We start from the raw sequence: 72,089 nt of genomic DNA, 5'->3' as shown, positions 1-72,089 counted from the left end.
ATTGGTATAAATAAATTGTTATATGTCTTACTATTGCAATTGATAACACTGAAAATTTACATTTGATGTGAGGTGGTTTTTTTTTTTGACCTGCTGAATTCGAAAAAAAAATTTTAAAAATTGTTTATGTTTTTGAGATATCCCATTATTTGTAGTTTTCGCTCTTTTTTCGCTAAACAAATTATATCTCGAGGTAGAAATTTTAGTTTGTAAACTAGTGTAATGGTTGCAACACAAAGCTAACAACTTTATGGATATTTAGCGATCATATATTAGATAAATAAATCCCAAAGAATAATAAGAATAAATAAATTAATTGATTTTGGAGTGGGTGTAATATTCTTCCGTTAATGAAGTAAGTAGAACCGACTGAAAGGTGTTGACATTTTTTTAATACTGTTTTATTCACGCAGAGAAGGAATATGATCACCCCAAAATAGGTTTCAAGAACAAATTGTTATTTTTCTGCGATGACCATGAAACATTTTTGTCACAAAAATGTTGTTTTCTCAGCAAACATATACATGGTTGCCGAAATGAGATACACAATTTTTGAGAAAATAAAATGGTTGCCACAAACATGTTATATGTTCCCCGTCTAAAAATAAAATTTTGCTCTTGAAACGTGATTGAGATCATCATATTCCTTATCTGGATGTTCTTCCTATACGAGTATTGTTTCAATCCAGCAAAAGCTCTCATTACCCAGTTATCTTATAGGTAATCCTAATAATTATACCCAATAATACATTTTTTTTATATTTTATTAAAGCATTCACAGCCATCTGCATTACATTTTGAGAATAATCATCAAACATCACGAGAAGTATTTATTATTGTCATTATATGTTAGTCATTATAACTCGCCGCAATGTAATGCAACGTGTAATGACACTTTTACTACCGGTTACCTAGTTTTTGCTGGGAATCCATTTATATTTACTGTATCCATTCTCTACAAAATATAATCGAACAAAAATTTTAATTTACCGAGAAATGCTGAATATATACTAAATTATTGTATACAAAAATTGAATGAATCTAACAAATTTTAATAGAATACTTATTTTTTTTGTTTATGGAAAATAAATATAGATATAACAAAATAGAATATATAAATAAACAATACAAAGAGTGTTAGCATGAAACAATTGAAATTATATTTAATTCATACATTTTTTTTCTTTCTTTTAAAAAGTGTAAACAAAATTTTCAATTTAGTCAGCGTATAATTTCGAAATACATAAATACATTCCATGTAAATAAAACAATACGTTTCACACATAATATTTTGATCTTTTAATGGCTCTTTTATGAATACAATAGTTTAATTGAGAAAACATAAGAGGTGACGAGCAGGGCTGCCAATAAAATTTTAAGAAAAATCGTCACTTTTTCCCGAAAAAATCGTCATAATCGGCACTTGCATTATAAAAATCGTCCAAAAATCGGGAATTTAAATAATATTAAAATAAATGCATCCAGATTTTATATCCTAAATAAAACTTTTATTGACTTAAGACTCCATCAAACATACTGATCGACTCAGAATCACCTCCTGAGTAGATCTATTCCTATTCGTCCGTTCATCGGTCAGTCTGTCTATGTATTGTTCGCAGGATTCCGGTCGAAATTATATTGATGAAACTTGGTGCAGTGCTTTTTGGACACAAGGACGGACGCTATTGAATTTGAAAAAAAAATCGGATAACATTTAGATATAGCCCCCATATATATGCATCGCCTGATTTCAACAAATGGGGTCGTATTGAGCTTAATAGGTCGTCTTCAAATTTAATACAAGGTAATTAAGTACCCTTAAAGTAAGCATAATTTAATCGAAATCGGTTAAGATTTCGAATTCGCTCGATTTTTCCAAATTTTTGAACCGTGTAAATATCATCATTTTCGAGGCAAAAATCGGAAACTGCTATTTTTTGAGTCAAAAATCGTCAAAATACCGATAAATCGGCAAAATTGGCAGCCCTGGTGACGAGTATTAACTTTTAAGAAGTAGTCAATGCGTAGAACAAATCGCTCTCATTAAAAGTTGAGTCTGCAATATACCTGAAGCCGATTGCCAACATTTTAAAAATTTTCCAAAAAAATAATAATTTCAATACAATAATGTTTGCAGTTTGTTCAATAAATGGAAATTCTTTTGTATTTTACTGTGTATAAAACACAGTAAGAATAAATAATATATTGTAACAAAATATTTTCTAGTATTACTCAAAAAGTCTCCATGTGGAGATAAAAGTCCAACAAAATAAAAATGATAATTTAGTTTTTAGTTTTTCCTTATCTGAAGAACTAATGTGAAAGCACTGCAGCGGAAGCATAAAAAGATGAATTTGACCCCATGACAAGGTCATATGCTTCTGAGCCAAACTTTGCACTGCTTCCGGATCCAAAAATAATATTTTCATTGTTTTTATACCCTCCACCAAAGGATGGGGGGTATATTAACTTTGTCATTCCGTTTGTAACACATCGAAATATCGCTCTAAGACCCCATAAAGTATATATTCTGGGTCGTGGTAAAATTCTGAGTCGATCTGAGCATGTCCGTCCGTCTGTTGAAATCACACTAACTTCCGAACGAAACAAGCTATCGACTTGAAACTTGGCACAAGTAGTTGTTATTGATGTAGGTCGGATAGTATTGCAAATGGGCCATATCGGTCCACTTTTACGTATAGCCCCCATATAAACGGACCCCCAAATTTGGCTTGCGAGGCCTCTAAGAGAAGCAAATTTCATCCGATCCGGCTGAAATTTGGTACATGGTGTTACTATATGGTCTCTAATAACCATGCAAAAATTGGTCCACATCGGTCCATAATTATATATAGCCTCCATATAAACCGATCCCCCGATTTGGCTTGCGAGGCCTCTAAGAGAAGCAAATTTCACCCGATCCGGCTGAAATTTGGTACATGATGTTAGTTTATGGTCTCTAACAACCATGCAAAAATTGGTCCACATCGGTCCATAATTATATATAGGCCCCATATAAACCGATCCCTCGATTTGGCTTGCGGAGCCTCTAAGAGAAGCAAATTTAATCCGATCCGGCTGAAATTTGGTACATGGTGTTAGCATATGATCACAACCATGCAAAAATTGGTCCACATCGGTCCATAATTATATATAGTCCCCATATAAATCGATACCCCGATTTGGCTTTCGGTGCCTCTAAGAGAAGCAAATGTCATCCGATCCAGCTGAAATTTGGTACATGGTGTTAGTATATTGTCTCTAATAAAATTGCAAAAATTGGTCCACATCGATCCATAATTATATATAGCCCCCATATAAACCGATCCCCAGAGTTGACCTCCGGAGCCCCTTGGAAGAGCAAAATTCATTCGATTCCGTTGAATTTGGTACGTGATGTTAGTATATGGTATCCAACAATTGGTTCATATCAGTCCATAATTATATATAGCCCCTATATTGTTACCGCAATCCAAGTAATTCGAGGGTACATGAGATTCGGCCTGACCGAACTTACGGCCATTTATACTTGATTTTTTTTTTCGTGTGTGAGTGTGGAACGGGATCGATAAAGGCAAAATTGTGCGTGATTGTCTAATACACCAAAAAAACATCATTAAAAATAAACCAACGACATTTTTTCATTAACATAATAAACATTTTTCATTAGGACAATGAATGTGTTCATTAATAATATGAAATTTTTCGTTATTTAATAGAAAATTTGTAACAATAATGAAAAATTCCATGGTATTGCTAAAATTGTTCAGTTGGCTCATTCTAACGATAGATTGCGTTAGGTTAAGTTTGGTCGTGTGACAAACCGTTATTTCAGGCTCACTTACACTATTCAGTACAATGTGCTACCACAAGTGCTAAATTTCTCTCTTATCAATTGTAAGTTTAGCTCACTGACAAGGGACCTCATTTTTATAGCCGAGTACGTACACTAATAGAAAAAATGGCGTTTCACAATAGTGAACGGTCGTTGACAAAATGAAGCAGAAACGTTCACAAAAAATCAAAACGGCATGTTCACGATTTAGTCCGCGGACGTTCATGATTTCATGTACGACATTCGTTTTTTTGGCCAGTTTGAAATGATCACGCCGTTCATGATTTTTCTCTATGGGTGTACGGCGTTTCCCATTTCGGTGAAACCACTTAGAGAAACTTACCCAGAAATGTCACCAGCATTATCGAGATGCAAAAATCCACCGCTGAAAAAGTCTTTGATCGAATCTGGGAACACATGACGCTTGGTATGCAAGGCGGCCATGCTGACTTTTGCACCAAAAGCAATATAAAATGGAATGTCTAAACTTTGCAATAAAGATTCGATTTTTCCTGGTGAAGTTTCAAAAATGTCATAAAATCTTAATTAAAAAAATTTAAATCACGAAATATTTCAAATTGCTTTATATCTTAAAACATTTAAAGATCCATAAACATTTTACAACCAATTTTTCAAAAAAAAAAAAAAAAAACACAAATTTACGATTTTATTACCCTTATTTCCTTTGTCAACTTTTGTATTTTCACGCCAAATTCAAATCTCTTCCCATTAACCCATAAAAAGAAGGAGTTATAAGTGATAAGTACTCAAACCAACTTGAAGCATACGATTTTAAGGTTAATCGTAAAAATGATTTAAGTACGCTTCCATATTCCTGTTTGCATTTTTCCTTAAACATTTTAAAGGGATTCTTTAGTCACATTAAATTTTATTTCGATGTTACGAAACACAGCAACCTTCATGATGATTATGCCATTCTATTTTGAAATTAATGTGGCAATTAGAATGTTATCAAATTGGATTTTTCTTTAAGTGACCAACACCTGTAACCTTTTGAGAACATATTTTTGTTATTTCGTAAAGGGATGGATTTTAAATTGAAAGGTAGGTAAGGTAGAATTTTATTTTTATTGCTTGTCGGTTTTTGGTTTATAGTCCTACATTTTTTAGCAATGATTTTTGCAATATTCAAAAAAGGTCTAAGGACTTTTAACACAGGCAATGTTAATGCTCATTTTAATGACAAAATTTGGCTGGTTATAAATTAAAGAAACATTTTAGAAGAGATGAAATTTCTACTTAGTACAAACTACATATGATATCAGTTTACATTTTGAGGTAGTTTGGTATGGTATCTTACCTCAAATATATTAAATTAGTTGTATTTGCTTTATTTGAATTTCGTTTTATAACCTCCGTCATTCATTCATTCATTCCGTTTGTAACCCATCGAAATATTGGCCTCAGGCCCCAGAAAGTCTAGGACTTTAATTCGTGACCACCACCGTCCCCCTCAGTAATGCTGGTGACATTTCTGAAGGTTTCAAAGCTTCTCTAAGTGGTTTCATTGCAATGTGGAACGCCGTTCGGACTCGGCTATAAAAAGGAGGTCCCTTATCATTGAGCTTAACATAGAATCGGGCAGCACTCAGTGATAAGAGAGAAGTTCACCAATGTGGTATCACAATGGACTGAATAGTCTAAGTGAGCCTGATACATCGGGCTGCCACCTAACCTAACCTTCACCTTCAAAAAACTGAAAAATGCACCCATATTTTAAAATTTTGAAATTTGTATAAAAAAAACTTCTTTTGGTCATATCTCCTAAACCAAGCGTCCTAGAGCCAAAAGGACTTTAATTCGTGACAACCCCCCAAAAAAAATTAAAAATCCACCCAAATCCTAAAAAATTTAAATTTTTCCTTAATTTCAGAACGAAACAAGTTATCGACGTGAAACTTGGTACAAGTAGTTGTCAATTATGTACGTCGGATGGTATTGCAAATGGACCATATCGGTCTACTTCTACGTATAGCTTGCGGAGCCTCTAACAGAAGCATCTTTCATCCGTTCCGGCTGAAATTTGGTACATGGTGTATATGGTCTCTAATTGGTCCACAAAAATTGGTCCACATCGGTCCATAATTATATATAGCCCCCATATAAACCGATCCCACGATTTGGCTTGCGGAGTCTCAAAGAGAAGCAAATTTCATCCGATCCGGCTGAAAATTGGTACATGGTGTTGGTATATGGTCTCTAAAAATGATCCCAAAAGGGGATGGAATTTTATTAATGAGGTTCTAGGGAAAAAGGGGCATAAAGAACTAGAACTTAAAGACGTACAAGGAAGAAGGATTTCAAATAACTTGGATAAGGCGAATGCACTCAATACATACTTTTTAGATTCTGTAATGAGTTTGAGGCGAGGAATTTTAGTTGATCCTGGGGATAACATTAATATTTTCCATACATTGTCAGGTGATTCTGTATTTTTCATTGAACAAGTCGATAACAACTGTATTATGGAAGTTATAGAGAATCTGAAGGCAGATAAGAGTCCAGGACATGACGGCATTTCTTCCATATTCCTCAAAGAATGCAGTGAAATAGTTTCACCTTTCTTAGCAAAAATTTTCAATGGGATGATCAGTTTATCGATATATCCAGACATTTTGAAATTACATAGAATTGTTCCTATACCCAAAATAGTGAATGCTAGTGACGTATCTAACTTCAGACCAGTGGCCGTATTGTCAACAATAGACAAGATTTTTGAAAAGATTATCTTTGATAAATTATACACATACTGTGAATCGAATAATTTGCTTTATGAGAATCAATATGGATTTAGGCGTGGATGCGGAACAGAGGAAGCTGTATTAAATGTAATTAAGTTTATTTGTAGTGGTTTAGACGGGGGATTCAATGGAGTTGCTGGAGTATTTTTTGATTTTTCAAAGGCATTTGATCTTGTCGATCACCAATTATTGCTGGAAAAAATGCATATATATGGGATTCGAGGGAAAGAGTTTTTATTATTTAGAAGTTTTTTGGAGAATAGGAAACAGTACGTTGATGTCAGTAAATCGAAAAGTTTTGTGGGGCCCGTCGTGCACGGAGTTCCACAGGGGAGTTGTTTGGGTCCATTATTGTTTTCCATTTTTATTAATGATATCCGGAATCTCCAGCTTAGCGGAAAATTATTTATGTTCGCTGATGACATTTGCTTGTTCTATCCCTATAAATATGACATCGCTCTGCGTGCAAACATAGAAAGGGATTCTGCATTACTCTGTGAGTTTGCACGAGTAAACAGACTAGTTCTGAACGCTGATAAAACAAAACTTATTCGATTTCGACCAAATCCTTCCGTTAACAACGATTTCAGTGTCTATATTGATGGAAAATCAATACATGAATGTATAAGCGTAACATATCTAGGCGTGATGTTACAAAATAATTTAGCATGGGATTGTCATATACGCAGTTTAAAAAGGAAAATAGCTCCCGCAATTGGATTTCTCTACAAGATGAAAAACAAATTAAACACAAAGACAAAATTAACAATATTTTCCTGTTTAATACAATCGCATTTAAATTATATGGTTACATCATATGCATACAATAAAAATAATAGTGAGCTAAGATCACTTCAATCTATGCAAAATAAAGCTTTGAAAGTTGTTTTTAATCTACCTCCAAATTTCTCAACCTTGTCGCTATTTGAAGAGTTTGCAAACAATATTTTACCAATCAATGGTTTATATAAATATAATATTTTAAAGTATGTTTTCAAGTGTAATTACAACATTGGTTACCATACAATAAAGTTCTATACGAATCAAACAAATTTTAATACAAGGAATAGAATGAATTTGCGTTTGCCCAGGTGTAGATTCGAAAAAACAAAGCAGCGGATTGATTATATAGGTGGCTTAACTTACAATAATATTCCACTCGAATTGAAATCCATTCAACGTATATCGAGATTTAAGGAAGGAATTTATAATATTGTAATTTGAAACAAATATTAAACCATATATGAATGAACCTTTTAAATACGTATAATTTTTGTTTTTAATATTGTATAAATAATTGGCCAACTAGTCCCATTAATGCCTTATGGCGCGGGACAGATTTGTATTGTATTAAAGTTGAATTGTTGAATAAAATAATAAAAAAAAAAAAAAAAAAAAACATGCTAAAATTGGTCCACATCGGTCCATAATTATATATAGCCCCCATATAAACCGTTCCCTTGTTTTGGCTTGCGGAGTCTCTAAGAGAAGCAAATTTCATCCAATCCGGTTGAAATGGTACATGATATAGGTATATGGTCTCTAACAACCATGCAAAAATTGGTCCATATCGGTCCATAATTATATATAACCCCCATATAAACGTGGTGTTAGTATATGGCCGCTAACAACCATACCAAAATTGGTCCATATCGGTCTAAAGTTATATATAGCCGATCTCCAATCACACAAAAATTGGTCCATATCGGTTCATAATCATGGTTGCACTCGAGACAAAAATAATCTACCAAAATTTTATTTCTATAGAAAATTTTGTCAACATTTTATTTCTATATAAAATTTTGTTAAAATTTTATTTCTATAGAAAATTTGTTAAAATTTCATTTCTATAGAAATTTTTGTCCAAATTTTATCTCTATAGAAAATTTGGTGAAAATTTTATTTCTATAGAAAATTTTGTTAAAATTTTATTTCTATAGACAATTTTGTCAAAATTTTATTTCTATAGAAAATTTTGTCAAAATTTTATTTCTATAGAACATTTTGTCAAAATTTCGTTTCTATAGAAAATTTGTTAAAATTTCATTTCAATAGAAAATTTTGTCCAAATTTCGTTTCTATAGAAAATTTGTTAAAATTTCATTTCAATAGAAAATTTTGTCCAAATTTTATCTCTATAGAAAATTTGGTGAAAATTTTATTTCTATAGAAAATTTGGTGAAAATTTTATTTCTATAGAAAATTTGGTGAAAATTTTATTTCTATAGAAAAATTTGTCAAAATTTTATTTCTATAGAAAATTTTGTCGACATTTTATTTCTATAGAAAATTTTGTTAAAATTTTATTTCTATAGAAAATTTGTTAAAATTTCATTTCTATAGAAAATTTTGTCAAACTGAATTATATACATATTTAATCGATCTTTTTTGATTTAATATATACCACGTATGGACTTACATACAATTTAGAAGACGGTGTTAGAAGGTTTTAAGATACCTTGCCATCGGCAAGCCTTACTGGTTGTAATTCGATTGTGGATGGCAGTGTTTAGAAGAAGTTTCTACACTGAAAAAAATATTTACGTGATATTAAAGATTACGCAACCTTAATTTTAGGATGCGAAATTTACAAAATATTAAGGAGAAATTTCTTTAAAATAATGAAATTTTAGTTAAAATAAAGCTATAATCTTAGCTTCAAACATTTTTTTCATTAAAATTAGGACACACATTTTGTAAATTTGCATCCCTCTGTTAAAGTCGCAAGTCTTTGAACTAAGGCTAATTTTCATTAAAGTAAAGAAACACATTATTGATTTAAAGAAATTGTCCTTAAATTAACTGAAATATTGAAACTTTAGATTTAAGATAAAAACGCTTCAAATATAGGCTAAGACTTATTTTGAGTATTTAGCATCTTTGGTTTAAAGTTTTTTTTTTAGAATTAAGAAAAATTTTTTAATTTGAAGTATCGGTTATAATTTGGATTTTTAAACCGGCCTTTGTTTGTACGTGAGTTCCTTTATTACTAAGTCGCGAAAAGAGAATGAGAATTTGTTAAATGAGATCTGTATCTTAATTTTAATTTTATTGATCCTAGATTTAAAGCCAGATATGCCGCTAAAAAATTTCTTTATTTTAAAGAAGCCGCATCTTTGGCTCCAAATCAATACCAAAATCCTTAAGGGAAGGTCAAATTCTTTGGATCCAAGTAAACTTTTTTTTGAGTGTACGCAATCCATGGTGGAGGGTGCATAAGCTTCGGCCTGGCCGAACTTACGGCCGCATATACTTGTTTCTTTTCTTTTAGTTCATTTTTTCTCGTATGGCAAGGAAAAATGTTGTAAATGATAGTTAAAAATGTTCTTTTTTTATATAACATATCAACAAATGGAATACATTTTAAGTCAATTTTCGCACGATTTAGTTAATTTTTCCCAATTTTAAATTTAATTTTAATTTTTTCTGTATAAATTCCTGAATTATGGAAGCAAAATGTAAACAATCGATAATAATGTCTCCCGCAAATTTCTTTAAACCCGGTATGCAGCTCTTGCGAAAATTCCTATTGCATGCCAATAATACAGTTTTGTCATGCTCCTTGTATGGAAGAAAAATGTAAACAATCGATAACATCGGGTTTTCGGTAGCACAAACAGGAATGTATTTTTTATGGGTAGCAGAAATTTCACTACAGAGATTATTTTAAGCTCTCACGTATAACCTCTCTCTCTCTCTCGGTGGATCGATAACAAAGAGAACGTCAAATAAAATATATAAAACAAAGATGCCTTCGAATATGTAGGCAATGGTAATTGTTTAACAAATATAAAATTTACACTTACCTTTATTCACTTTTCGTTTGTTTATCGTTTGATTGGAAGTTCCACAAGTTATTTGCGCACAACAACAAAACAAAGCGAGTCACTGTTAAACAGAACACACACGACAACGAGCAACTCCAATGAAGTTCATAGGTATTGGTTATATTTTTTATGCATTAACACTAAACGAATTATTTGGTGATCATTTGTCTTTATTATTTGCCCTTCTGTTTATTAATTTGTACCAAAAAAGGAGAAAACACTTGACAACTAAGCATACACTAGACGAGAGTTTAATTATGTTGACCTTCCAACAACCGGCTTTAGCAAATACTGATTGAAGTTGCGACACACTCATACAATTATGGCAAGATGGCTATTTATCGAGAAGGCAAAAGTGGAATGTAATAGGAAGCGGAATTCGATAGTGTAGGGTTGCCATGTATTATTTAATAGGTATTTCCGAACCCCCTAGTAGTTTGTGTATGGGAAATTTGCACTTTTATTAAGAGATTTATTTATTTAAAACAACGAATCAAATGTGAACGTATTATAAATGTTAAGGTATACAAACAACTAAATATGTTAGAAAATTTACGTAAAATTGTGTACATTTTAAAATGTATAATGCATGCGAAGCCCACTAAAAATTATAATTTTCAATTGAAGCAGAATCTGAACAGATTTTCTTGCAAATATTTTGATACACTGAAAAAACAGTGAACCCACCAGGAAAAAAAATTTTTGGTTAGTTTTAGAAAAAAAACTAGTAAGAAAAGTCTAAAGTCGGACGGTGCTGACTATATTATACCCTGCACCACTTTGTAGATCCACATTTTCGATACACTGAAAACAGTGAACCACCCACCAGGAAGATAATTTTCGGAAAATTTTAGAAAATTTTGAATATTTTTTAGAAAAATTTAACTAAACAGTATTACAAACGCTGGCATCACGCCGATGTCATTAACGTAAGTAAATATTTTTCGACAAATTCAAGAAAATTTATTAGACATAATTAAGTTTTTTTTCACTTGCTAAAGAACAATTTAAAGTTTGAAGGAAAAAAATTGGAGTTCAAAATTGCATGAATGTCTTTAGTGACATATGAAGTTCATGATGAACACATTTTTAGTAAAATTTGCAAATTTAAAGAAATACTGAACTTTTTTGTGGAAGACACGAATTTAGTTAATCTGTATGCTTCATTTGTATATATATATTCCCTCGGTTTTAGTTAATTTAACTAACCTACGCAGATAATTATTAGAGTAAAGGAAACTTTCTCCAAGCATAATAATTCCATGAACTAGAATAAAGTTAAATGGGCTTTAGTGAAATACAGAGTTCACTTTTTTCTTTGAGTGTACCATATCAAATCCGTCAAATGTGTTGGGAGCTATATATATAAAGGTTTTTGTCCCAAATACATACATTTAAATCTGACTCGATCTGGACAAAATTTGTTAGACTTCTACAAAATCCATAGAATTGAAATTTAAGTCGGCTAATGCCCTGGGTTGAAACACAATGTTAGTAAAAACAAGTATATACAGCACTAAGTTCGGCCGGGCCGAATCTTAAATACCCACCACAATGAACCAAATATTAGGGTTTCCTTTGAAATTTCAGGAGGGCTTGAGGACACTTCCCGAAGATAAATTTAAAGATTTCACCTATGAGGACTATATCAGATTCTGGATTTATAAGAACCATTTTTGTTTGAGTTTTAGAGGAATCATTAACATCTCTTGTAAGTGTGCAAGCAAATTATAAAATAACGTCTTGATTTGAAATCTTAAATCTGTAGAAGTAAAATCTGGAAATTTTACATGGAGTTTCAAGCAATTTTCATGATCAGTGCGCATTCTACACCCTCAAGAAGTGAAGTCGGTCTATATGGAAGCATTACCAAATGGACCGATAAAAACTTAATCCGATACACGTCTTTATGGCCCTAGAATAAAAATTTCAGGCAAACTGGGTAAAAATTTCGGGCAAACTGGATAAAAACTACGGATTCTAGAAGCCCAAGAAGTAAAATCCGGAGATCGGTCTATATGGGGGCTATATAAAAACATGGGCCGATACTCACCATTTTTGGCACACCTCTTTATGGTCCTAAAATACCTCTAGATTTCAGGTAAATTGAATAAAAACTGCGGTTTCTAAAAGCCCAAGAAGTAAAATCGGGGGATCGGTCTATATGGGGGCTATACCAAAATATGGACCGATACTCACAATTTTTGGCACACGTATTTGTGGTCCTACAATAACTCTGGATTTCCAATTTCAGACAAATTGGATAAAAACTACGGTTTCTATAAGCCCAAGACCCCAAATCGGGAGGTCGTTTTATATGGGGACCATACCAAAACATGGACCGATACTCACAATTTTTGCCACATGTATTTGTGGTCCTACAATGCCTCTAGATTTTCAATTTCAGGTAAATTGAATAAAAACTGCGGTTTCTATAAGCCCAAGAAGTAAAATCGGGAGATCGGTCTATGTGGGGGCTATAACAAAACATGGACCGATACTCACCATTTTTTGCACACCTCTTTATGGTCATAAAATACCATTAGATTTCAAATTTCAGGCAAATTGGATAAAAACTTCGATTTCTATAAGCCCAAGACCCCAAATCGGGAGGTCGGTTTATATGGGGACTATATCAAAACCTGGACCGATATAGCCCATCTTCGATCTTGACCTGCCTGCAGATAAAAGACGAGTTTGTGCAAAATTTCAGCACGATTGCTTCATTATTGAAGACTGTAGCGTGATTACAACAGACAGACTGACATACAGACGGACATCGTTATATCGTCTTAGAATTTCTCCCTGATCAAGAATATATATACTTTATATAGTCGGAAATCGATATTTCGATGTGTTACAAACGGAATGACAAACTTATTATACCTCCGTCACCATTCTACGGTGGTGGGTATAAAAATACGGGAAACATTTAAATCTAAAGCAATTTTTAGGCAACTTCGCAAAACTGTAGTTATGATTTATCGGTCGATAGATAGGTATTAGAAGTACTAAGCAGTAACGATTTCAGAAAAACATATACATGGAGCTATTCTAAATCTGAACCGATTTCAAACAGTCAGAAAAACATATACATGGAGCTATATCTAAATCTGAACCGATTTCAAGCAAATTTTTCACGCATAGCTACAATGTCAATTCTATTGCCTGTTCAAAATTGCGCGTAAATCGGATCACAAATTTGTCCTCTGTTGTCATATGAATGTAAATCGGACGAAAGATATATATGGGAGCTATATCTCAATCTGGATCGATTTCAACCAAATTCGGCACACTTTACGACGCTATAAATTGCACTGTTTGTGTAAAATTTTAAGCAAATCAGGCTGAAATTCTGGCTTCTGGGGCCATATTAGTAGATATCGGGCGAAAGATATATATGGGAGCTATATCTAAAACTGAACCGATTTCTTTCAAAATCAATAGGGTTCTATTCTGACCCAAAACACATACTTTTGCCAAATTTGAAGTCGATTGGACTAAAATTGCGACCCAGACTTTGATTACAAAAATGTGTTCACAGACAGACGGACGTACGGACATGGCTAGATCGACTCAGAGGCCGGCCCTGAGCAATATTGCTAAAGACACCATATGTCTATCTCGTCTCCTTCTGGGTTGTTGGGGTGTTGCAAACATATGCACTAACTTATAATACCCTATTCCACAGTGTGGCGCAGAGAATATTTATTAGAATAAAGGAAACTTTCTCCAAACGTTATAATTCCATGAACTAAAATAAAGTTAAATTGGCTTTGGTGAAATAGAGGGTTCATTTTTTTTTTTTTTTTTTGTTTGAGTTTAGTGCATTTTAAACATGCAAAATTAAGAGTTTTTATAAAACGAACTTGGCAACCCTATACAAAAAACACAAATTCCGCTTCCTTTTACACATCCTACTTTGCTTTTGCGGCCATTTTGTCATAATCATATGAGGATTTCACTACTGCAGTTAGTATTTGATCAAGTGATTTGTTGGAATGTCCAATTGTGTGGCGGTCGTCAAGAGTATGTGGAGTTCTATTAAAAAGTGTTTGATGTATATTGAGGCCATTACTGTTGTTTAAAAGAAATTTGCCAAAAAAAATCTGTGAAATCTATACAAATCTTTTTTTATGTGCGCCTTTTGTTTAAATGTGTCTACTGAGTGTTCTGTTATTGTGCGTAAACATCTATGAAATAGAAAAGATCTTTCAATTGTGTGATAAGCAAACAAAAGACGGTAAGTGTTTTTCTTCACCTTTTCTAAATATTTTATTCTACAATTTCATTTGCATGCCAAACGAAAATGCTAGACCGAACTTGTGTGCAAGGGATTTAGTTGTGCTGTATGGATTTTGTTAACTTGAGATCATTATAGAAATGGAATAAAATCTACCTCGTAACCATATGTAAAATACATTCCCATCCCATTGATAGCTAATCTATACGCATTGATAGAACAGTACCCAACAACCATAGCGACATCTATTGTATAAAGGATTCATTGAAAATGTGGTTTTTATCTCGGCTGTACATAATTTCTTAGGATTTTTTGTACAAATAAGAAACGAATTCTTTTGTTTGAATTTTAAACGCAATTAATCTAATACCGGTTTGAAAACTTTTATTGGGTTTTTTTGAGAGTAAATATATTTGCGTCAAGCTCTCGTCACCTCTGGCAAAATTGGACTGTCATTCGACGCCGACGACAATGTTTCGTCTTCTAGGTCGCAAGACAATCGGGCTTAATATTAATCGGTTGGAAAAATTATGAAATTTGCTGCCTAGATTATATATTGTATAAATAATCTACTATAATATTCTAGGGATTGTAATCACAATCAAAAAAATCGATTTTTCGATTTACTATAAAAATGTTTACACCATATTTCCATTCGGCTTACAATAACTAAATCCAAGCTGCTATGATTTCTTAAAGAAACAAGTAAGGAAAGGCTAAAGTCGGGCGGGGCCGACTATATTATACCCTGAACCACTTTGTAGATCCACATTTGCGACAGCATATCAAATCAGTCCAATGTATTGGGTGCTATACATAAAGGGTTATTTTCCCATTCACATATATTTAAATCTTACCCGATTTTGACCAAATTTTATTAGACTTCTACAAAATGTATAGACTTTAAATTTGATGCCCTGGGATGGAACCCAATGTTAGTAAAAAAATATTTAAATCTGAAGCAATTTTTAGGCAACTTCGCAAAAGTGTATTTATGAGTTATCGGTCGATATATATGCTTCAGAAGTATAGGGAAATTTGAGTTATTCTTACAAGTTTTCGACTTAGCAGTGGCCATTTTACAAGGTCATTTGGTCATTTTTGCCGAAATCAGAAAAACATATAAAGGGTGGTTAAAATTTCAAGGGCCGATGTTGATTTTGAATAAAACACAAACTATTTAGGAAATTATTGTAATTTTATTTTATTATGATATATTGGTATTACTCAATTATGTATGGAACAAAATATCGGCCAAATGGGCGCCGCGACCTCGGTGACAGACCTTCATCCGATGGTCCAAATTTTCGATGACGCTGAGGCATAATGGAGGTTCTATGCCGTTAATATGCCGAATTATCTCATCCTTTAGCTCTTGAATTGTTGCTGGCTTATCGACGTACATCTTTTCTTTCAAATAACCCCAAAGAAAAAAGTCCAACGGTGTCAAATCACATGATCTTGGCGGTCAATTGACATCGCCATTACATGAGATAACACAGCCATTGTTTTTAGGTGTGTGGCAAGTGGCACCGTCCTGCTGAAACCACATATCGTCCACATCCATATCTTCCAATTCGGGCCATAAAAAGTTCGTTATCATCTCACGATAGCGAACACCATTCACATTAACTGCCTGACCGGCCTCATTTTGGAAAAAATACGGCCCGATGATGCCGCCAGCCCATAAACCGCACCAAACAGTCACTCTTTGTGGGTGCATTGGTTTTTCGACAATCACTTTTGGATTCTCATTAGCCCAAATGCGGCAATTCTGTTTATTGACGAATCCAATGAGGTGAAAATGTGCCTTATCACTGAAGATGATTTTCTTCGAAAATTGATCATCCACTGTTGCCATTTCTTGGAACCATTTAACACGTTGTTGGATTGTGTATCTCTCCATGGTTCAAATTGAGTAAGCCTGAAATAGAGAAATGTCAAATAAAATTCGGAAAAAAACTTGGCGTTTAGGTGTGGTTCACATTCAACATCGGCCCTTACAATTTAACCACCCTTTACATATATGGGAGCTATATCGAAATATGAACCAAATTTGGCATTCATAGTTACAATGTGAATTATACTCCATGTGCACAATTTCACGTAACTCGGATTACAACTTTGACCTCTGTGGTCATATGAGTTAAAATCGGGGGAAAGATATATATGGGAGCTATATTTAAATCTGAACCGATTTCAATCAACTTTGGCATGTTATCAAGAACGTTGATTCTACTTCCTGTACAAAATTTAAAGCAAATCGGGACAAAACTCTAGCTTCTGGGGCCATATAAGTGCATATCGGGCGAAAGATATAAAAATCTTTCTAAATCTGAACCGATTTCAACCAAATTTGGCGCACTTTACGACGCTATCAATTGCACTTCTTGTACAAAATTTAAAGTAAATCAGGCTGAAATTCTGGCTTCTGGGGCCATATTATCAGATATCGGGCAAAAGATATATATGGGAGCTAAATCGTAACCGATTTCTTTCAAAATCAATAGGACCCAGAACACATGCTTGTGCCAAATTTGAAGTCGATCGAACTAAAAGTGCGACCGAGATTTTGATCACAAAAAAATTACATAATGAAAATAAATAAAAAAAAAGGGTTCACAGACATAAGGACGGACAGACAGACAGTCGGACATGGCCATATCGACTCAGGGACCAGCCCTGACCATAAATGACAAAGGCACTATATCTCTATCTCGTTTCCTTCTGGGTGTTGCAAACATACGCACTAACTTATTATACCCTGTTCCACAGTGTGGCGCAGTGTATAATAAACTATACAGCCTTCCAGGTATTACATTGAAGAGGAGACCAAATATCTAACACCATGCTTAAATATGCTTTCCTAATCTTAGGTATAGTGTCAGCCTGATATTTCAGGCTCACTTAGACTATTCAGTCCATTGTGATATTTCCTAATAATAGTTCTTCCAAAATAATATCGGGTTTCTAATATATTCTGTCACGATCGATCGATTAAAACAAACATAACATTTTATATGGCTATAATTTCGAAAATTGATTAGGTTTTAAGGGATAGACTAGGATATAGAGGGGAGCCACCGTGACGCAATATTTAGCGTACATGTCTAGCATACAAAGCGTCATGGGTTTAATTCCAGTTTCGACCAAATACCAAAAAAAATTCCAGCGGCGGATTATTCCTTCCGTAATGTTCCATCGCAATGTAGAAGGCCGTTAGGACACGGCTATAAAAAGAAGGTCCCTTGCCATTGATCTAAACATGAAATTGGGAAGCACTCAGTGGTTGTAGAGAAATTCACCACTGTGGTATCACACTGGAATGAATAGTTTGGCTGAGCCTAAAAAAATACATGCTACCACTATTATTAACTTATTATAGCCATGGTTAAAGAGTGTTGAATCCATGGAAAGGATTGGTATACACATCATATTGTCCCATTGAGATTTTTCAAAGTTATTTTCATTTAGTCTCCTTAACCATTCTTCTTCATATTAGTGTACACTTAGCCCTCCAAGTTGCTTTCTTCCATCTCTCTTTCTAATCCGTCTGAATTAATATCATCATAAATAACTACGTTCAATCCAATAAAGTTAGTCTAGAGCAAGATTTCGACACTAGTCAGAAAAATTGTTCTTCGCTATCCATATCTCCCTTTTCTGAAAGCAAACTTGAACAAGAACATATCAGGAGAGATAATATAAAACTTCATAGCACTAAGTACATTCATTCCATTTTCATCCAATTGGATATATGATATATTACATGACAATAGCAGTATTTTACAAAAACGGTATCCAGTTATTTCGAAAGTGCTCCAGGAAAAAAAGTTTGACATTCATTTTGGGCAAATATTTGCCTAGTTTGACCTTACCCTTACTGTCTCAAATATACAATGATTTGAGAGTTGCATAGATTCCTTTACACAAATACTTAGTTTTTCTCCAGATTTCACTATTAACATAAAAACAATAAATCATTTAACATAGTTTAATTATAATTCCTTTCAACGCTACGCTGACTTTAAATCCAACTCTTTCTCGACTTCAGTTCCTTCATACAGAGCATGATGTTTCATTGCTCTCTCCAATTGGGCATATTCAAACCGGCGTACAGACCATTGATATCTGAAATAAAAAGATGTACATATTTTGTTTTTATGCTCAAAATGAACAATTACACAACAACTATAAATCTACCTGCACCACGACCAATATGCTATAGTCCCACAAAAGAAGGTTCCAAATCCGACATGTGTTGACAATTTTGTGCGAGATGTTGCTAAAAATGTGAGTAGACCAATGCTAACACCTCCTCCGATGCCATACATAAAACTACTGCGAAAGCATGGTATTTGTGAGACATCCCTGCCGAATAATACCAAACCCTGTAAATATGCAGTTCAGTTTATTGTCATCTATCATAGGGCATGTGTATATTTTATACAAACCTTTTTTGGTTCCTCCTCCATCGTAATGTTACGTAGTTATTATTTTTCTTTTATTGTTGAAGAGATGTAAATATTTAGAATGCCATATGAAAGGAAGGTGGAATGACAGAAAGAAAACATATGTTTAGGCAAATGATGCCAATTACGCGTGTAAAGCTTAGAAAGTGTAAATGCCGATAAGGCGGTGTCCCATGGTTAGGTTATGCGCTTTACAGATTATCAGTTATTCCGGACGGAATGTCGGTGTTTGTAAAGAATCTTATAGTGTGTCGGATCGATACGACTTGTCGGCGATGACTAAATAATCGGTAAATGTGTTATCTATCCCATAAACATGCAGCAGTATCGATTAGGCCTTCGGACTTAACTTATAGTGTGCACAATATGTGAATACCCTGCCAGCATTTCAAAGTTCCATTTCATCTTCATCGCTACCACAGACTCGTAAGTGACACTGCAACAATCGCCAACTGTGATAGTATTTTGCCATCACTATTCGCATGAAAGTATTTTGCCATCACTATTGTTACAAGAGCCATATTATATTTTGTGAAACACCAAGCACAACTAGCTTCTTATAATTTATTTAAATAAAAATGATAATAAAGTGCTGAAAACATAGTTATTTCGCTTAAAATTGTGAAAGGTATATTGGTGAACAAGTTTTGACATTCCAAATGGAATAAAGTAGTTAGTAGTAGTTTTTCAAATATTTTTCCAGACACGCTGCCTCCATTGGGAATAAAATCACTAGCTGATAGACGCTACAACATGCAACATGTAACTTGCAACTTGTAACTCAACATAAATCATTTATTAATGTTAAATGTGATGTGATAGTCGTATGAATGTTATATTTATGAGAATTTATAAATGTTTAATGAAATTAATAAACAATCGTGTTTTACTTGACCACAATGATTCTTTTACAACTATCTTAAAATGCACTTTGTCTGATTGTTTGAAGGGGCTCTTATTGGCGTCCTTCTAAATGTATCCAGAAGGGCACCTAATAATTGCACTCATGCGATACTTTTTTGTAGTAACTTGGCGTGGTACAACTTCTCAATAGTGACGGCTCTTTTCCGAAAAGTTTTGGATATCGTATACGACTGTTTTCGACGTAGTGGGGATTCTCTGAAGCGCCCCCAAATTCAAAAAATGTTGGCAGGGTATATTCGACACGAGTGATTAGTGATTTTCAACTCGAAAACTAATCATGGTACCTGCGTTTAAGGCCGGTATGCAACTTTATCGGAAAATTCGTTTGCGTACCAATAACACAGTTTTGCAATACATTTTTCTTGGGTGCAAAATGTAAAAATAACGATAATAACGCTTCATAGAATTTTTGTTAGCAAATATATAGCAATGCATTTCTTATGGGTAGCGTAAATTTCGGCTGGAGGTTCATACCGGCCTTTAGGTGGAAACTGATATTGAACCCATGACCCTTTCAGCTTAAATCTACTTTAGTACAAGTTATCCGATTGTATGATTGGTTATTGGTTATCCGATTGTATGATAAATTTATTAAAACAGTTCAATATAAAGCAGATAAATTAAGTCAATTGATGCGCAGTTTCTTGTTCCTGTAGATTTCGTCTAGACTTTACAGGAATATGTTTGTTTTCATTTATAATTTTGATTATTTAAGGAAAAGTAATCGCGAAAATAAAGTGGTTTTCAACTCGAAAACCGAACATAGTACCAACCCTGCCAACATTGTTTTGAATTTGGGGGCGCTTCTGAGTATCCCCACTACGTCAAAAACAGTCGTATACGATATCCAAAACTCCTCGGAAAAGCGCCGTCACTAAAGGGTTATACGGTCAAAATTTGGTCAATATAAACTTGACGTATTTCTTTCAATTTTGCATTTAAAAAACCTGAACACCCCTCATTTTGAAGGTGTGTGTGTAGAATGTTGCTCCTATTTTGATTTTGGAATTCACTCTTCAGTTGTCAAAATGCCGTCCAAGCAAGAAGAGCAGCGTATCAAAATTTTGTTCGCGCATCGCGAAAATCCGAGCTACTCGCACACAAAGCTGGCAAAATCGCTAAAAGTTGCCAAATCAGCCGTTACAAATGTAATTAAAGTGTTTGGGGAACGTTTGTCGACAGCCAGGAAGTCTGGATCGGGGGGAAATCGAAAACCGGAAGCCGCTGAGACGACAAAGAGAGTTGCCGGTAGTTTCAAGCGAAACCCTAACCTCTCTCTCCGAGATGCCGCAAATAAGCTGGGTGCATCGTCTACAACCGTGCATCGAGCCAAAAAACGAGCCGGACTATCGACTTACAAGAAGGTAGTGACTCCAAATCGCGATGATAAACAAAATACGACGGCCATAGCGCGATCCCGGAGGCTGTACACGACGATGCTGACGAAGTTTAACTGCGTGGTAATGGACGACGAAACCTACGTCAAAGCCGACTACAAGCAGCTTCCGGGACAGGAGTTTTATACGGCAAAAGGAAGGGGAAAGGTAGCAGATATTTTCAAGCACATAAAACTGTCAAAGTTCGCAAAGAAATATCTGGTTTTGCAAGCCATCTGTACCTGTGGCTTGAAAAGCAGCATTTCCATAGCTTCCGGGACTGTCAACCAAGAAATTTACGTAAAAGAGTTTTTGAATAAACGTCTGCTGCCTTTCCTAAAGAAACACGGTTGTTCCGTACTGTTTTGGCCGGATTTGGCATCTTGCCATTACGGTGAAAAGGCCATGGAGTGGTATGCCGCCAACAACGTGCAGGTGGTTCCCAAGGACAAGAACCCTCCCAACACGCCAGAGCTCCGCGCAATTGAGAAATACTGGGCTATTGTCAAGCAGAACCTAAAGAAGACCAAAAAACTGCTAATGACGAGCAGCAGTTCAAGGCAAACTGGCTTTCTGCGGCGAAGAAGGTGGACAAGGTGGCTGTACAAAATCTGATGGCAGGTGTTAAGCGTGAGGCCCGGCAATTCGGATTTGGAAAACCGAAAGCCTAACTGAATATTTTTCCTGAATTTTATACTAATTGAACTTGAAAAAGAAATTTAATTTGATTTTTTAAATAAACGATTTCACCGATTTACACGCGTTTTCCCTTGACCACATTTTGACCGTATCACCCTTTATTGAGAAGTTGTACCACGCCAAGTTACTACAAAAAAGTATCGCATGAGTGCAAATATTAGGGGCCCTTCTGGATACATTTAGAAGGACGCCAATAAGAGCCCCTTCAAACTATCAGAAAAAGTGAATTTTAAGGTAGTTGTAAAAGAATAATTGTGGTCAAGTAGACACGATTGTTTAGATGTTTATTAATTTGATTAAACATTTATATATACGACTATCACATCACATTTAAAATATTTTTATGCATTAATAAAAGATTGATGTTGAGTTACAAGTTGCAAGTTACATGTTGTAGCCTCTATCAGCCAGTGCTCTTATTCCCAATAGAGGCAGCGTGTCTTGAAAAATATTTGAAAAACTATCACTTTATTCCATTTGGAAAGTCAAAAATTGTTCACAAATATACCTTTCACGATTTTAAGAGAAATAACTGTTTTTAGCACTTCAGTATCATTTTTATTTAAATAAATTATAATAAGCTTGGTGTGCTTGGTGTTCACAAAATATAAAATGGCTCTTGTAACAATTCTGTGAGTATAACATGCTGTGAGTATAGTTATCGACATACTGCTAACATAATATACTCAATACCGGTGTTATCGGCTAGTAAACGTAATTTGGCTAGTAAAAATGACAATGCATTTCTTATAGGGCTGTCACTCGGTATAAATCCCGTCCCGAAATTCCTGGAATTTTCGGGACGGGATTAATCCCGATTCCCGGTATTTCTTATTCTGAATCCCGGGATTTTTCGGAATCGCGAAAAAATAAACCCAATTTGTTAAATTTGTGGCTTTTTGAGATTGTTTATTAATAAATTGGAGTCTTAATTTATTGCATGCGGGCCTTAGATTTCATACCCGACAAATTGAGTTAATAAACATTTATGGTACACATTGAGTAAGAATTTATTATACATGAGATGTACTATAATCAGCACAATTTCATGAAAAAATCGATCAGGGCCTTCAATTGAACAATAAGTTCAAGTGAAATGGAATTCGTGCAACATAAAATAAAAAAAAAAAACAATGATAAAAGGTCCGTCGACAATATGACAATAATGCGTTTATCTGATAAAAATTTGGATGCCTTGTTATTTTTAAGAAGTTACTTAAAAAGATAACGTGCAATTAAAATCCTTCAAATCTTTTACTGAGTAAGATAGCGATATGAAATTGCTTTTTAATTTATTTTTGTCATAATTCTTTTTTCTTTACCATGTTGAGTTTGACTAGTGTTCGTTAATATGATAGCAATTTTTAATTTACTCTTATGTTCTTTTTGGTTAATAAAATTGAATTATACTAGATTGTTATTAATTAATTTTTTTCAAGAATCCAGACAATTTCGGGATCCCGAATAAATTATGCGATCCCGGGATTCAATATTTTGAAATCCCGAATCCCGGGATTTATAAGAATCGATCCCGAATGACAGCCATAATTTCTTAGGAGCAGCAGAAATTGTGGTGGGTACTAAATTTAAGTTTAGCCCCTATCGACAAAACTTTCTCAACTTCATTGCGATTTACTGCATTATCTACACGTAAGGGTTATTATAGCGGTATATAACAAAAATCGAGCAATTGGCAACATTGCACCTTGTAATTGTGATCTGTCAAAAAATACAACAACAAATTTTATTGTTGCAATTTGTACACGACGGCCAGTTCACAATTGTTTTTTTGTGATTAAAAAAAGGCCAAAAAATATTTGTGCAAACGACGTAAATACATTGCAAACAAAATAGTTTAACTAATGGAGGTTGCCCTAATGGAGTTGGAAAAATGTAAGAGACATATGACACCCTCTTCAGATTGACAAATACAAACTGTTTTGATTTTTCCAAATGTAGGTCGTACAAGTGGCGATGGAATGGAAGATTTGGAAGAGAAAGTGGCAGAGCAAAAACAAACATCAGTTAACACCAAACAAAATAAAGAAGTAATCAATATTGAGGAGAAAAATGAGGATAAAACTCGAAAAGAGTCTATAAATGTTTTGGATAATAAACAAAAGACCAGAAAAACATCAAGCGGATCTGCCAAAGCTAACAACAATGGTTTACCTTTACCAGGACTTCATACGCTCTACAGAAGACCTGAGTGTGTTACAAGGTCTTTGAAACCAGTAATTCCCAAGGGTGAACTGGTGATGATGAAACCCAGAATGGTGGATACTACGTGGGCGGTACCAGAACATAAAAAGACAAAACCACCGAAATTTATCCCATATGAACCTTATCCGGGAGCTGTTAATCCAATTGTTCCGAAAGCTTTAAGCGGATCAGTTACACCAAATTCAGTTAAATCGTTGAAATATAATCGCAATAATTTGGATATTGGAGTTTTGGTGTCTCAAATGTCCACCATTAGAAGTCAAGAATTACAAGACCCAGCAGAAGAGCCATGTAAGAACACCTCATCAACTGCAAACTCTTCCCAAAAGACAATGGTGGATAGCTTAGAACTTGAAAAATTAAAAGAAGAATTGAAAAAGGTAAAAGAAGAACGTGATTATTTCCAAGGTCAATTCAAATTCCAAACTCAAGTAAATGCTGAACTAAAGAACCTACTTGTGGCCTCTGTGGGTGAGGATCTCTTAACACGTGTCAATGTTTTAACCGAAGATAAACTCCAATTGGCCCGAGCCCTACTAGACACAGCAAAGAATTTAACAACACATACTGAGCAAATTGAATTTCTTGCTGGTCAATGTGAAGTATGGCGTTCCAAGTTCCTAGCCAGTAGTGTAATGATTGAAGAGCTTGCACGCTGGAAGGCTGACTTGTCGCAGAAAAATCAAATGTTAAATGAATCGACAAAACGTCTGTTACACTCCACCCATCAAATAAGACAAATGCAATTAGATATGTTAAAGAATTTGAAATTTTTAGCTAAAATACGTTATCTCAATTTACCAGCAACTGATGTGATTACTTTATCAGCAGAAAATTTAAATATATTGCAACAAATGGTTCTACATTCCGGCGTTGGTATACCAGAAGGTGATTTGACAATATCTTCTGCCACGTCATCGCCATTATGTGATTCTGAAAAATATGCCGTACAGGCTTTAGAGTTTATAAGTCAACCGCTTATGGCTACCGATGAAGCAATTAAAGCTCTATTCGGTCAAGCGCAAAGGCCATATGTTGCTCCAGCTCCTGAGGTTGTCGCAGAAAAATTAGATAGTAACAAATTGACGGAATAATTTTGAATTATTTGGTGCTAGTTAGCTATGGGTAAATAATACAACATGTATGTAATTTGTTTATAATATATGTATATTAAAAAAATAACAACTTTTTATTTCTTAAATCGTATTCTAAAACTTCTTTTTAGTTTTAATAAAATCAAGCAATATTTAAATGTTACTAAGACCAGGTTCTTATTTACACGAATAAATCAATTGACAAAAACACAAATGCATCAACTCAGTACTTTGCTTTAGAAATTAACATTTCTTAGTTGTGTTGTACAAATCCACACGTCTCTGTGAGTAAACTGGTATTTGTTGACGTACCTGTTCAACCAATGAAAAATCTGAAATAAAAAAACGGAATGTGAAAATGTAATGCAAATATTGCAAATATTACGTTTGCCATACGAGCCACAAAGAATCTACAAACAATTGGAGAAAATTTGACCAAAACACTACCAAACAAAAAATCTAAAAATGAAAAAATTTTATTTCTACACAAATTCGTCAAAATTTTATTTCTATAGAATATTTTGTCAAAATTTTATTTCTATAGAATATTTTATATTTTTATTTCTCTGGAACATTTTTGCAAAATTCTATTTAGATGAAAATTTTTGCCAAATTTTATTTCTAAGGAAAGTTTTGTCAATATTTGATTTCTCCACAAAATTTTATTCTATAGAAAATGTCAAAATTTTATTTCTATCGAAAATTTTGTCAAAATTTTATTTCTATTGAAAAATTTTGCAAAATTTTATTTCTATACAAAATTTTGTCAAAATTTTATTTCTATACAAAATTTTGTCAACATTTTATTTCTATAGAAAATTTTGTCAAAATTTTATTTGTATATAAAATTTTGTCAAAATTTTATATAAAAATAAAATAAAAAAATAAATCAACATTTTATTTTTATATAAAATTTTGTCAAAATTTTATTTTTATATAAAACTTTGTTAAAATTTTATTTTTATGTAAAATTATGTCAAAATTTTATTTTTATATAAAATTTTGTCAAAATTTTATTTTTATGTAAAATTATGTCACAATTTTATTTTTATATAAAATTTTGTCAAAATTTTATTTTTATATAAAATTTTGTCAAAATGTTGTTTTTATATAAAATTTTGTCAAACTTTTATTTTTATTTCTATAAAAATTTTTGTCAAAATTTTATTGTTATAGAAAATGTTTGCAAAATTTTATTTTTATAGAAAATTTTGTCAAAATTTCATTGCTATAGAAGATTTTGTCAAACTTTTATTGCTATAGAAATTTTTTTCAAAATTTTATTTCTATGAAAATGTTTGCAAAATTTTATTTCTATAGAAAATTTTGTCAATATTTGATTTCTATACAAAATTTTGTCAATATTTGATTTCTATACAAAATTTTGTCAAAATTTTATTCTATAGGAAATTTTGTCAAAATTTTATTTTTATATAAAATTTAGTCAAAATTTTATTTTTATATAAAATTTAGTCAAAATTTTATTTTTATATAAAATTTAGTCAAAATTTTATTTTTATGTAAAATTTTGTCAAAATTTTATTTTTATATAAAATTTTGTCAAAATGTTGTTTTTATATAAAATTTTGTCAAACTTTTATTTTTATTTCTATAAAAAATTTTGTCAAAATTTTATTGTTATACAAAATGTTTGCAAAATTTTATTTTTATAGAAAATTTTGTCAAAATTTCATTGCTTTTATTGCTGTAGAAAATTTTGTCAAAATTTTATTTCTATGAAAATTTTTGCAAAATTTTATTTCTATAGAAAATTTTGTCAATATTTGGTTTTTATACAAAATTTTGTCAATATTTGAAATCTATACAAAATTTTGTCAAAATTTTATTTTTATATAGAATTTTGTTTTTATATAAAATTTTGTCAAACTTTTATTTTTATTTCTATAAAAAATTTTGTCAACATTTTTTTCCTATACAAAATTTTGTCAAAATGTTATTTCTATACAAAATTTTGTCAAAATGTTATTTCTATACAAAATTTTGTCAAAATTTTATTTCTATAAAAAAATTTGTCAAAAATTTATTTCTCTAGAAAATTTTGTCAAAAATGTATTTCTATATAAAATGTGGACAAATTTTTATTTCTGTTAAAATTTTGTCATTTTTTTTTTCTATAGAAAATTTGGTCAACATTTTATTTCAATAGAAAATTTTGTTCTAGAGACAATATGGAAGCACTGGGAAGACAAACTATTCGGCCGCAGACCATGAACTCACCAATAGGATTCGGCACGCGTCAACCAAGAATTGATTAAAAAAGGATATCTTCGCTTCATTTCTTTGCGCCTGGGATTTTTGGATACTAAAGTTGACACTAAAAAGTGTCTGTTATTTGAAAACGAAGCTACGCCGTGAATGGGTCAAATTACTTCAGGGCGTTTTCGTGCACCAAAATTCGATGTCATTTTCGACATTTTTTGAACAATGAAATTCAAACAAGTATATACGGCCGTAAGTTCGGCCAGGCCGTAGCTTATGTACCCTCCATCATGGATTGCGTAGAAACTTCTGCTAAACACTGCCATCCACAATCGAATTACTTAAATTGCGGTAACGCTTGCCGATGGCATGGTATCTTAAAACCTCCAGTTCAGTTTGACAAAGTAGACATAAAATTTTGACAAAATTTTCTACAGAAAGAAAATATTAAAAAATTTTCTATGGAAATAAAATTTTCACAAAATTTTCTATAGAAATAAAAATTTTGACAAAATTTTCTATAGAAAGAAAATTTTGACAAAAATTTCTACAGAAATAAAATTTTAACAAAATTTTCTATAGAAATAAACTTTTGACAAAATTTTCTATAGAAATAAAATCTTGGTCGATTATTTTTGGCTCGAGTGGCAACCATGATTATGAACCGACTAAAATTTGAACAAAATTTTCTATAGAAATAAAATTTTGACAAAATTTTCTATAGAAATAAAATTTTGACAATGATGAAAATTTTATTATGAACCGAATAAAATTTTAACAAAATTTTCTCTAGAAATAAAATTTTGACAACATTTTCTACAGAAATAAAATTTTGGTAGATTATTTTTGGCTCTAGTGGCAACCATGATTATGAACCGATATGGACCAATTTTTGTGTGATTGGACCAATTTTGCTATGGTTGTTAGCGACCATATACTAACACCACGTTCCTACTTTGAACCAGATCGGATGAATTTTGCTCCTCCAAGAGGCTCCGGAGGTCAAATCTGGAGAACGTTTTATATGGGGGCTATATATAATTATGGACCGATATGGACCATGTTCCAAATTACAACCGGATTGGATGAAATTTGCTTCTCTTGGAGACTTCGCAAGCCAAATCTGGGGATCGGTTTATATGGGGGCTATATATAATTATGAACCGATGTAGACCAATTTTTGCACGGTTGTTAAAGACCATATAGCAATATCATGTACCAAATTTCAGGCGGATCGGATAAAATTTGCTTCGCTTTGAGGCTCCGCAACCCAAATCTGGGGATCGGTTTATATAGGCGCTATATATAATTATGGACCGATGTGGACCAATTTTTGCACGGTTGTTAGGGACCATATACCAATACCATGTACCAAATTTCAGCCGGATCGGATGAAATATACTTCTGTTAGAGGCTCCACAAGCCAAATCTGGGGATCGGTTTATATGGGGGCTATATATAATTATGGACCGATGTGGACCAATTTTTGCATGGTTGTTGGAGACCATATACCAACACCATATACCAAATTTCAGCCGGATCGGATGAAATATGCTTCTGTTAGAGGCTCCACAAGCCAAATCTGGGGATCGGTTTATATGGGAGCTATATTTAATTATGGACCGATGTGGACCAATTTTTGCATGGTTGTTAGAAACCATATACCAACACCATATACCAAATTTCAGCCGGATCGGATGAAATATGCTTCTTTTAGAGGCTCCACAAGCCAAATCTGAGGGTCCCTTTATATGGGGGGTATACGTAAAAGTGGACCGATATGGCCCATTTTCAATACCATCCGACCTACATCGATAACAACTACTTGTGCCAAGTTTCAAGTCGATAGCTTCGTTCGGAAGTTAGCGTGATTTCCACAGACGGACGGACGGACAGACATGCTTAGATCGACTCAGAATTTCACCACGACCCAGAATATATATACTTTATGGGGTCTTAGAGCAATATTTCGATGTGTTACAAACGGAATGACAAAGTTAATATACCCCCATCCTATGATGGAGGGTATAAAAATGTAGCGATTTACTTTGTTGTATTAGATTTCAGTCACCATATATTTGTTATATGGTCAATTGAGTTCAATTTGATCTATCAAATATGACAACGACTGCGATGTATGGTAATCCTTCTTAAAAATCCTTTTTGATCAATTTTTGTTACTAAGCTCTTCAAAATGCTACATTTGTCTAATTGTTTCTTCCTACTGTTCTAATTAGCTCCAAACAAATCTCAATTTCCCATATACTCACCAACATCCACAATTACAGTCTCTTCTCCTTCTTTTGCACTTTTAACCACCTTTGCCCAAGGATCGACAACCATGGAATGACCATACGCCACGTAGTCGGCAGATTCATCACGTGCTGGTGATGTGGTGACCACATACAACTGATTATCATTGGCTCTCGAACGTTGCAGTAACTCCCAATGCAATGGACCCGTGGTCATATTAAAAGCTCCCGGATAAATTAACATTTCACAACCTTCAATGAAATATTTCATAAAAAGATGCATTTCTCATATCTTATAGTGGTCTTTTACCTTCATTCCTATAAACCTTTGCCATTTCTTCAAAACGTATATCATAACATATGCCAATACCAATCTTATGACCATCAATTTCAATTATGGTAAATTCATTACCGGCTGTTAAAGTTTCTGATTCCTTGAATCGTATGCCACCCTTAACATCTATATCGAATAAATGCATTTTGCGATGCTTAGCTATAAGTTCTCCATTGGGCGACCATACGGTACAGGTATTGTAGATCTTATCATTGTCGCCCATTTCTGGAATAGTACCACCCACAATATAAACACCCATTTCTTTGGCTAATTGGGATAGAGTTTGCGATGACTGTCCATTTGGTATGGTTTCGGCATATTCACGGAAATACTTTGTTCCATATGGACAATTGAAACATTCCGGTAAAGTTATTAAGCGAGGTTTATGGCCCGCTACAGCTTCTCGAATTTTTGCAGAGGCATTTTGTAAATTAAATGCCTTATCTTTGGATCCTTTTAATTGCAATAGAGCTAGTCTCATTACTACGGAGTAGGAATATATCGAAGTTGTTAAAATAATAGCTCAAAACTTACTAAGCGACGACCACTTTACTTACTGGTTTTAGCTGTATTCATTATATCTGATTTCTCTAGTCACTGTTTACTCTTTGCGGTCGAGCTTTATGGTTGTTTGCGATAAGAGAAGATATTTTAAATTGTGTATGTCTTGGTGAACATAAGAATAATTAAATATCAGCCCAGTATCAACAAGTTATTAAGTAATTGTTTTTAATTTGAAAACCACAAAACAAGGCCGTTTGTACATGTAAACGGCGTCAAAATGATAACAGCTGTTTGAATCACTGGGTGTTATTCGCGTGATAAGATTTATCGCTCAACATCTTTTAGCGAAAATATTTGGAGAATTCCATTATTATCGATTGTTAACATTTCTCTGATTATAGGTCGGTATGGACCTCTAGCGGAAACTTTGTTTGCGTGGCAACAGCATAGTTTTCCAATGTATTTCTTATGGGAGTAAAATGTATATAATCGATATGCAATAATGCAATGGGTAACGGAAATTTCGATAGAAGGACATACCGATTTTAACAAAATTTCTGCTATCCATTAGAAATTCATTGTTATATTTGCAAACGGAAATTCCGTGAGCCGTTGTTATCGATTTTGCTCCCATAAGAAATACATTGCAAAACTGTGTTGTTGGCATGCAAACGAAATTTTTGTTTGCATGCTGATAATGCGCCTTGCAGACTATAAGTTTTTCCGGACGACAGTGGTCGTGTCGAACATATCCCATATATTCGCCACATTATAAGTTAAGTCCTAAGGCATAATCGATACTGCTGCATGTTTATGGTATCGATAACACATTTACCGATTATTTATTTAGTCATCAACGAATTGTCGTATCGATTGGACACATTGTACGATTCTTGACAAACACAGACTTTCTGTCCGAAAAAAAACTTATAGTCTGTAAGACGCTTTAGGGTATCCAGTCCTAATAATTTTCTTATGGGTAGCGGAAATAATTATTTAGAAATTAAGGTGAGTACTAAGTTCGAGTTTAGCCGTTAAAGTGAAAACTAAATCAGTAAAAAAGGCATAAAATTATAATTATAAAATTATATTGTTGCAAATTTTATTATAACTTGATGGGGAATAACCCAAAGCAAATTTTCACAATGTTATAACGATTTTAGCGGCTAAACTCGAACTTAATACCCACCTTTAGGCTTGCATGATGGCCTTCAGGGGAGACAATTTCAATAATCAATAAAATCTCCCTAACGTAAATTTCGCGAGTTAGGTTAAGTGTAGTGGTAGTCGGTTGTTTATGGCCAGTTTCTCATCCTCCGTTTAATACGGAGGATAGACCACCGGTTAGTAAATTAGGGGTGCCAGAGAGCTACAAAATGGGCTTAAGCATTGTATGGGTCTTCGAAAAACGCTTATATCGATAACAGAATTTTTTTTGCATTTGTGAACAAAGAAATTTTAGTAAAAATTGCTTAACATTTCTTAGAGGTGCATACATACCGGTCATGCTGCCGGTATTTTTTCTGCCGAAAATTCTCAAGAAATTGTTGGAATTGCTCGTGTCCAACATATCCCATATATTGTGCACATTATAAGTTAAGTCCGAAGGCATAATCGATACTGCTGCATGTTTATGGGATCGATAACACATTTACCGATTATTTAGTCATCGCCGACAAGTCGTATCGATCCGACACACTGTAAGATTCTTTACAAACACCGACATTCCGTCCGGAATAACTGATAGTAAAGCGCATTATCGATTGTTTACGTTTGGTCTCGGAAGAAATACAGGAACAAACTGTATTATTGGCATGCAACAGACTGTATTACTGGCAGGCTGCATACCCGTGTTTAGGAGATAGGAAAAATGTTGGTTGACGGGCAATCCGGTTTCTAAGTTTAAAACTGCGAATCGGCCATATTTCAGCTGCGGCATCTACGTATTTTTCACTGTCGAAGTCAACTCATTTCATATCGGCAACATGGTTCATATTTCTATTGTCGAGTGTTAAGACCATGTGTTTCCAAGCTTTCGGAATTTTCGGCATCAAAATTCCTAATGTATTTCTTAGTGGTAGGGAAAATTTCGTTAGAGATGCATACCGGCCTTAAGGCCGATAATCACCGGAAATTTCCGTGCCCTATAAGAAATGATTTGCTACATATTTGCTAACGAAAATTTCGTGAGACGATATTACCGATATGGTCACATAGAAGATATATTCCAAAACTGTATTATTGGGACGCAAAAGAAAATTTCGCTAGAGGTACATGTCGGACTTTTCGGGAGAAAATTGGAACAATCGGTAACATCGGTTTAACTACATTATCGCTAGCAAAGGTACACACACATTCCTTATGGGTAGCAACATTTCAAGGCATATTAATTAAATGACTTTACCTCTTTAATATGCCGTGGCAACATTTATTCATGATTATTTAATCGTTACCTCTTTGGGACGTTGAGTGCTAGAAAATCTAATGCTTGACACCAATTTCTATAATGTGATAATACAAAACAGCATTATCTACCGCTACAGTGTGATACTACACATATGTATATTCATTGATTTAAACTTACTCTATTTCAATATCCTCTTTCGATTGAAAACATCATTTTCCGTTACATTTTGATTTATTTTAAAATATCTGCATTATTGTATAATTAATTATTTAGATAAGCATGCTTCTTATCTTTGTCTTGAATTAATACAATTGTTACCTCACTTAATGGTATTAAACTAAATTATTGCAAAATAAAAATTACAGTAAGCAAGACAAGAAATTACAAAAAGAGTATATTAAACGAAAAATTATAGACGAAGGAAAAACAAAAATAGTGGAATCTTAATACAATACACACAAAGGTTTTAAATTTACAAACAAAAACATTGTAAAAAGGGCAGAAATGGTGATATTAGGTGAAAACTACTATCTACTAATAGAATTATCTCAGTTCTTTCTTTCGAAGAGTAGGGGGAAGGGTTTGTCTTTTGGAGGCTGCAACCAATTGTCTTCAGAATATTTAACATTGTTTTCAGTCTCAATCACGTGGAAGGTGTAGGCATGACGGCTTTTCGTAGAACGGTTTGGTTCACTTTTGTGTACAACATCGCCATGGATAATGATGCAGGTTCCTATAAAGAAAGGAAATTATTATTATTTTTTCTTAAAGGGCGGTATGTAGAACCTCTAGCGGAAATTTCCGCTAACCATAAGAAATGCTTTGTTTTATTGGCTAAAGAAAATTCCGTTATCGTTATTATCGACTGTTTTCATTTTGTTTCCATAAGAATAGTACATGACAAAACTGCATTATTGACATGCAACAAGAAATTTCCCAAGAGCTGCACACCGGGCTTAAAGCCCGGTATGCAGCTTTTGTGAAAATCGGATATACCGATAACACAGTGTAATCATGTGTATAGAAGAAAAATGTAAACAATCGAGAAGAAAAATGTAAACAATCGATAACAGCAGCTGGCGTTTTTATCGATTGTTTACATTTTGCTCCCATAAGAAATATATGGCAAAACTGTATTATTTAGTCTGTATTATGCGCTTTACAGACTAGCAGTTATTCCGGACGACAGTGTTCATGTCGAACATATCCCATATATTGTGCACATTATAAGTTAAGTCCGAAGGCATAATCGATACTGCTGCATGTTTATGGGATCGATAACACATTTACCGATTCTTTAGTCGTCGCCGACAAGTCGTATCGATCCGACACACTGTTAGATTCTTTACAAACACCGACATTCCGTACGGAATAACTGATAATCTGTAAAGCGCATTATTCGGTCTTATAGGAGCAAAATGTAAACAATCGATAACAACGATAATAAAAATCCATAAACATCTTATGGATACCAAAAATTTCGCTAAAAGTGCATAGCGGGCTTTAGTTTTGCTTGCTTCAACTTACCTTTGCTACATTGTATGGGAGTAAAACTAGACTGAGGATAAATTGGCGCTGCTCTATCGTAAATCATCAAATCGTTCGATTCTTTATCAGGATTGCGAATATATCTGCGATGTACACCACTCTTATGAGATCCTTTGATAAATTGCAGACAACCATTTTGCAATGTACAATCTTCCAGGGCAAACCAGAAACCAATTGCTGAACCAGGTTCTGTATACAAATACCAGGAATCTTGATGTGCCACAACTTCACCACCAATACTGGGATTCTTATATATGTACATGCTTTGGCAAATTGCTGGCTTATTAAAATTCAATTGCCAACAGATCTCCTTAACACGATTGCAAAAACTAATCTTATTGAATACAGGATTTTCAGTATGCAAAGCATGACCAACTTTATTGAGAGCTATCATAGGATCCACCAACAATTCACCCTTCTCACCGACTGCACCATCTTCGAAGAAATATCGCACCTTATCTCCCGACTCTAGGAAATATGTTTCCTTGCTTTGGGCATCTTCGTGATTATTTGTATCGAAAATTTTCCGATTTGCCTGTGGGGCGTCCATGCACAAAGCGCGACCAGCTTTGTACAGTTCATCGACCTCTTCGGGTGTTAGGAAATCTTCAATGATAATGTAACCATTTTGGTTAATCTGAAAATAAAAATTGTTAAAGATTTTTGAAGATTATTAAGAATTAGGAGGAAGTAGTATGAAATAGCTTTCAGAGAGAAACAGCCGAGATGTCCTAAATATTATCGGTAATTTTCTCTTGTATTTCTTAAAAGGAGCCAAATGTTACCTGTCAATAATAACAGCTCATAGAAATACCAGGACCGGCATGCAACCACGGTTTCCACTCGAGCCACAAATAATCTACCAAAATTTGAAGAACATTTTACCAAAAATCTAACAACTTTAAAAATTGCTTATTTTGAAATTTTTGTCAAGTTCTTGCGGTTAGTATGAAAACAATGTTTTCTCTTCCAAATTTTTTGTATCATTTTATATGAGAAATTTATTTCAATATTTGCAATATTATCATCCGATTTTTTGGAGATTTTTAGACACCTTTGAATAGTAAATATGTCGAGTTCTAAATGTTGTAGGCAAAAATTTTATATGTTTTACACGAAAATTTTCACAAAATTTTATTTCTAAAGAAAATTTAGGTAACATTTTGTTTCTATAGAAAATTTTGTCACAATTTTATTTCTATAGAAAAATTTTGTCAAAATTTAATTTCTATAGAAAAATTTTGTCAAAATTTTATTTTTATAGAACAATTTGGTGAAAATGTTGTTTTTATAGAAACATTATGTCAAAATTTTATTTCTATAAAAATTTTTCTCAAAATTTTAAAAAAATTTTGTCAAAATTTGGTGTAAACTCAAACGAGTTTGTCACTTTGTCTTATTACAAAATTTAAATGTCCTAGTAAATTTTTGTAACATATTTTTTACATATTTGTCTTTCTGTTTGGTTAATTTGTGTTTATTTTCTTTTGTTAAAGTTAATTTCCCTGAGGACGGACAACGATGGTGTTCGAAATATTGGAAAGAATTAAAAATAAAACACTATAAAAAACTAAGATTTTATTTTGTTTTATTACAACCTGACCTCAAGCCTTACAAACTCTACAAATAATTATACTAAAAGGTCAGCCATACAACAACTATAAACAAAATATATTTCTATAGAAAATTTTGTCAAAATTCTATTTCTATACAAAAATGTTGCCAAAATTTTACTTCTATAGAAACATTTTGTCAAAATTTTATTTCTACAGAAAATTTTGTCAAAATTCTTTTTATATCAAAAATTTTGCCAAAATTCTATTTCTATAGAAAATTTTGTCAAAATTTTATTTTTATAGAAAATTTTGTCAAAATTTTATTTCTATAGAAAATTTTATCAAAATTTTATTTCTATAGAAAATTTTGTCAAAATTTAATTTTTATAGGAAGTTTTGTCGAAATTTTATTTCTATAGGAAATTTTGTCGAAATTTTATTTCTATAGAAAATTTTCTCAACATTTTATTTCTATAAACAATTTTCTCAAAATTTTATTTCTATAGAAAATTGTGTCAAAATTTTATTTCTATAGAAAATTTTGTCAAAATTTTATTTCTATAGAAAATTTTGTCATAATTTTTATCTATAGGAAAATTTAGTCACAATTTTATTTCTATAGAAAATTTTTGTCTAAATTCAATGTCTATAGAAAAATTTGGTCAAAATTTTATTTCTATAGAAACATTTTGTCAAAACTTTATTTTTATAGAAAATTTTGTCGAAATTTTATTTCTATAGATAATTTTCTCAAAATGTTATTTCTGTAGAAATTTTTTTCAAAATTTTATTTCTATAGAAAGTTGTGTCAAAATTTTATTTCTATAGAAGATTTTACTTTTATAGAAGATTTTCTCAACATTTTATTTCTATAGAAGATTTTCTCAACATTTTATTTCTATAGAAAATTTTCTCAAAATTTTATTTCTATAGAAAAATTTTGTCAAAATTAAATATCTGTAGAACATTTTGGTCAAAATTTTATTTTTATAGAAAATTTTGTCAAAATTTTATTTCTATAGAAAATTTTGTCATAATTTTATATCTATAGGATAATTTAGTCACAATTTTATTTCTATAGAAACAGTTTATATAAATTTAATGTCTATATAAAAATTTGGTCAAAATTTTATTTCTATAGAAACATTTTGTCAAAATTTTATTTTTATAGAAAATTTTGTCGAAATTTTATTTCTATAGATAATTTTCTCAAAATGTTATTTCTGTAGAAAATTTTTCAAAATCTTATTTCTATAGAAAATATAGTCAAAATTTTATTTCTCTAGACAATTTTGTCAAAATTTTATTTCTATAGAAACTTGTTCATAATTTTATATCTATAGGAAAATTTAGTCACAATTTTATTTCTATAGAAAAAGATTATCTAAATTTAATGTCTATAGAAAAATTTAGTCAAAATTTTAATTCTATAGAAACATTTTGTCAAAATTTTATTTTTATAGAAAATTTTGTCGAAATTTTATTTCTATAGATAATTTTCTCAAAATGCTATTTCTGTAGAAAATTTTTTCAAAATCTTATTTCTATAGAAAACATTGTCAAAATTTTATTTCTATAGAAAATTTTGTCAAAATTTTATTTCTATAGAAAATTTTATTTTTATAGAAAATTTTGTCATAATTTTATATCTATAGAAAATTTTCTCAAAAATTTATTTCTATGTAAAATTTTTCCAAAATTGTATTTCTATAGAAAATTTTCTCAAAATTTTATATCCATAGAAAATTTTGTCACAATTTTATTTCTATAGAAAAATTTGGTCAAAATTGTATTTCTATAGAAATATTTAGTCAAAATTTTATTTTTATAGAAAAATTTGGTCATAATGTTGTTTCTATAGGAACATTTTGTCAAAATTTTATTTTTATAGAAAATTTTGTCGAAATTTTATTTCTATAGATAATTTTCTCAAAATTTTATTTCTGTAGATTTATTTTTTTCAAAATTCTATTTGTATAGAAAATTTTGTCAAAATTTTATTTCTATAGAAAATTTTGTCATAATTTTATATCTATAGGAAAATTTTGTCACAATTTTATTTCTATAGAAAATTTTCTCAAAATTTTATTTCTATAGAAAATTTTCTCAAAATTTTATATCTATAGAAAATTTTCTCAAAATTTTATTTCTATAGAAAATTTTCCCAAAATTGTATTTCTATAGAAAATTTTCCCAAAATTTTATATCTATAGAACATTTTTTCACAATTTTATTTCTATAGAAAATTTTCCCAAAATTGCATTTCTATAGAAAATTTTCTCAATATTTTATTTCTATAAAAAATTTTTGCAAAATTTTATTTCTAAAGAAAATATTGTCAATATTCTGATTTCTATACAAAATTTTGTCAATATATGATTTATATACAAAATTTTGTCAAAGTTAAATTCCTATAAACACAAAATTTTTTTTTGATTCAATCACGAAATTAATTGATTCAATTAATTTTTTAATTAAAATGTCTTCAATCACAGAAATGATAGTATCAATTAAAAAATTAATTGAAGATTAATTAAAAAATTAATTGATCCATTTAAAAAATTAATTGATACTATTAATTTTTGTGATTGATTTTGGTTTCAATTAAAAAATTTTGTTGAATCAATAAAATTTTTAATAGAATATTTTTTAAAGCTCAATTAAAATTTTAATTGGAAAATTTTTGCAAATTTTTATTTCTGTAGAAAATTTTTGCAAAGCTTTATTTGTATAAGACATTTTTGCACAACTTTATTTGTATAATAAATTTTTGCAAAATTGTATTCTATAGAAAATTTTCCGCAAAATTTTATTTATATATAAATTAATTTTATATCTATAGAACATTTTTTCACAATTTTATTTCTATAGAAAATTTTCCCAAAATTGTATTTCTATAGAAAATTTTCCGCAAAATTTTATTTCTATAGAAAATTTTCCGCAAAATTTTATTTCTATAGAAAATTTTCTCAAAATTTTATTTCTATAGAAAATTTTTTGACAATTTTTTTTCTATAGAAAATTTTCCCAAAATTGTATTTCTATAGAATTTTTTTTCACAATTGTATTCTTATATCCATGCATGCAATCCATGCATGCAACTCTAGCAGAAATCTCATTTGCTTGCCGATAACACAGTTTTTGTCATGCATTTCTTATGGGAGGAAAATATAAACGAACGATTACAATGCTCACGAAATTTTCCGTAGTAAAAATACCAGTGCATTTCTAATGGGTAGCGGAAATTTCGGCTAGACGTGCTTACCGGTCTTATGGGGGCAAAATGAAAACAATCAAAAACAACACCTCACGGTGTTTTCGTTAGCAAATATATTCTTATGCGTACCGGAAATTTCGTTAGAATAATGCAATAATATAATGCATTATTGTTATATTTTCGTGAGGAAGAATTATCGATTTTTACATTTTGCCATGGCATGGCTTCCGGTATGCAGCGCTGATAAAATTAGCGCTCTCCATAAAAAAATATATTTGCTAGCGAAATTTTCGCTAGGATGATATTATCGATTGTTCACATTTTCTCCCATAAGAAACACGTTGCAAAACCGCGTTATTGTCATGTAGCAGAAATTTTGGGCTTAAGCATATATTTTAAAATTATAAATTCTTACTGTTTTTTGGCAACAGTGTTATCATAGTGAAAGTGCAAGTTGTCAAACTTCGTACTGGGTATAGAGGCCATATATACCTCTAAGGAAAATTTCGATTCCAAACTTCTATTGGGAAAATTTTTATCACATGCCGATAATGCAGGTTTGCTATGTATTTCTTAATGCCCGGTATGCAACTCTAGCGGAAATTCCGTTTGCGTGTCATTAACACAGTTTTGAATGAATTTCTTATGAGAGCAAAATATAAACAGTCGATAATACCTCAGGGAATTTTCGTTAGCAAATATATAACGATGCATTTCTTATGGGTAGCAGAAATTTCGGCTGTTGGTGCATACCGGTCTTTAGGTGAACACAGTTTTTTGTGTATTCATTATGGGAAAAAATATATATAAAATGGAATTATAGCAATATATTTCTTATTAGAGGGCTATATGGGAGCAAAATGTAAACAATCGATAATAGCGGCTAACTGAAAATTCCTTAGAGGGGCTTTATTCATAACATCATTTCATTGATAAAAAGACGTTCGGAAATATAAATGAATCGAAAATTTTTCCATTCACTTGAATTTTGTTCTGTTCATTCGCTAGCATTATCAAGAAATAATTTGCTAATTTACACTTCCACAATATTATGTAAGGACAATTCTAGACAAATGAGGCAATATCATCTATTCATTTATTTCATCTTTTATTGTAATTTCTTATCAATGCGAATTATTAAATAAAGCTTGTCACTTTTATTCAAATTACAATTGGGTCATCAGGTCCCTTTTGAACGAAACATGTGGCAATCAGACATGACAGTTGGAGGAAAAGCATTATAGTTAGCTGTTAGTTCATGTTATTATCATTGTTATGACGGTAATGTTTTATTCAATTGCTTTTTTGCATATTGAAATGGAGACACGCGCGTGGAAAAATCCTAGCCCAGAACAATGAAGGTGTTCCCCATATTAAGTGATGGTCATATTAAAGCATATCTGATATGCAATATTTCCGTCGTTCTTGTGAAGAGCATAACAATCACTGATTGTATAATAGAAATTTTTAAGATCACTGTTCAAAGCTTATGTTGTTTTGCGTCTTGAATTTTTGTGGAAGGGGGTAATAATAATTGAAAAGTTTACACATGTTTTTGAATTGTTGTTTACTTCTAGGTATGTTTACATACAAATCGTTTCATAGTTCTTATTGCTACAAATTATGCAGGAGGGGTTATGTGATTTTCATTTTATGGATTACAATCCAGTATACAGCGAACAGTTTGCGAAGTTGTTGTTGTCGATTGTTTACATATTTTTGGCTAGAAGTGCTACTGCACTTAAATCCTGATAGGCGGTAATTTCGTTTAAATGCCGATAATACAGTTTGAATTGTATTTTGCTAAGGCGGATTTATACGTTTCTTATAGGTAGCAAACATATACTTTTAGGTTTAGGTTAGGTGGCAGCCCACTTAGGTGGCTCACTTAGACTATTCAGTCTATTGTGATACCACATTGGTGAACTTCTCTCTTATCACTGAGTGCTGCCCGATTCCATGTTAGGCTAATGACAAGGGACCTCCTTTTTATAGCCGAATCCGAACGGCGTTCCACATTGCAGTGAAATCACTTAGAGAAGCTTTGAAACCCTCAGAAATGTCACCAGCACTACTGAGGTGGGATAATCCACCGCTGAAAAACTTTTTGATGTTCGGTCGAAGCAGGAATCGAACCCACGACCTTGTGTATGCAAGGCGGGCATGCTAACCATTGCACCACGGTACAATGGTTAGCATGCATATGCTTGCCAATGAGATTTTTATCTCGTACCAAAGAAAAAGTCGGCAAAACAGTTGTCTCTACCAACAAAAGACGCGCATTTCCTAAGCTCTATAAAAATCCCTGCTATGCAATGGAAATGCATTGATATTTCTTCTAGCAAAACTTCTATGGGTTATTGTCGATTTGTTCTTCAAATATATAGATAGCTCCAGAGGAAATTTCGTTTCCGCACCAATAAAACAGTTTTGCCATATATTTCATAAACAATCGATAATAACAATCTCTCGTTACCTCTTTTATCCACCAAAAGTGGGCTAGAGAGATTTTCATCCATCGAAAATAGTTACCATTCTTCACCCATATAAATATCGTGGTAAAATTGTATTATGGATATGTAAACGAAATTACCAAGAAGAGGTGCACACCGGGTTTTGAAAAACATAAAGTTGTACTGGTTAGAATCCAATATGAGCGTTATTCTCGAATTTATAAAAATTTGCAAAATAGTCTATTTCGACGTTAACACGGTCTTACCGACTTAAGTACAAATATTCTATGTAGACCAGAGAATAAAGCCGACCCATTTTTGTCGGCGGAGGCTGAGACTAAATTTTTTCCTCCGGCGACGGCGGCTTGACAGCTAAGCCGATAAAAAATTGCCAATTCGGCGGCGCAAAAGTATCCATTAGAAAATCAATTTGAAGTTTACCGAATTGTAATGAGATTAGTTGTAAAGGGTGGTTAAATTGTAAGGGCCGATGTTGAATGTGAACCACACCTAAACGCCAAGTTTTTTTTCCGAATTTTATTCGACATTTCTCTATTTCAGACTTACTCAATTTGAACCATGGACGTCGTGAATAGACAGAATGGTTCCAAGAAATGGCAACAGTGGATGATCAATTTTCGAAGAAAATCAACTTCAGTGATGAGGCACATTTTCACCTCAGTGGATTCGTCAATAAACAGAATTGCCGCATTTGGGCGAAAGAGTGATTGTCGAAAAACCAATGCACCCACAAAGAGTGACTGTTTGGTGCGGTTTATGGGCTGGCGGCATCATCGGGCCGTATTTTTTCCAAAATGAGGCCGGTCAGGCAGTTACTGTTAATGGTGTTCGCTATCGTGAGATGATTACAAACTTTTTATGGCCCGAATTGGAAGATATGGATGTGGACGATATGTGGTTTCAGCAGGACGGTGCCACTTGCCACACAGCCAACGAAACAAAGGCTCTTTTGCGCGACAAATTCAATGGCCGTGTTATCTCACGTAAGGGCGATGTCAATTGGCCGCCAAGATCATGTGATTTGACACCGTTGGACTTTTTCTTTGGGGTTATTTGAAAGAAAAGGTGTACGTCGATAAGCCAGCAACAATTCAAGAGCTAGAGGATGAGATAATTCGGCACATTAACGGCATAGAACCTACATTATGCCTCAGCGTCATCGAAAATTTGGACCATCGGATGAAGGTGTGCCACCGAGGTCGCGGCGCCCATTTGGCCGATATTTTGTTCCATACATAATTGAGTAATACCAATATATCATAATAAAATAAAATTACAATAATTTCCTAAATAGTTTGTGTTTTATTCAAAATCAACATCGGCTCTTGAAATTTTAACCACCCTTTACAACCAAACTTGCAATGAATTTTACATTTCATTCAAATTTTCTGAGCTAAAGTTGTTCAAAACTATTACAGCAACTTGATACAAATTGATTATAGGTGCAAAGTTCGTAATTTTGGCAAAAAACATAACAATTATTAATATATTTTTTTTCTGATATCAATCCATATTTTTGAACAATTGGCGGCTAAATTCGAGTCGAGATGAGTCGATATTTTCGTCGACGACTGCATAAAACTGATCGGCGGCGGCGCGACTCGGCGGCTTCATTTTCTGATGTAGACATATCTTTAACCCTTTGACTACCCATGTCTTATTCGAAAAAGACATCAAACTCGACTGAAATAGATACAAACAGCTGAATTTATAACCAAAAATCAGCTGTTACTATGCATTTCAGTCGATCGTTAGAGCTCGTTCGACATACAGAAACAGGCTGTGGGATTATTTTTTGAATTTTTTCTCACATTTCGATAGGTATTATAGGCCCAATAGCCATTTGGTACTCGGGAACCTTAAAGTAAAAAAATGTTTTCTTAATTCTAAAAAAAACTAAAAAGCCTATAGGTGAGTATTAAGTTCGAGTTTAGCCGTCATTTTCTACTAAAGTGAAAACTAAATCAGTATTTTACATATTTGTTGCAGATTTCATTATAACTTGAAGGGGAATAGCAAAGCAAATTTTCACAAAGTTTGTATACCTTAAAATGGATTATTAAAGAAAAGTAATCGTGAAAAAATGACGATTTTAGCGGCTAAACTCGAACTTAATACCCTCCTTTTATTTGAAACTTTTTTACCTTAAGTCTAAAGATTCAATATTTCAGTTATGTTAAGGACTATTTCTTTAAATCAAGAATGTGTTTCTTTTCATTGAGGAATATTTTCCTTAGTTAAAAGACATACGACTTTAACGGAGGGATGCAAAATTTGTGTCCTAAATTTAATAAAAATTGTTTAAGTCAAAGATTATAAACTTTATTTTAATTAAAATTTCATTATTTTAAAGAAATCTGTCCTTAATATTTTGTAAATTGCGGATGCTAAAATTAGAGTTGCGCAATCTTTAATATCACGTAAATAATTTTTTCAGTGTACTATAAAGCATTGCCATTAGAACGCGTTCTTATCGATTAGCAAAAACAATTTATGTATACCTTAGTTTAAGAAACACAATGATACTTTGGTCTCGCGCAAATAAAAAGTCGATAATAACGCTCTAGCACTTGTCTCTACTATAGTGCAGTCCAATTTTAATGTTTATCGAATTGCAAAAAAGTTTTTGATTTTTTTTTAAATTTTGCGGGTAAGACAGTTTCATAATATGTCTGACCTGTTTGTACTGCTGGAAAATATTAGACGATCGGCCAGACCAATTTGGGTCATATATTATACTAACACTATTTGTTGTAGAATTTTCTTTAATGACGACGAAAGCAACCAAACAAGACACATCAAGCCGTCAATTTCCTCGAATAGACAATGAAAATGTGTTCGATTTTTCTGAAAGTGGCGTAAAATGGTCAGATATTTTTAGAACACAACAAAATAAAAATACTACATACAAAGAAAACTGACCGATGGTCAATGAGGTTGCTTTTTGTTAGCACCTGCGGTTAATACAAACGTGTGATTGAATGAACGAATTGTTGAAAATATAATGCCATGCTTGAGTAACGAGTGTTTATCATGAAGATTGTTATGAATTGAATCATTTAATAAAAATTTGAAAATGAAATTATATCATTTGTATAACCAGGTGGAATTTGAAATAGTACAGAAAACTGTGTACTATGTGACATAGTCTGTACAAGTAAGTACAGTAGTCTTTAACGTTATATTATATCTACTGATTTTGAGAAAGAGATCTTAGGCAGAAAATGTCCTTAACGCAATATTACATATATTGTCTTTGAATATTTTTGTAAAGCTATCTTCCGGAACAAAGATATCAAGACACGATCGTCTATGGTTTTGATCGGTAAATGTGCACTGATAAAGTATAATTCAAAAACATAACAGGTTGGCTGATAAGTCCCCGGTCTGACACATAGATGGCGTCGCTGGTATTAAATGCATATTATTTTTATATAGTACCAACCTTCAAATGATTCGTGTCAAAATTTGACGTCTGTACGTCAATTAGTTTGTGAGATAGAGCGTCTTTTGTGAAGCAACTTTTGTTATTGTGAAAAAAAATGAAAAAATGGAATTTCGTGTTTTGATAAAATACTGTTTTCGGAAGGGAAAAAATACGGTGGAAGCAAAAACTTGGCTTGATAATGAGTTTCCGGACTCTGTCTCAGGGAAATCAATAATAATTGATTGGTAAGCAAAATTCAAGCGTGGTGAAATGAGCACGGAGGGCGGTGAACGCAGTGGACGCCCGAAAGAGGTGGTTACCGACGAAAACATCAAAAAAATCCACAAAATGATTTTGAATGACCGTAAAATGAAGTTAATCGAGATAGCAGAGGCCTTAAAGATATCAAAGGAACGTGTTGGTCATATCATTCATCAATATTTGGATATGCGGAAGCTCTGTGCAAAATGGGTGCCGCGCGAGCTCACATTTGACCAAAAACAACAACGTGTTGATGATTCTGAGCGGTGTTTGCAGCTGTTAACTCCTAATACACCTGAGTTTTTTCGTCGATATGTGACAATGGATGAAACATGGCTCAATCACTACACTCCTGAGTCCAATCGATAGTCGGCTGAGTGGACAGCGACCGGTGAACCGTCTCCGAAGCGTGGAAAGACTCAAAAGTCCGCTGGCAAAGTAATGGCCTCTATTTTTTGGGATGCGCATGGAATAATTTTTATTGATTATCTTGAGAAAGGAAAACCCATCAACGGTGACTATTATATGGCGTTATTGGAGCGTTTGAAGGTCGAAAAAACGGCCCCATAAGAAGAAACAAGTATATACGGCCGTAAGTTCGGCCAGGCCGAATCTTATGTACCCTCCACCATGGATTGCGTAGGAACTTCTACTAAAGGCTGTCATCCACAATCGAATTACTTGGGTTGCGATAACACAGTTTGACAAAATTTTCTATAGAAATAAAATTTTGACAAAATTTTCTATATAAATAAAAACTTGACAAAATTTTCTATAGAAATAAAATGTTGACAAAATTTTCTATGGAAGTAAAATGTTGACAAAATTTTCTATAGCAATAAAATGTTGACAAAATTTTCTATAGAAATAAAATGTTGACAAAATTTTCTATAGAAATAAAATGTTGACAAAATGTTCTATAGAAATAAAATGTTGACAAAATTGTCTATAGAAATAAAATGTTGACAAAATTTTCTACAGAAATAAATTTTTTACAAAATTTTCTATAGAAATAAAATTTTGACAAAATTTTCTATGGAAATAAAATGTTGACAAACATTGCTATAGAAATAAACTTTTTACAAAACTTTCTATAGAAATGAAATTTTGACAAAACTTTCTATAGTAATAAAATTTGACAATTTTTACATGGCTGTTAGAGGCCATATAGTAACGAAATGTACCAAATTTCAACCGCATCGTATGACTTTTGCTCCTCCAAGAGGCTCCGGAGTTCAAATCTGGGGATCGGTTTATATGGGAGCTATATATAATTATGGACCGATATGGACCAATTTTTGCATGCTTGTTAGAGACCATATACTAACACCACGTACTAAATTTCAATTGGATCGGATGAATTTTGCTCATCCAAGAGGCTCCAGAGTTCAAATCTGGGGATCGGTTTATATGGGAGCTATATATAATTATGGACCGATATGGACCAATTTTTGCATGCTTGTTAGAGACCGTATACTAACATCAGGTACCAAATTTCAACCGGATCGGATGAATTTTGCCCCTCCAAGAGGCTTCGGAGGTCAAATCTGGGGATCGGTTTATATGGGGGCTATATATAATTATGGACCGATATGGACCAATTTTTGCATGGTTGTTAGAGACCGTATACTTAGACCACGTACCAAATTTCAACCGGATCGGATGAATTTTGCTGCTCCGTAAGGCTCCGCAAGCCAAATTTGGGGATCGGTTTATATGGGGGCTATACGTAAACGTGGGCCGATATGGCCCATTTTCAATACCATCCGACCTACATCAATAACAACTACTTGTGCCAAGTTTCAAGTCGATAGCTAGTTTCGTTCGGAAGTTAGCGTGATTTCCACAGACGGACGGACAGCCGGACAGACGGACGGACGGACGGACGGACATGCTTAGATCGACTCAGAATTTCACCACGACCCAGAATATATATACTTTATGGGGTCTTAGAGCAATATTTCGATGTGTTACAAACGGAATGACAAAGTTAATATACCCCCATCCTATGGTGGAGGGTATAAAAAGTGTTGTTCCACCAAGACAACGCACCATGCCACAAGTCATTGAGAACGATGGCAAAAGTTCATGAATTGGGCTTCGAATTGCTTCCCCACCCACCGTATTCTCCAGATCTGGCCCCCAGCGACTTTTTCTTGTTCTCAGACCTCAAAAGGATGCTCGCAGGGAAAAAATTTGGATGCAATGAAGAGGTGATCACCGAAACTGACCTATTTTGAGGCAAAACCGAAGGAGTACTACCAAAATGGTATCAAAAAATTGGAAGGTCGTTACAATCGTTGTATCGCTCTTGAAGGGAACTATGTTGAATAATAAAAACGAATTTTGACAAAAAAAATGTGTTTTCTTTGTTAGACCAGGGACTTATCAGCCAACCTGTTATATGTATGAGATTAGAGGTGTGAACACTCACCAATTAAAGTTTTTACTCATGCACGCTCGCGCACGTTATGCGTGCTGACGCACATTTATGTCATGAAAAATCTTACTCATGCACGAACAATTTTTGAAGGCTCACGATTATGAATGGAATCGTGAACATGATTGAAATCATTGAGAGTGAATTTTTGTCGTGAATGTGAATTTTATCGTGAGCAGAAATTTTGTCGATAGCTCGAACTGTATCAGAGCGTGAAATATCGTAAATATGAATTTATTTGTGAGTGTGAATTTTGTCCGGATCGTGATGAAGAAGAAATTTTACCCACACTTTGGCTAGCGAATTTTTCTTTAGGACGATGTTACCGATTGTTTACATTTTATGAAATACATAAGAAACGGTGTTTTCGTTTTATTGTAATAAAATGCAAATTGCCAAATTCAAACTTCAAATACGAAATTTCGTTCGGACCATATTACTGATTGTTTTCATTTTCTCCAAATAAGAAATATTGTGAACTGCAGTATCGGCATGTAACATCAATTTTCTTTGGAACTGAATAACGGACAAAAATGAAATTAATATAGTTTTCTAAAAGGCCTCTGTTGAGAAGTCATACCCAAATTTGCCGCTTTGTCTGAAATGGCTCATGGGTGTTTGGCCCAATTCTACCTTCATATATGAAAATGATTGATATGTGGGCTCTTAACGTTGTGAATTATAAAAGTGAGAGTGGTATTTTTTTATACATTTTTTTTCATACAGATCATAAGTCTTCATTCTACAGAAAAAATTGAATTTAATTATAACACTATTGATGTATACACACTTTGCCAAATGGATGTTGTTTTGAATTATTTATAACTTTTTTATTTGTGCGACTTTAATAGCAAAACAAATGAAGAAGGAGGCTTTTTGTAATAGAACACGTTGATAACCAATTAGTATTCAATGGCAAGACGAATATGCCATTTGTTCACAATCGTGTTGAAATGCAATAATAAAAACAAATTATTATGTTAAATATCGTTCAATGCAAATAGCAGATGTTTGAATTGTTTGTTTGGTCGTTTGCTATGATTTTTGTTTGATTGACTTGTTTATGTTGAAGGAAGCGGAAACATTTGCCTGGTTTTATTCTAATTGAATATGTTTGACGGTGTGCTGTTAATTACAATTTTATTTTTAATTTGCATTTGTCATTTCTATTTTATCTAATAAAATTAATTGATTTTCATATGCATAGAATAATTAGGTTTTTTTAGGCGGAAGTTTACGATACATTCCATATAAAAATTGCAAAGTAAAAGTGCAATAATATTTAATGTAAAAATTCACCATTATGTACAGTACTGGCGAAAATAATAGCATTATTGATTTGCATTACTTGGAACATCCATATTACTTTAATTCCGTTTAATCTAATTTAGTGTATCTAAATATTTCCCAATAGTGTGCACTTCTCTCTTATGCAAAAAAAAAAACATTTTATGGAAATCCAAATAGTTTGATCTTCGATTAGGGAGCCACCGTGGTGCAATGGTTAGCATGCCCGCCTTGCATACACAAGGTCGTGGATTCGATTCCTGCTTCGACCTAACACCAAAACATTCTCTATGTGATTTCACTACAATGTGGAACGCCGTTCGGACTCGGCTTTAAAAAGTAGGTCCCTTGTCATTGAGCTTAACATGGAATTGCGCAGCACTCAGTGATAAGAGAGAAGTTCACCAATGTGGTATCACAATGGACTGAATAGTCTAAGTGAGCCTGATACATCGGGCTGCCACCTAACCTAACCTTTGATCTTCGATTAAGGATTTTGATACTCATTCCGAATCAAAGATACACGCAAAAATTGTTTTTTGATTCAATCACGAAATTAATTGATCCAATTGATTTTAATTGTAATGCCTTCAATAACAGATATGATAGTATCAATTAAAAAATTAATTGATACTATTAATTTTTGTAATTGATTTTTGTTTCAATTAAAATTAAGACTTTAATTGATTTTTTTTTTTTGAAATTTCTGTGTATCGATTCCTTAAAATAAAGTCATTTTTAGGGGGCATATATCTTTAATTCTAGGCTATATTAAATTAAAATGTTTCTTTAATTTAAGGAAAATTACCCTTCAAACATATACGGCTTCATATTTAATGAAAAAAAATTAAAGCTAATATATTGAATTTTATTTTATTTAATATTTTAACGGTTTGACGGTAGCAAAGGAAAAGAGATATGTTTGTACGAATTTATTTCGGCATAAGCCGGCTATCATGTAAAACCTTTTTTCGGAAGGCTCAAGTGTGGTTCATTGTTGGGTTTAATGAACTGTCTGAATTTATTCTGATAATTGGTTGATAGTTTTGCTGCAAGTAGAGGATGCTGATGAGGAATGTGGTAATTCCGAAACGTGCGTCCATCCAACCATCTTGCAGTCTATAGGGCTTTGCCCAAATAAATTTGACAAACATTTTTTTCATCTGTTGGTTAAGCTACACATGTAGTTTAGTCAATGCATGTTTTAAGCTGAAATCAGTTGCCAAATCAACCGTTACAAATGTAATTAAAGTGTTTGGGGAACGTTTGTCGACAGCCAGGAAGTCTGGATCGGGGGGAAATCGAAAACCGGAAGCCGCTGAGACGACAAAGAGAGTTGCCGGTAGTTTCAAGCGAAACCCTAACCTCTCTCTCTCTCCGAGATGCCGCAAATAAGCTGGGTGTATCGTCTACAACCGTGCATCGAGCCAAAAAACGAGCCGGACTATCGACTTACAAGAAGGTAGTGACTCCAAATCGCGATGATAAACAAAATACGACGGCAAAAGCGCGATCCCGGAGGCTGTACACGACGATGCTGACGAAGTTTGACTGCGCGGTAATGGACGACGAAACCTACGTCAAAGCCGACTACAAGCAGCTTCCGTGACAGGAGTTTTATACGGCAAAAGAAAGGGGAAAGGTCGCAGATATTTTCAAGCACATAAAACTGTCAAAGTTCGCAAAGAAATATCTGGTTTGGCAAGCCATCTGTACCTGTGGCTTGAAAAGCAGCATTTTCATAGCTTCCGGGACTGTCAACCAAGAAATTTACATGAAAGAGTGTTTGAATAAACGTCTGCTGCCTTTCCTGAAAAAAACACGGTTGTTCCGCACTGTTTTGGCCGGATTTGGCATATTGCCATTGCGGTAAAAAAGCCATGGAGTGGTACGCCGCCAACAAAGTACAGGTGGTTCCCAAGGACAAGAACCCTCCCAACACGCCAGAGCTCCGCCCAATTGAGAAATACTGGGCTATTGTCAAGCGGAACCTAAAGAAGACCAAAAAACTGCTAAGGACGAGCAGCAGTTCAAGGCAAACTGGCTTTCTGCGGCGAAGAAGGTGGACAAGGTGGCTGTACAAAATCTGATGGCAGGTGTCAAGCGTGAGACCCGGCAATTCGGATTTGGAAAAGCGAAAGCCTAACTGAATATTTTTCCTGAATTTTATACTAATTGAACTTGAAAAAGAAATTTAATTTGATTTTTTAAATAAATAATATTTGTAATTGATTTTTGTTTCAATTAAAATTAAGACTTTAATTGATTTTTTTTTGAAATTTCTGTGTATCGATTCCTTAAAATAAACTCATTTTTAGGGGGCATATATCTTTAATTCTAGGCTATATTAAATTAAAATGTTTCTTTAATTTAAGGAAAATTACCCTTCAAACATATACGGCTTCATATTTAATGAAAAAAAAAAATTAAAGCTAATATATTGAATTTTATTTTATTTAATATTTTAACGGTTTGACGGTAGCAAAGGAAAAGAGATATGTTTGTACGAATTTATTTCGGCATAAGCCGGCTATCATGTAAAACCTTTTTTCCGAAGGCTCAAGTGTGGTTCATTGTTGGGTTTAATGAACTGCCTGAATTTATTCTGATAATTGGTTGATAGTTTTGCTGCAAGTAGAGAATGCTGATGAGGAATGTGGTAATTCCGAAACGTGCGTCCATCCAACCATCTTGCAGTCTATAGGGCTTTGCCCAAATAAATTTGACAAACATTCTTTTCCTCTGTTGGTTAAGCTACACATGTAGTTTAGTCAATGCATGTTTTTAAGCTGAAATCAGTAGCCAAATCAACCGTTACAAATGTAATTAAAGTGTTTGGGGAACGTTTGTCGACAGCCAGGAAGTCTGGATCGGGGGGAAATCGAAAACCGGAAGCCGCTGAGACGACAAAGAGAGTTGCCGGTAGTTTCAGCCGAAATCCTAAGCTCTCTCTCCGAGATGCCGCAAATAAGCTGGGTGTATCGTCTACAACCGTGCATCGAGCCAAAAAACGAGCCGGACTATCGACTTACAAGAAGGTAGTGACTCCAAATCGCGATGATAAACAAAATACGACGGCCAAAACGCGATCCCGGAGGGAAATGGGAAAGGTCGCAGATATTTTCAAGCACATAAAACTGTCAAAGTTCGCAAAGAAATATCTGGTTTGGCAAGCCATCTGTACCTGTGGCTTGAAAAGCAGCATTTTCATAGCTTCCGGGACTGTCAACCAAGAAATTTACATGAAAGAGTGTTTGAATAAACGTCTGCTGCCTTTCCTGAAAAAAACACGGTTGTTCCGCACTGTTTTGGCCGGATTTGGCATATTGCCATTGCGGTAAAAAAGCCATGGAGTGGTACGCCGCCAACAAAGTACAGGTGGTTCCCAAGGACAAGAACCCTCCCAACACGCCAGAGCTCCGCCCAATTGAGAAATACTGGGCTATTGTCAAGCGGAACCTAAAGAAGACCAAAAAACTGCTAAGGACGAGCAGCAGTTCAAGGCAAACTGGCTTTCTGCGGCGAAGAAGGTGGACAAGGTGGCTGTACAAAATCTGATGGCAGGTGTCAAGCGTGAGACCCGGCAATTCGGATTTGGAAAAGCGAAAGCCTAACTGAATATTTTTCCTGAATTTTATACTAATTGAACTTGAAAAAGAAATTTAATTTGATTTTTTAAATAAACGATTTCACCGATTTACACGCGTTTTCCCTTGACCAAATTTTGACCGTATCACCCTTTAAAAACAAGTAAGGAAAGTCTAAAGTCGGGCGGGGCCGACTATATTATACCCTGCACCACTTTGTACATCTATATTTTCGATATCATATCACATCCTTCAAATGTGTTGGGGGCTATATATAAAAATTTGTCCCAAATACACACTGAAAAAACAGTGAACCCACCAGGAAGAAAACTTTCGGTTAATTTTAGAAAGTTTTGCATATTTGAAGAAAATTTTAACTAAACAGTATTACAAACGTTGGCATCACGCAGATGTCATAAAAATAAGTAAATATTTTTCGACAAATTCAAGAAAATTTATTAGACATAACTAAGTTTTTTCAATTGTTAAAGAAAATTTTGTAGTTTGAAGGAAAAACTTGGAGTTCAAAATTGCAAAAATGTCTTTAGTGACATACGAAGTTCATGATGAACGCATTTTTGGTAAAATATACATATTTAAAGAAATTCTGAACTATTTTGTGGAAGATACGAATTTAGTTAATCTTTATGCTTCATTTGAGTATATTTTTTTCCTTGGGTTTAGTTAGTTTAACTAACGTACACAAAACATTATTAGAGTAAAGAAAACTTTCTCGAAACATAATAATTCTATGAACTAAAATAAAGTTAAATTGGCTTTAGTAAAATAGAGAGTTCACTTTTTTTTGAGTGCATACATTTAAATATCACTCGATCTGGACAGAATTTGATAGACTTCTACAAAATCTATAGAATTTAAGTCGGCTAATGCACTAAGGTGGAACACAATGTTAGTAAAAAAATATGGGAAACATTTAAATCTGAAGCAATTTTAAGGAAACTTCGCAAAAGTTTATTTATGATTTATTGCTCGATATATATGTATTAGAAGTTTAGGAAAATTAGAGTCATTTTTACAACTTTTCGACGGCGATTTTACAAGGAAAATTTTGGTATTTTGATAATTTTTGTCGAAATCAGAAAAACATATATATGGAAGCTATATCTATATCTGTGCAAAATTTCAACTAAATTGGACCAAAAAATTGGCCTCTGTGGTCATATGAGTGTAAATCGGCCGAAAGCTATATATTGGAGCTATATCTAAATCTGATCCAATTTCAACCAAATTTTGCACGCATAGCTATAATGCTAATTCTACTCCCTGTGCAAAATTTCAGTTAAATCGGAGCAAAAAATTAGCCTCTGTGGTCATATGAGTGTAACTCGTATGACTTCATCACTTTTTTTAAATGACTTCGTCTTCTGAATTTGATTAAAAAGTTAATTCTATCAATTAATTTTTTAATTAAAAATTTTAAAATTTTCAATCATTGACTTAATTAACCTAATGTTTCTACCTTGATTAAAAAGTTAATTGTATCAATTAATTTATTAATTGAAAAAACATTCAACTTCAATTAACTTTTTAATTGGAAATATTCTGGTGATATTTTTTTCTGTGTAGGGATCTATTCTGTGCCAAATTTGAAGTCGATTGGACTAAAACTGCGACCTAGACTTTGATTACAAAAATGTGTTCACGGACAGACGGACATCGCTATATCGACTCAAGAGCCCACCCTGAGCATTTTTGCCAAAGACACCATGTGTCTATCTCGTCTCCTTCTGGGTGTTGCAAACATATGCACACACAAAAAATTTTTTTTTCTGATTCAATCACGAAATTAATTGATCCAATTAATTTTTTAATTGAAATGTCTTCAATCACGAAAATGATAGTATCAATCACAGTTTTAATTGGGCATAGAAAAAATTCTTGATTAAAAAATTAATTGATTTCATTACCAAATTTCAATTAAGTTTTTAATTGATTCAATTAAAAACTTAATTGATGTCGATTGCAAAACTCAATTAATTTAGCAATTAAACAAAGGTAACTATTTTCAATTACATTCTGAATTGGCTTAGAATTTTTAGTTGGATTAACAATTGATTGTTTGAAAAAAAAAATAATCAAAAATTTAATCACTTTTATAACTGACTTAGTCTTCCGAATTTGATTAAAAGTTAATTGTATCAATTAACTTTTTAATTAAAAATTTTAAAATTTTCAATCATTGACTAAATTATCTTAATGTTTCTATCTTGATTAAAAAGTTAATTGTACCAATTAATTTATTGATTGAAAAAAATTTCAACTTCAATTAACTTTTTAATTGGAAATATTTTGGTGATATTTTTTTCTGTGCACTAACTTATAATACCCTGTTCCACCGTGTGGAACAGGGTATTTGCTCCGATTTTGCTCCGATTTAGTTGAAATTTTGCACAGGGAGTAGAATTAGCATTGTAGCTATGCGTGCCAAATTCGGTTGAAATCGGTTCAGATTTAGATATAGGTCCCATATATACCTTTCGCCCGATTTACACTCATATGACCACAGAGGCCAATTTTTAACTCTGGTTTAGTTGAAATTTTGCACAGGGAGTAGAATTAGCATTGTTGCTATGCGTGCCATATTTGGTTGAAATCGGTTCAGATTTAGATATAGCTCCCATATATAGCTTTCGCCGGATTTACACTCATATGACCACAGAGGCCAATTTTTTACTGCGATTTAGTTGAAATTTTGCACAGGGAGTATAATAAGCATTCTTGCTATGCGTGCCAAATTTGGTTGAAATCGGTTCAGAGTTAGATATAGCTCCCATATATATGTTTTTCTGATTTCGGCAAAAATTGTCAAAATACCAACATTTTCCTTGTGAAATCGCCACTGCTTAATCGAAAAGTTGTAAAAATTACTCTAATTTTCCTAAACTTCTAATACATATATATCGAGCGATAAATCATAAATAAACTTTTGCGAAGTTTCCTTAAAATTGCTTCAGATTTAAATGTTTCCCATATTTTTTTACTAACATTGTGTTCCACCCTAGTGCATTAGCCGACTTAAATTTTGAGTCTATAGATTTTGTAAAAGTCTATCAAATTCTGTCCAGATCGAGTGATATTTAAATGTATGTATTTGGGACAAACCTTTATATATAGCCCCCCAACACATTTAACGGATGTGATGTGGTATCGAAAATTTAGATCTACAAAGTGGTTATAATATAGTCGGCCCCGCCCGACTTTAGACTTTCCTTACTTGTTTTATTTTGCTTTTCAATGAATATATTTCTTAAATTTACCATGGAACATAAAAAACTCTACTGTACTTATTATTTTGACCACATGTGTATATGGTTATAGTCTATTTCTAAATTAATATATGTTTGCATCCAAGCATATTATATTTACAAAAATTTTATGTCCCAAACATAATATGTTATGTTCTTACATATTAACATATATGTCCCAAACATGTTAGGCTAGTTTATGAACATTTTATGCTTGCACTTAAAAATATTGTGTTAAAAAGTTTGAGTTCCAAATATATAATTTTTACATCCAAACATATGACAAAAACAGTCTTTTTCGTTCGCGAGCATATCTATATCATCATGCCTTTATAAATGTATGCAACCTGCCGAAAAAAATTTTCAATTAAAATGAACCGGATAGATGATATCTGTAATTTACTTTCTGCTAAAACGCACTTAAAGCCTAACGGAGCTTCATAGAAAAAGGTCGTAAATTTAATTTGATAAAAATAATTAAAATCAAATTAAATTAGATAAAAATCATATCAAAGTTTTCCTGTTGCATAGTGTTATTAACTAAATAAAAATCATTTAAACACCAATCACTTTCAATTAATCGTAGTTTCCGCCCAGCCTACATTCAATGTCATTCATAGGTGAACAACACGCATCAGAGGTTAACAATGACCTAGATCTTGGAACTCCTAACCTCCAGGGCAATTGTCTAAGATGAACAACACAAGAGTTTTGTAAAAAACAAAATCTATTTGTTGATATGTGCAGTAATTATGGCAAAAAACAAAATCCAATTTATGTTATGGACCTTATCAGTGAATATGAATTTATATGCATGCATGTATACAAATATGAACATCAGACGCGCGTATATTAATATATACAATTTATTATTACTTCATATAATAATAATAATGATTCGATTAGAGTAGAGTACTCGCTACTGATGTTAGTAGGTATACATCAAGATAATTGTACAAGTGCCCCGATTATACTCTTTTCTTATAAAATAGTTGTGCAAATATTTGTTGTTTCGCTGCTATAGTTTTTGTTGTTGTTACTATATGATGTGGAATAATAAATTTTAAATGGGGTCACTGTACTTTACTATAAAATAAACAAAAATCCACAATTTGAACAAAAACAATGAGCTTGCCAATATATTATGAAATTGAGTACAATCTATAGATAAAACCTTTAGATGGTGGAGACAATATCGTAGCTTTGATGGGAAATCTATATATCACAGCAATAAATTAATTGTCGAAATGGATAGATGTGTTGTGAAATATCGCAGTAAAAACGATCTTTGGAGACATATGTTCCGATCCACCAATTTGTGATTTGGGGATATTTGGATAATCTCCAAAGAATTCAAAGTGAGGAGAAATTCATCAACTTATCAATTTTTTATACCCTCCACCATAGGATGGGGGGTACATTAACTTTGTCATTCCGTTTGTAAAACATCGAAATATTGCTCTTAGACTCCATAAAGTATATATATTCTGGGTCGCGGTGAAATTCTGAGTCGATCTGAGCATGTCCATCCGTCCGTCCGTCTGTTGAAATCACGCTAACTTCCGAACGAAACAAGCTATCGACTTGAAACTTGGCACAAGTAGTTGTTATTGATGTAGGTCGGATGGTATTGCAAATGGGCCATATCGGTCCAATTTTACGTATAGCCCCCATAGAAACCGACGCTCAGATTTGGCTTGCAGAGCCGCTTGGAGGAGCAAAATTCATCCGATCCGGTTGAAATTTGGTACATGGTGTTAGTATATGGTCTCTAATAACCATAGGTTAGGTTAGGTTATGTGGCAGCCCGATGTATCAGGCTCACTTAGACTATTCAATCCATTGTGATACCACAGTGGTGAACTTCTCTCTTATCACTGAGTGCTGCCCGATTCCATGTTAAGAGCAATGACAAGGGACCTCCCTTTTATAGCCGAGTCCGAACGGCGTTCCACATTCCAGTGAAACCACTTAGAGAAGCTTTGAAACCCTCAGAAATGTTACCAGCATTACTGAGGTGGGATAATCCACCGCTGAAAAACTTTTTGGTGTTCGGTCGTAGCAGGAATCGAACCCACGACCTTGTGTATGCAAGGCGGGCATGCTAACCATTGCACCACGGTGGCTCCCCTCTAATAACCATGCAAAAAGTGGTCCATATCGGTTCATAATTATATATAGCCCCCATATAAACCGATCCCCAGATTTGGCTTGCGGAGCCCCTAAGAGAAGCAAATTTCATCCGATCCGGCTGAAATTTGGTACATGGTCTTAGTATATGGTTTCTAACAACCATGCAAAAACATGGTCCACATCGGTCCATAATTATATATAGCCCCCATATAAACCGATCCCCAGATTTGGCTTGCGGAGCCTCTAAGAGAAGCAAATTTCATCCGATCCGGCTGAAATTTGGTACATGGTGTTAGTATATGGTCTGTAATAACCATGCAAAAATTGGTCCACATCGGTCCATAATTATATATAGCCCCCATATTAAGCGATCCCCAGATTTGACCTCCGGAGCCTCTAAGAGAAGCAAATTTCATCCGATCCGGCTGAAATTTGGTACATGGTGTTAGTATATGGTCTCTAAAAACCATGCAAAAATCGTTCCATAATTATATATAGCCCCCATATAAACCGATACCCAGATTTGAACTCCGGAGCCCCTTGAAAGAGCAAAATTCACCCAATCCGGTTGAAATTCGGTACGTGGTGTTAGTATATGATCTCTAACAACCATGCAAAAATTGGTCCATACCGGTCTTAATTATATATAACCCAATTTAAACCGATCCCCAGATTTGACCTCTGGAGCTCTTGGAGGAGCAAAATTCATCCGATCCGGTTGAAATTTGGTACATTGGGATAGTACATGGCCGCTACCAACCATGTCAAAATTGGTCCGTATCGGTCTATAGTTATATATAGCCGATCCCCAAAAATAATCTACCCATATTTTATTTCTATAGAAAATTTTGTCAAAATTTTATTTCTATAGAAAGTTTTATCAAAATTTTATTTCTATAGAAAGTTTTATCAAAATGTTATTTCTATAGAAAATTTTGTTAAAATTTTATTATTATAGAAAATTTTGTCAAAATTTTATAACTATACAAAATTTTGTCAACATTTTATTTCTATAGAAAAATTTGTCAAAATTTTATTGCTATAGAAAGCTTTATCAAAAGTTTATTTCTATAGAAAATTTTGTAAAAATTTTATTTCTATTAAAAATTTTGTCAAACTGAATTATATACGTATTTAATCGGCTTTTTTTTGTTTAATATATACCCCGTATGGACTAACTTACAATTGAAAAGACCAATTACTTCGATTGTGGATGATAGTCTTTAGTACAAGTTTCTATGCAGTCCATGGTTGAGGGTGGGTACATAAGATTCGGCCTGGCCGAACTTACGGCCGTATATACTTGTTTTGTATTAAGCTTTGAAGTCATGCATTAGGTTAGGTTAGGTGGCAGCCCGATGTATTAGGCTCACTTAGACTATTCAGACCATTGTGATACCACAGTGGTGAACTTCTTCTTATCACTGAGTGCTGCCCGATTCCATGTTAAGCTTAATGACAAGGGACCTCCTTTTTATAGCCGAGTCCGAACGTCGTTCCACTTTGCAGTGAAACCACTTAGAGAAGCTTTGAAACCCTCAGAAATGTCACTAGCATAACTTAGGTGGGATAATCCACTGTTGAAAAACTTTTTGGTGTTCGGTTATGCCCTGGACGTTAATTTGTAAACTTTAATATTTAACATGTTGATACGACCGTGAGTTCGCCCACGCCGAATCTTTTGTCCCCCCACCATTGATTGAGTCGAATTACTTGGGTTTTGGTAAAACTTGCCGATGGCAAGGTATCTAAAAACTTCTTAGCATACACTCAAAAAAAGTGAACCCTCTATTTCTCTAAATCCAATTTAACTTTTTTACTCTAATATTTTTTAACGTATGTTAGTTAAATGAATTAAAAAACGGGGGGAAAATATACACAAATGAAGCATAAAGATTTACTAAATTCGTACTTCTAACAAAATAGTTCATTGTTTCTTTAAATTTGTAAATTTTACTAAAAATGCGCCCATCTTGAACTTTGAACTCCAATTTTTTCCTTCAAACTGCAAAATTTTCTTTAACAAGTGGAAAAAATTAATTATGATAAATACATTTTCTTTAATTTGTCGGAAAATATTTACTTATTTTTGTGATATTGGCGTGATGTCAGCGTTTGTAAAATTTTCTAAAAATAATTTACATTTTCCAAATTAACCAAATTTTTTGTTCTGGTGGATTCACAGTTTTTTTCAGTATATGGAAGCAATTAAATATCTATATAAGAAAATTCAATTTTTGATCGGGGTCTATAGAGGAGCCTATAAATAACCCATTTTCGCATGACAACAAACCCAGGCTCGAAGCAAAAAAAAATTTCAAATTGAAAATATTTAGATAATAAGAAAATAAAAGTGTAATAAAAAAAATGATGAAAATAAAATGTGAAATTTGTGGAATTTTTTTTATTTTCTTTAAATCTCATCATACTTCCAATGCAGAACTCCATCCTACGATAAGCCCATGTAAAATTCATTAAAAATGGTACAAGTTTGCAGTACTTCCGAATCACAAATTGGGAATCCAAATTACTGTTTGGGAAGGTCTTTGTTGCTGGAATACAATTTAAAAATAAAAATCTCTACGAATATCCTATAAATTTTTCATCGATTTGCTTCATACTCATAAATTCAAATAAGGAAACATTTTACCACACAACCATGATGACAAGCAACTACGAATGTTCTATAATCGGGAAAACAACATAGCTGTGGGTGTTTAAGATGAACAACAAAAAACATGAATCCCTTTTGCATTCATTATAATCCATTTAAAGAAATATTTCTTTGTTTAAAAATCAATTTTCCATGAATATCAAAATGTTGAAGATGAAAAACCTCAATAGCATATCAACAAAATGTAGTCATACTATAAACAAACAATAAAAAAATCATCCAAATCATTATACCCTCTCGTAGCAAAGAAAAATCTATAAATTTGTACACTGAAAATAATTTCTAGAAAATGGCCACATTTGAAGGAAAAGAAAACATTGACAAAAATCTGTAAATTTTGTGTCCGAATTTCTTACATTAATGTGGGTACTATTTTCGGTTTCCACGGTTACTTTTTGAATCAACAAATTTAAAAAAGTAAAATATTATGACATAACTGCCGTGGAAAAACGGAGCAGAAAAAAAGAAAAAAGGGAGTATAATTTCCAGAATTACTATCATTCCCAATTTGATATATTTTTGGCAAAATTATAGCGGTGCGAGCGATGTTCATGCAATCTAGTATGACGACTTAGAATGTTAGCAGTCGAATAGTACATAGATAAACATACGGTAATGATATCACGGCTGCCACTCGAGCTAAAAATAATTTATCAAAATTTAGAAAAAATTTTACCAAAAAACTACGAAACAAAAAAAAAATATTATTTTGTAAAAATTTTATTTCTATAAAAATTTTGTCATTATTTTGTTACTACAGAAATTTTAGTCCTAATCTTAGTTGTGTTCCTTTACGTACTACTAGTTACCACTTTTACTAGTTTTTACTAGAAACCGTTCCTCAACCCCAAAAAATAGTAAAAGTAGTAAACAATTTTAAGAGAACAATGTCAAAATGCATGTCTCTTTTAAAATTTTTTTACTACAAGTTACTCGACAAATTCTTTCGAGTAAAAGTTGTAGATATGTCATGACAAAAATAATTATTTGTTTTCAAATTTTCAAACTAAAGTAGTTCCAAATAGCTTTTTTTTTTTGGAAATAATTCTGTAACTTTTTAATGGATTAAGATATCATCATAATTTTTTCTTTGTGCCAAAGCTGAAATGTTTTTCTCTATATATAGAGGTTTGTAGGTCCCTAGTGGATTCACGGGCTGGTCTATAGACGTTGGAAGTTGGACACCTCGGATGTATGAAATTTAGTGTTACTTGGCAAACGCGCAATTATGCACCGATTTTCATGATTTTTGCTTTGCTGGATAGAACTTATAAACTACCATAAAAAGATTTTGTATGTGTGCGAATATATCTAATATTTGCGAGATAGGGCCTTACAATTTATTTTTTTGCAAAATTTGAACAAAGTGGGGTCTGTATTTTGAGTCTAGAAGGACTACATTCCTTATAAAATTCTACGTATTCTGGAGGAAAATTTTGTGCACCTTTGTGCTCTAGATTTAACGTGTAGACTCCACAATTTGGAATTTCGAAACAATGCCGAACCAATACCACTTGTTTCGAAAAAAAGTACCAAAACATTGACCGACCAAATTCGGCACACCCTTTAATGGACCAAAAGTACCTCTACGTTTTGAATTTCATGCAAATCGGATAAAAGTTTTAATGTCTATGTCATGAAGACCCCAATTGGGGGGTCGGTTCATATGGAAGCAAAATCGAAACTTAGGCCGAAGTAGTTCCATCTTCAAAATTGACCTGCATGTAGAAGAAAAACGTGTCTGGTAAAATTTCAGCACTATAGGTTCATTATTGAAGGAAGTAGCCTGATTACAACAGATAGCCAGACAGAGAGACATCGTCTTATAATTTCTCCCTGATCAAGACTATATATACTTTCTATAGTCAGAATTCGTTATTTGTATATGTTACAAACGGAATGAAAAACCCCACCTTATAAGATACTGATATTACTCTACTTTATGGCCCAGAAGCCAGAGTTTTACTTTGATTAAAAATTTTGCAAAAGGAGTACTTTTTATAACAAAGTAAAAACCATAGCTTCTTTCTATCGTAATAAGGATTTCGAAGTTTCCTGCAAAAAATCTGTCATTTGTCAAAAAAATTTCGATTTAATTTACCTACATGTTTTGAAAATATTTATTCAAATCACAATGCTTCTTTTGTTTTTTATTTGACATTTTTACAATTTTTACTATATTTTCGTTCCTGTACATTTAACAAATATAGAAATCTGAGAGGATTTTCAATATTACTCTCTTTTACTACTTTTTACTACGAGTAAAGTAAAGGAACACACTTCTTATTTCCAAAGAAATTTTTTCAAAATTTTTTATCTATAGAAAATGTCAAAATTTTTATAGAGAATTTTGACAAAATTTTATATTTATAGAAAATTGTGTCAAAATCTTATATTTATAGAAAATTTTGTCAAAATTTTATTTTAATAGAAAATTTTATTAAAAATTTTATTTTTATAGAAAATTTTGTCAAATTGTATTTTTATAGAAAATATTGCCAACATTTTACTTTTATAGAAAATTTTGTCAAAATTTTATATTTATAGAAAATTGTGTCAAAATTATATATTTGTAGAAAATTTTATTTTAATAGAAAATTTTATCAAAATTTTATTTTTATAGAAAATTTTGTCAAATTGTATTTTTATAGAAAATATTGTCAACATTTTATTTTTATAGAAAATTTTGTCCAAATTTTTTATAAAAAAAAATTGTCAAAATTTTATTTTTATAGAAAATTTTGTCAAAATTTAAAAAAAATTGTCAAAATTTTATTTTCATAGAAAATTTTAGCAAAATTTTATTTTCATAGAGAATTTTGTCAATTTTATTTTTACAGAAAATTATGTCAAAATTTTATTTTTAGAGAAAAGTTTGTCAAAATTTTTTTTGTATTAAAAATTTTGTCAAAATTTTATTATTATAGAAAATTTTTTCAAAATTTTATTTCTATATAAAAATTTGTCAAAATTTTATTATAGAAAATTTTGTCAAAATTTTATTTTTATAGAAAATAGTGTCAACATTTTATTTTTTTAGAAAATTTTGTCAAAATTTTATTTAAAAAAAATGTCAAAATTTTATTTTTATAGAAAATTTTGTCAAAATTTTATTTAAAAAAAAAATTTTGTCAAAATTTTATTTTAAAAAAATTTTGTCTAAATTTTATTTTGATAGAAATTTTTTTTTGTCTAAATTTTATTTTCATTTTGGCAATAATTTATTTTTATAGAGAATTTTGTCAATTTTTTTTTAGAAAATTGTGTCAAGAAAAAATTGTGTGTAGAAAATGTTGTTAAAATTTTATTTTTATAGAACATTTTGTCAAAATTTTATTTTTGTAGAAAAGTTTGTCAAAATTTTATTTTTATAAAAAATTTTGTCAAAATTTTATTTTTATAGAAAATTTTGTTAATATTTTATTTTTATAGAAAATTTTGTGAAAATTTTATTTTTATAGAAAATTTTGTTAAAATTTTATTTTTATAGAAAATTTTGTCAGGCAGAAATATTTTGCAAAATTTACCAAAACATGAAGAATTCTACCAATCTACCAACCCGTAAAAACTCTACTGTTTTGGTAGAATTCTACCAGCTGTGGCTACCGTGAATGGCATCCGTTACCCTTTAAAAATTTGGCTCGTAATTTAATAGGAAACTTTTGACAAAATATAATGTACTTTGTTTTGACTTTTCTTCTCGGTGTATTCTTAGGCGTATACTGACAAGTGTTTGGTGAAGTGGTGATGAGGGACAAGGGTCTCCTGTTATTCCATAGGGGGATTATTCATTATCCCACGTTTGTTTTATTTATTTTTTTTTTTTAATTTTTGTTTTGGGGGCGATTTATTGTTGCTTTTTGAGGAAAATCGAACAAACGACAATGTCATTATTTTTGGTTTTCATTTTAAAATTTGATGATGATTCTCTTGCTCTAATTATAAATCGCATGATAATGATCTTTTCGATGCGAATGATGACGGCGGCTGTGATTTGTGTTCACCATCAGTGAATACGGAAAATTTCATTAGAATTGAATTTTGTCGATCATCATCGAGAATATTACGTTGGGCTTGCCAACCCACAAATGGTAGTCACCAAAGGTGTGATAGAAAGATGCCGGTGTTTGCCACCACTGTCATTGCTGGCAGCGGCAGGCTGCCACATTTGAAATGTGAACGAAGATGAATTAGTCGGTTAATTTAAATTTAGAATGATACGTAATTAGCCACAATAACAACAACAAACATAATCAATCGGAAATTTAAAAACATCAACAACAAGAAACATCATCCCAACCCACAAGTGAAAAACGCACACCCCATAAAGTGTGCGTGTGTGTGACAATAACATAACGTAAATAAATCTTTGCTCTTTCTCACTCTCACCCTTCTCCCATTATTATATGTTGTCTACCACTACTTGGTGTTGATCTCTTGTATATGCTAAAGGGTGATTCTTTTGAGGTTAGGATTTTCATGCATTAGTATTTGACAGATCACGTGGGATTTCAGACATGGTGTCAAAGAGAAAGATGCTCAGTATGCTTTGACATTTCATCATGAATAGCCGAACGATCTGCCACAACGTCGAATTTTCAGTGAATGGGCCCTAGAAAAGTTGGCAGAAAATCCGCTTTTTTATCGACAAATTTTGTTCAGCGATGAGGCTCATTTCTGGTTGAATGGCTACGTAAATAAGCAAAATTGCCGCATTTGGAGTGAAGAGCAACCAGAAGCCGTTCAAGAACTGCCCATGCATCCCGAAAAATGCACTGTTTGGTGTGGTTTGTACGCTGGTGGAATCATTGGACCGTATTTTTTCAAAGATGCTGTTGGACGCAACGTTACGGTGAATGGCGATCGCTATCGTTCGATGCTAACAAACTTTTTGTTGCCAAAAATGGAAGAACTGAACTTGGTTGACATGTGGTTTCAACAAGATGGCGCTACATGCCACACAGCTCGCGATTCTATGGCCATTTTGAGGGAAAACTTCGGAGAACAATTCATCTCAAGAAATGGACCGGTAAGTTGGCCACCAAGATCATGCGATTTGACGCCTTTAGACTATTTTTTGTGGGGCTACGTCAAGTCTAAAGTCTACAGAAATAAGCCAGCAACTATTCCAGCTTTGGAAGACAACATTTCCGAAGAAATTCGGGCTATTCCGGCCGAAATGCTCGAAAAAGTTGCCCAAAATTGGACTTTCCGAATGGACCACCTAAGACGCAGCCGCGGTCAACATTTAAATGAAATTATCTTCAAAAAGTAAATGTCATGGACCAATCTAACGTTTCAAATAAAGAACCGATGAGATTTTGCAAATTTTATGCGTTTTTTTTTAAAAAAAAGTTATCAAGCTCTTAACAAATCACCCTTTATTAAATACTCCGGCAAAAGAAAAACAAAAGAAAATACTCGAAATTTTTAGTGTTAATTTTACCCCCGCAAAGGTTAACACTATAGTTTGCATTTCTTTGTAGCACTACATTTTAAGAATGTTTTCTTTTTATTGAAATTTGGTATTTTTGGATTAAATATTTAGCTTCTGTAAGGAACTGAGCTTAGGTTCATGTCTTCATTAAATTATTCAAATTAGTGTTGCCAGTATAGGGGATTTTTCGTGGATGGAGACGAAAATGTTGGAGAATTTCCGGAAATTTGGGATGTTTTGGTTTTTCGAAATTTATTGTGTATAAATGAGATTTCAATAATGGTATATATGAAATTACTTTTTCTATATTCTAAAAAATGCAAAATATAAAAAATGTTTGCCTCTCTTTATTCCACGGCATACCTATGGTGTAAACTGAGCATTTGGATTAGAAAGGGACGCATGATCCTATTTGGTATGCCTAAGCGCTAATTTAAATTTTTCATTTTTATTTTTCGAGCATTTATTTAGTAGCCTATTTGCATAAGATCAGAATGATTCGTTCGATGATTCTTTATACCCATAATTATTTCTGATGAAGGCTTGTTTCTCTTGATATTTTGATCACAGTCGTGTTCTGGTTTTATGTTTTGAAATATTGATCTTATTGTAACTCGCAAATTGGTAAACAATTTTTAATTTATTGCGGATTCTATACAGCAGCAATTTATTGGGGATATTTTTGTAAGGAATATTAATTTAAATTGTTTCGAAGGTTTCCCAATATTTGTGGATAAGAACCAATAATAACAACAATACAGTAATCATTAAAAAGTCATTGAGATCATAAAATGGTCGCAATTTTATTTTTTAATGTTTATCTCCGCCACGGCAATTCTATGATGAATATGAATTTAAAATGCGATGGAATTAAGCTAGTACTGTAAATTATAAGATATAAAATCTTGTTTTACTAGCGCCACAAAAAAGCAATAAATAAAATAAATAAAAAAATAATTTCGATATGTCTCCCGCATCCATTTATTTTGGTAGTTCGATAGGTACTGCTGGTATATTTTTGTATATTGTGGTCTAGCGTACAACAATTCGTAACATTTTTGGGTTTTAGCCCGGACTCGACTAAACAAAAATAGGTCCCTTGTCATTGAGCTAAACATTTAATCGGGTAGCACTCAGTGAAAAGATAGAAGCTCACCACTCCACAATGGACTGCACTATCACAATGGACTGAATAGCCTAAGCGTGAACCCTAGACCTCCGGTATAGGATCCAAGACATTTTGCATATGAAAAATATACATTGTCGATGCAATGGGTGCCGCATTTTCTTACTCGGGACATGTGTAACCAAGAGACCAGTGTTTAACGCTGTTAGGTTCCAAATGTGCATACGGTCTGTGTTATCGGCCGGTGAAGTTATGGCCACCGTTTTCTGGAATGTACAAGATGTGATTGACTTTCTGTATTGAAAAAAAGCATCACTTGAGGTAAAGACTACCCGCCTTGCCGAGGTCACATTCGGATACGGCCCTTTTGATTGGTTTAACCCTTGGGTACAAATATCAGTTGAATGAGAAACCTTTTTATGTTTGCCAGAATTTTGAAACACGGTGTTATCTTAGACCCACAATGAGAGATGTCATATATGGATTACATAGGTTAATATTTTGATAAAGCACTCATATCGACCTTTATTCGGTTACTATTTTATGAATACCTAAAAATCACAAATTTTCAAGATATTTTTCAAAAAATTTAGAACTGAGATCAAATGTGCTAAAGATGATTTCAGTTCATAATTATTATATCCAATATTTATTATAGAACCCTATTTTAAGATAACTCTATGTACTCTGATTAAACGTCTTTTCTAGTGTGCAGCGGCAATAAGAATTTTGGATTTTTATAGTATTTCTTCTATAAAGTCTTTCTATTATCTAGATGGTGTATTTTCGAACCCATTGGTTTCGAAAATTGATATGTAAAAATTTATTTACACTGCAGCTGTATAAAAAAGTCCAATGATTCAAATCCATTGCGAATTTAGTGGTGTTTTAATATTTTGAGGCTGGAGCTTTACTTTAATATATATTGAAAGACATAAATTATAAGATACATTAGTATCCAATTATATGTAGAAACCGGCTACATTGCATGATTTTTTTTTTTAATTTAAGAAAAAAATCTTTTTGCACACGAAAAATCTAAATAATGAAAAATGTTCTTTCATTTCAAATCAAAATCATACAAGAGATTTTGAATGTTTTAGAAAAATCTTATTTCTTTGATGTTTTGTTTAAATGTAAATAAATTTAAATATTATAAAAATTCAGTTACAAACCTCATCCAATAATGTGCTATGCATTTTGATAATATGATTCACAAGATATTTCTATAAAATTGCACTAAGTTTGTTTCTTTTTTGTATTTCTAAAACAGAAAAAAATATTTTTCGTTTTCAACACTTGATTCCGAATTCGCTATAAATTTAATTTATATTATCGTTGACTTATAAATTTTCTATATAATTTTCTTAATATTTATTTATTTTTTTTTATAATTTGTTGTGCTCTATTATTTTGCCTGTGCTCTGTTAAACGTTTAGCTATGAACTGAATTAATTCGATTTTGGAAAATATGAAAAGACTTCTCCCTCTCTATTTAGAAGGCATCTATCTCTTATAGATTCTGCTACTGTGTATGTTCTATGAACGACGAAGAAAGAAAAAAAAACAACAAAAATTCACTAGCACGAATAGTAGCAGAAACATTAACGACAGCTAAGCATATTACGATCATATGGTAAATCAAAACCGACAGGCACTCTATATAATCTCGCGCCAAACATTTAAATTCTATCTCCGCTCTGAGAGGAAATAATCTGAATATTTTCTTTTGTCGCGTTGGTGTAATTGTAACTTGGTGGCTGTGGTGTCTGCTTGTTATAACTTGAGATTGGAATTGCTCAGTACTTGATAGCTCACATATGTGCATGTCTGAAAGTCTGACAGTGTACAATTATTACAGAGAACATATGGACATATGTTTTCTCTGTTTGCTGTTACTTAACATAAGTGTTATTGGGTCTGGCATATGGGATTTTCCATTGAGATGAAATATATGGAAAATTCAGCAGCGCATATTAAATTGGAATATATTCGATCACGGATGGCGCACTGAAAAAAAGCATGCCCGGTTCCAAAATTTTTTTTCTTCCTTTAAAAACGAGTTAACGACAAGTTTATTTTCAAAATTTAGACTCGAGTTCTAGTAGAAATTATGCTATGTTTCAAGTAAAAAACGTCTTTAAAATCTTTGAAAAACATGTTCTATTTTGAACGATTTTTTGCTTTGTAGTCAAGATGAAAAAAAACAACAAATTTAAAGACAATTTCATTAATTTTAAAGAATTTTTAAAGTCAAGTTAACCTTACCCCAAAAAATTTTTCTTTCATGTTATGATACCCATTTTTAAGTCAAATCACTTAATTATAAAGACAATACGACTTCATTAAAAAGTTTATAGAATTTTGGACAAAGAAAAAAAACTTTATATTAGAGAAAGACGTCGTTTATGCTAAGCAAAATTTGCATTCGCATTTTAAGGGCATGAAATCTTTGGCCTCACGATAATATTTTTTTCCGTGCGGTTGTCTCTCGTACCAAAAATAATCTAGCAAAATTTTAAGAAAAAATTTACTAAAAAACTACGAAATAAAAAAAAATCTTATTTTGATCAAAATTTTGTGATTAGTATGAAAAAAGGTTTTTTCTTCGAAAGAAATGTTTTATTATTTCATTTTTTTCAGTTACTACTTCTACAAAAATGGAGAACTTACTCACAATGGACTTTTATAGTGGGACCTAATGCGAAAATCAAAACTTTTAAAAATATTGAATTTATAGAAATTTTGTCAAAATTTTATTTCTATAGAAAATTTTGTCAACATTTTATTTCTGTAGGAAATTTTGTCAAAATTTGATTTCTTTAGAAAATTTTGTCAAAGTTTTATTTCTTTAGAAAACTTTGTCAAAATTTTATTTCTTTAGAAGGTTTTGTCAAAATTTTATTTCTTTAGAAAATTTTCTCAAAATTTTATTTCTTCAGAAAATTCTGTTAAAATTTTATTTCTAAAGAAAATTTTGTCGAATTTATTCTGATAATTGGTTGATAGTTTTGTTGCAAGTAGAGGATGCTGATGAGGAATGTGGTAATCATAGACCAAGGAAGGTATAGACAACGAAAGTGAATTCAAAGCGCTGTAGTTTGTTTGCACCCCGTAGAGGGCTCTTTTTCGTCTGCCATTGAGTGATTTTTTTAATTTGGCTTTAATTTGTTTTCTTTCCTTTGTTTTCTTGATGAAAAACCAAATATTGTAAAAGCATATAAAATTCTATACATCCACACCTTTTTTGTAATGCAAGTTGACTGATTTGTACGGTAATTTTCGTTTTCCAAAACGAAATTGAGTCACTTGACTGCGCAATTGAGTGGAATGACTGCGCACTGCAAATAAACAAAACCATGGTGAATTATCAAGGTATGTCTCTATTTTAATTGGTCTATGGTGGTAATTCCGAAACATCTGTACATCCAACAAAATCTTGCAGTCTATAGGGCTTTGCCCAAATAAATTTGACAAGCATACTTTTCCTCTGTTGGTTCAGCTACACTTATAGTCTAGTCAATGCATGGTTTTAAGCTGAGATCAAAAACAACAAAAAATTTATTCTTATAGAAAATTTTGTCGAAATTGTATTTCTACAGAAATGAAATTTTGTCAAAATATTATTTCTAAAGAACATTTTGACGAAATTTTAGTATACCCTCTTTGTCATTCCGTTTGTAACACATCGAAATATTGCTCTAAGACCCAATAAAGTATATATATTCTGGGTCGTGGTGAAATTCTGAGTCGATCTGAGCATGTCCGTCCGTCCGTCCGTCCGTCTGTTGAAATCACGCTAACTTCCGAACGAAACAAGCTATCGACTTGAAACTTGGCACAAGTAGTTGTTATTGATGTAGGTCGGATGGTATTGCAAATGGGCCATATCGGTCCACTTTTACGTATAGCCCCCATATAAACGGACCCCACAATTTGGCTTGCGATTGCTCTAAAAGAAGCAAATTTCATCCGATCCGGCTGAAATTTGGTACATGGTGTTAGTATATGGTGTCTAATAACCATGCAGAAATTGGTCCATATCGGTCCATAATTACATATGCCCCCATATAAACTGATCCCCCGATTTGGCTTGCGGAGCCTCTAAGAGAACCAAATTTCATCCGATCCGGCTGAAATTTGGTACATGGTGTTGATATATGTTCTCTAATGACCATGCAGAAATTGGTCCACATCGGCCCATAATTATATATAGCCCCCATATAAACCGATCCCCAGATTTGACCTCCGGAGCCTCTTAGAGGAGCAAAAGTCATCCGATTGAAACTTGGTACGTGGCGTTAGTATATTGTCTCTAACAACCATGCCAAAATTGGTCCATATCGGCCCATAATTATATATAGCCCCCATATAAGCCGATCCCCAGATTTGACCTCCGGAGTGTCTTAGAGGAGCAAAATTCATCCGATCCGGTTGAAATTTGGTACGTGGTGTTAGTATATGGTCTCTAACAACCATGCAAG

General features: G+C 32.7%; 4 protein-coding genes across 4 annotated transcripts; 1 reads left to right on the top strand and 3 right to left on the bottom strand.

The window, feature by feature from the left end:
- Positions 1-18,604: 18,604 nt before the first annotated feature.
- l(3)87Df (cytochrome c oxidase assembly factor COX20 lethal (3) 87Df) lies at positions 18,605-19,269 on the bottom strand. The gene is made up of 3 exons (XM_075292478.1): positions 19,122-19,269; positions 18,871-19,058; positions 18,605-18,798 (listed from the first exon to the last, which is right to left on the bottom strand). Exons 1-3 carry the CDS (start codon positions 19,140-19,142, stop codon positions 18,684-18,686), a joined length of 324 nt encoding a protein of 107 aa, XP_075148593.1. The 5' UTR covers positions 19,143-19,269; the 3' UTR covers positions 18,605-18,683.
- Positions 19,270-23,872: 4,603 nt separating this feature from the next.
- On the top strand, positions 23,873-25,669 carry LOC142222360 (uncharacterized). The gene is made up of 2 exons (XM_075292476.1): positions 23,873-24,031; positions 24,098-25,669. Exons 1-2 carry the CDS (start codon positions 24,001-24,003, stop codon positions 25,453-25,455), a joined length of 1,389 nt encoding a protein of 462 aa, XP_075148591.1. The 5' UTR covers positions 23,873-24,000; the 3' UTR covers positions 25,456-25,669.
- On the bottom strand, positions 25,508-30,998 carry LOC142222361 (omega-amidase NIT2). Its single transcript, XM_075292477.1, has 4 exons — positions 30,819-30,998; positions 30,238-30,744; positions 29,946-30,179; positions 25,508-25,787 (listed from the first exon to the last, which is right to left on the bottom strand). The coding sequence occupies exons 1-4, from the start codon at positions 30,835-30,837 to the stop codon at positions 25,699-25,701; spliced, it is 849 nt and encodes a 282-aa protein (XP_075148592.1). The 5' UTR covers positions 30,838-30,998; the 3' UTR covers positions 25,508-25,698.
- A 2,386-nt stretch (positions 30,999-33,384) lies between these two features.
- Positions 33,385-69,042, bottom strand: Phyhd1 (Phytanoyl-CoA dioxygenase domain containing 1). The gene is made up of 3 exons (XM_075292475.1): positions 68,781-69,042; positions 34,700-35,357; positions 33,385-33,905 (listed from the first exon to the last, which is right to left on the bottom strand). The coding sequence occupies exons 1-3, from the start codon at positions 68,802-68,804 to the stop codon at positions 33,721-33,723; spliced, it is 867 nt and encodes a 288-aa protein (XP_075148590.1). The 5' UTR covers positions 68,805-69,042; the 3' UTR covers positions 33,385-33,720.
- Positions 69,043-72,089: the final 3,047 nt, after the last annotated feature.

Source organism: Haematobia irritans, chromosome 1 (assembly GCF_050003625.1).
Source record: "Haematobia irritans isolate KBUSLIRL chromosome 1, ASM5000362v1, whole genome shotgun sequence".
In the NCBI taxonomy this organism is placed as follows: Eukaryota; Metazoa; Arthropoda; class Insecta; order Diptera; family Muscidae; genus Haematobia; species Haematobia irritans.
Note: the sequence above shows the minus strand (reverse complement) of the source record. Positions and strands in the feature narration are given on the sequence as shown.

Excerpts from the sequence above, each read along its gene's own strand:
- LOC142222361 (XM_075292477.1), bottom strand. Across the intron at positions 30,180-30,237 it reads AAAGGTTTATAGGAATGAAG|GTTGTGAAATGTTAATTTAT; the intron begins GTAAAAGACCAC and ends ATTTCATTGAAG. Across the intron at positions 25,788-29,945 it reads GACTGTAATTGTGGATGTTG|ATTTTTCATTGGTTGAACAG; the intron begins GTGAGTATATGG and ends TTTTTATTTCAG.
- LOC142222360 (XM_075292476.1), top strand. The coding sequence starts at position 24,001 with ATGGAGGTTGCCCTAATGGAGTTGGAAAAAT. Across the intron at positions 24,032-24,097 it reads CCTAATGGAGTTGGAAAAAT|GTCGTACAAGTGGCGATGGA; the intron begins GTAAGAGACATA and ends TTCCAAATGTAG.
- Phyhd1 (XM_075292475.1), bottom strand. The coding sequence starts at position 68,804 with ATGCATAGCACATTATTGGATGAG. Across the intron at positions 35,358-68,780 it reads ATAGCACATTATTGGATGAG|ATTAACCAAAATGGTTACAT; the intron begins GTTTGTAACTGA and ends TTTTATTTTCAG. Across the intron at positions 33,906-34,699 it reads TCCCATACAATGTAGCAAAG|GAACCTGCATCATTATCCAT; the intron begins GTAAGTTGAAGC and ends CTTTCTTTATAG.